The following is a 72,089-nucleotide window of genomic DNA, read 5'->3' on the forward strand; positions in this document are numbered from 1 at the left end:
CAGAGAACTGCAGATAACACATGATCTCACTTGCATGTGAAACTGCAACAAACCAACAAACAAAAAGACTGAAATCACAGATACAGAGAACAGATTAGTTGTTGCCAAAGGTAGCAGTAAAATGGGTAAAAGTGGTCAAGGTACATACTTCCAGTTATGAAATAAGTCATGGGTCTACAAAGTCTGTTCTCTATGTCTGTGTCTCTATTTCTGCTCTATAACTAGGTTTTTAGCATTTTTCTAGATTCCATATATTTTCATCAATATATGATATTTCTGACTTCCTTCCCTCCTTATAACAGGCTCTAGGTTCATCCACCGCACTGGAACAGAGTGGGAAAAGGAGAGGGTAGGATGAATTGAGAGAGTAGCATTGAAATATATAAATTACCATATGTAAAATAGATAGCTAGTAGGAAGTGGCTATATGATACAGAGAGCTCAACCAGGTGCCCTGTGACAACTTAGAGGGGTAGGAGGGAGTTTCAAGAGGGAGGGGACATATGTATACCTATAGCTGACTCATGTTGATTTGTGGCAGAAACCAACATATTTTAAAGCAATTATATTTAATTCTTCTACAGTCTGATGGACAGGGAGGCCTGGCATGCTGCGATTCATGGGGTTGCAAAGAGTCGGACATGACTGAGCAACTGAACTGAACGGAACTGAAAGTCTGCTCAAAAGTTCACCATTTCCTTCCTTAGTACATCTCTCTTGAAATGTTTTATCAAAGACGATTTTAAAAAGGTACGTTATACTTTTAACATTCTGCCTGAAAATCACCTTATCTAGACCACAGATATATTAAGCCCTTTTTCCGTCTTCCAATTTATAGCCAGTAACCATCTTGCCAATTGTTCCACCAACATGTAACACAAATCTCCAGGTTGCAAGAGCACTCATCCCTACACTTCGAGCCCCACCAATGGTATCCTTACTGACCAGCCCCAAAGCCACTGTCCATGATATCAACTTCTAGTTTGGTTATCTATTTCTGCAAAACACACAGTCCCCAAACTCAAGATCCTTGACTTAATCACACCTGCAAAATGCCTTTTTCTGTAAAAGGTAGCATTCATAAATTCTGGAGAACAGGATCTAAATATATTTGTGGACTATTATATCACCCTACCACAGAGATACTAAGTTTTACATACTACATTAAAATTATACATACTATACCACAGTATCATTTTTCTCTCTCCCTTGCTTGATTAAAGGGGATTGTCAAGTTTTGAACAGCATAAGGGATAATAGCAGAAACAGAAAGCAGAAATAAACTGTGTTTTCTGGCCTCACCTGAGAAGCAACAAGATCCCAGATGTGAAAGGAAGATGAATGCATTCACTTTCTTTCTCTCAAGCCTGGCATAGAAACAACAGATATGAAGTGGTTTTGCAAACAAGGGAATAGACCACCAAACAGTAATATCAATGAGTGTTCCCCAAGGCCTGACTCTGGGGGCGGGGGTGGGGAGCTTTAGAAGTAAGAAACATTCAAGAATGATGAGAATTGAAATTTTAGTCTCAGGGTCAGAAAAGAAGTTGTAGAAAATTTTAAAATAACAACATTTCTCTCATGTCTGGGTTTGAGGATGTAAGTTTATCTTTGCTTTCTCTTTCTCTTCATGTGTGTGTATGTGTGTGATAAATTATCATTACTTTCAAGGTGTATATTAAAAGACAATAATTTTGAGCCATAAACTTCTTGGAATAAGAGCATAAAAATACCTTTAGAAAACTGTGTATCACCCACTTTAATGAGTATTACTTGTTAATGATCATGTCAATTAAGTTACTGTCGTTTTCATTCTTACAAATAGTGATGGGTTTATTGAGTCCCAGAAACAAATGTAAGTTTTTTTCCCACTAGACTTTAAGTATCTTAATTCCATAATTTCTTCTTAAGATTATTCATCAAAGTATTGCATTAATATTTTCCAAGTTGTTACTTTGGGGCTTCCTAGTTGTCGCTAGTCGTAAAGAACCTGCCTGTCAATGCAGGGGACATAAAAGACCATGGGTTCCACCCCTGGGTTGGGAAGATCCCCTGGAGGAGGGCAACCCACTCCAGTATTCTTGCCTGGAGAATCCCACGGACAGAGGAGCCTAGCGGTTTGCATCCAAGGGGTCGCAAAGAGTCCAACACAACTGAAGCAACTTAGCACGCACTTAGGGGAGACATAAATATCTCTATAGATTCTTAGTTTGACTTATTGCTTATTAAGACTTCTAATCTTTAAACAACTTCTTTTTCCCTGAGAGTTACTGAATTATGAAAAAAATAGCTATGTAATTGATTTCAAGAAGAATGGCCAAGAGTCCTTTCCAGAGAGAATAACTTCAGTTTCAGATGGTTTCTACATAAATTGTTCCATTTAATTTTCACAAGAACATTAGATATCATGGCAGGCATTTCCATGTACATCTCACTAAATTAATTCTTTCAGAAACTCATGTGGAAATTAAAAATAGAAATGAGAAGAAACCAAAGCATTCCAACTGTTCAATAAATGGCAGCCATCATTGCTATTATTTGGTGCCTGTGAGAAGTGGGGGTCAAAGTGATTATGGCTCACCCCAGATCCTCTGACTCATACAAAATTTCATCCTCAGAGCCTCACAGAGATTCCCAGCTAATTTTTCGCTTCAAAGAAAGGGGTTTGATGTAACAGTAGAACAACAATAGGAATAATCCCACAGCTTGTATTCCACCTGCAGGACCTCAGGATTTTAGGTTCACCAGTTACTTGTGGACAAAAAGTGTCTGCCAAGTCCCTGATCCTCTCAACCTCCCACACTCTCAGTGTTTATCTTTAAAAGAGAAAAAAAAGAATCCCTTAAAAAAGGTCTTAGTCCTCTTCTCTCAAAGGTGGGGGGAAAACACCTTTTGAAACTAGCCTGCTGTCAAAGTTCACGCCTTGATTTGTGAAGCCTAGTCTTGAAAAAGTACTAAATCAAAGTAAAATGGATTTACATTTGTAAACTTTGTTTCCACTTAATGGGATTAGAAAGACCACTCACATTAAACAAACAAAAACATCAGTTCAGCAGTAAGACAGAATAGTAAATTAACCTTACACAAGCTCTGAAACTGAGGAAGGCTTTCTTATCTCTCCTTGCTATTCTTTGGAACTCTGCATTCAAATGGGTATATCTTTCCTTTTCTCCTTTCCCTTTAGCTTCTCTTCTTTTCCCAGCTATTTGTAAGGCCTTCTCAGACAACCATTTTGCTTCTTTTGCATTTCTTTTTCTTGGGGATGGTCTTGATCACTGCCTCCTGTACAATGTCATGAACTTCCATCCATAATTCTTCAGGCACTCTATCTATTGGATCCAATCCCTGAATCTATTTGTCACTTCCACTGTAGAATCATTAGAGATTTGATTTAGGTCATACCTGAATAGTCTGGTAGTTTTCCCTACTTTCTTCAATTTAAGTCTGAATTTGGCAATAAGGAGTTCATGATCTGAGCCACAGTCTATTCCTGGTCTTTTTTTTTTTTGCTGACTGTATGGAGCTTCTCCATCATTTTGGTATTGACCATCTGGTGATGTCCATGTGTAAAGTCTTCTCTTGTGTTGTTGGAAGAGGGTGTTTGCTATGACCAGTGCATTCTCTTGGCAAAACTCTGTTAGCCTTTTCCCTGCTTCATTTTGTATTCCAAGGCCAAATTTGCCTGTTACTCCAAGCATCTCTAGACTTACTACTTTTGCATTCCAGTCCCCCATAATGAAAAGGATATCTTTTTTGGGTGTTAGTTCTAGAAGGTCTTGTAGGTCTTCATAGAACCATTCAACTTCAGCTTCTTCAGCGTTACTGATCAGGGCATAGACTTGGATTACTGTGATATTGAATTGATGCTTTTGAACTGTGGTGTTGGAAAAGACTCTTGAGAGTCCCTTGGACTACTAGGAGATCCAACCACTCTATCCTAAAGGAAATCAATCCTGAATATTCATTGGAAGGACTGATTCTGAAGCTGAAACTCCAATACTTTGGCCACCTGATATGAAGAACTGACTCACTAGAAAAGACCCTGATAATGGGAAAGATTGAAGGCAGGAGGAGAAGGGGACGACAGAGGATGAGACAGTTGGATGGCATCACTAACTTGATGGACATGAGTTTGAGTAAGCCTCCAGGAGTTGGTGATGGACAGGGAAACCTGGCATGCTGCAGTCCATGGGGTTGAAAAGAGTCAGACGTGACTGAGCGACTGAACTGAACTGACTGAAGCTCTGAAGCCCAGTGTGAAGTTAGGTCTAGAAGTTTTAAGGTAATTTGAAGAATCAGAGACCTCCAGTCCCTATGTATAAGTTTTCACATCTACAGTTTACCTGAGCCGCATATGTTGTTGGAGAATGAGAAGAGCTACAAAGACAGTGATCGACGGTGAAGTTGTTAGAGGGCAGTTAGGTCTTCTAAAGGTCTCCAGATGTGAAGACTTCACACATGAAGATTTAAACTCAGATGCGGGCAGCCACATGACTGTTGAAAATTTTCTCAATATGCAGTGAAGAAATGCACATTTCCCAGAATATACAGCAATAAAAAGACGTTTTCTTAAAACCATCTTAAGTACTCCCAAATAAATTAGCTTTGAATATTTTAGGCAATAAGAACCTGAAAATAATTATTTTTATGACCCAGTGTCTGCTCACATGTCTAACACATTTTGCAATCTTTTAATTACATCTGTTTACATTTTTTGAAAATCTGTCCCCAAAGAAACCTCAGTGTTCGATTCACTTTCTGGCCTGGGTTCCCATTGGCATCAGATTTCTACATGTGAAAATCAAGCAATGGGCACAAAATCAAAACTGCAAAGGGTATGATATTTAGCGATTTGTTTTGTCTTTGTGGCTTTGCCCTTTTAACATCCCGACTAAATTTGTAAATTCAAGCAATAGCCTCATTTGAATTGAGAGCAAGAAGGATCATGTGGCTTGAGCAGCCACAGGGCAGGTGGTGATGGGTGGTCGTGGGGCAAGTACAGTTGATAAAATAGGAAAAGAGGCTATATTGTTCCAAAGCCTCAAACAAAAAGCTCCACTAAGATAGAAAAATTATCACAGATGCTGTAGGGCAGGATCAAAAAGGAGACTGGATTTGAGCACTGTGGATAGGTACTTGGCCAAAAGAGGCTTGGCCGTAAATCAATAGAGCTGAACAAGTAGTTCTCTGGGCATAAAGTCTTGAGGGATCAGAAAAAATGTGAGCTGATGCGGAGCAAAGTCTCCGTCTCACCAAAGCTTTTATCAAAGAACAGCTATGAAATATCAAGAGGAGTTTTAGGTGTAACTGGTGTTCTAGCAAACCTACTAAAGGTTATACATCCAGATATGTATTGTCATGCATACGAACCACCAAACAGTTAATCCTTATTTTTTTATGCTGCTGTTAATAAGCTCAGTTTTGAAACTCCTATTGCTTTCACACCCCTCCTTAAAAACCACACAGTGCAATCAATATTATTCATGAAGAAGGCAAACAGACCTTATGCTTATGCTCTCCCACTCTGCTTCCAAAGTTTCACCCTGACATTCACCATTTCAAGATGAAAATAATGAATTAGCTATTACCTAGTGTAGCAATCATATATTTTCAAATAAATATGTGAAACTGCTGCCTTATTTTCATGCTCAGATTACTCTCACTCTCAGTGGCCTAGTGAGAATTGATGTAGCATTCCAGGCATGGTATATTTCATTCTCAGTGTTAGAATATTAGAAATTTGCCAATAGTTGCTAACGTTTATATGGAACTGTGTCTCGCTGATGTGATATAAGTAACTTAAGTGAATGCATTACTGAAAACGTTTACTTTTCATGATCTTCTCTTGGATGTCCTAAATTCCATTGATTGGACTGTCATTGTTCCTCTATAAACTTGCACACTGGCAGAATTCTTTCCCAGGACTATAAAGAGAAAGCCAGTTGATGCACATAATTCTTAGCCCAATAGCTTTTGAATAAGTGCCAGGGAATTTCAAGAAAACATCTATATCTGCTTCATTGACCATGCTAAAGCCTTTGACTGTGTGGATCACAACAAACTGTGGAAAATTCTTAAAGAGACAGGAATACCAGATCACCTTTGCTGTCTCCTGAGAAACCTGCATGCAGAAAAAGAAGCAATGGTTAGAAGTGAACAAGGAACAGTGGACTGGTTTAAAACTGGGAAAAGAATACATCAAGGTTGTATATTATCACCCTGCTTATTTAATGAAGAGTAAATCATGTGAAAAACCAGGCTGGATCTCAAGCTGAAATCAAGATTGCTGGGAGAAATATCAACAATTTCAGATATGCAGTTGATACCACTCATGGCAGAAAGTGAAGAGGGACTAAAGAGCCTCTTGATAAAGGTGAAAGAGGAGAGTGAAAAGCTGTCTTAAAACTCAACATTCAAAAAACTGTTACCAGCATCTTGTCCCATCACTTCATGGCAAATAGATGGGGTAAAAGTGGAAAGAGTAATGGATTTAATTTTCTTGGGCTCCAAATCACTGCAAACAGTAACCACAGCCATGAAATTGAAAGACGTTAGCTCCTTGGAAGAAAAGCTATGACCAATCTAGACAGCATGTTAAAAAGCAGAGACATTACTTTGTCGACAAAGGTTGATCTAGTCAAAGCTATGGTTTTTCCAGTAGTCATGTATGGAAGTGAGAGTTGAACCATAAAACAGGCTGCGAGCTGAAGAATTGATGCTTTCGAACTGTGGTGTTGAAGACTCTTGAGAGTCCCTTGGACTACAAGGAGATCCAACCAGTCAGTCCTAAAGGAAATCAATCCTGAATATTCATTTTAAGGACTAATGTTGAGGCTAAAGCTCCAATACTTTGGCCACCTGATGGGAAGAACTGACTCATTGGAAAAGACCCTGATGTTGGGAAAGATTGAGGGCAAGAGGACAAGGGGTGACATGGGATGAGATGGTTGGATGGTATCACTGATTCAGTGGTCATGAGTTTGAGGAAACTCCGGGAGATAGTGAAGGACAGGGAAGACTGGTGTGTTACAGTTCATGGGGTTGCAAAGAGTCAGACACAGCTCAGCGACTGAGTAAGTGCCAGTAAGGTGCTGCTGTTCTGAAATAGGATTGCCCGTACTTCACTGGTGAATTTTGCAGCACTCTGCATAAATAATGCTTTCAAAACCTAAGAGTATTCATTGTTCTGAGTTCTTTCTCATGAATATCTTTCCATTTAGCACTTTGTTTGTAAAGATTATACCTTCTAGGATGTTATACAATCTCTGTAGACAACTTTCTCACTAAATGTATACACAATACACATTCTTAACTAGTTGTGTTCTATATTTTATAATCTCCAAGTAGATATAGAAAGAGACAGTCATGTTAGTAATAGTCATTAGTTTTGTAAGAGAGAAGAGGAATCTCAAAATGTGGTGCCTAGATATTAGAGAATTCTCTAGTTTCTGGATTGATGAAGATTTATTTCTGAATCAGGAAAAGCAACAAAGAGAGGATATGTTATCTACTTTTAATTGGGCAAATAAGATTGGAATAACTATTGCAATTTTTGATATAATTCTCTTAGCTCTGTAGTTTATGAACATTCCTTTTAGATACTGGTAATGGGTAAATTGTCAGTCCTGTTTTATAGTGTTCTGACTTTGGTGATTTTCCTTTGCCTTCACAGATAGTTTTGGGCACAGTTGAAACCAGCTGGATCACAGGCTGCAAACCATATGCCATTATATACCAGAAACCCCTTTTTCCTCTCGACCTGCTTGCAATTACTCCCATCTTCTGATTTCCTGATTTTTTTGGCATCTCCATTCAATTTCTGCATCAGCTGCTTACCCATTTGCTTTAGTGAACATCTCTTTCCAAGTTTCTTGGACTTAGGTTCTGTACACACTGCTGGGGTATGTTCATGCTACTGGTTATGGTGACATCTAACCCATCTCTTCACTTGATACCTCTCCAGCTTCTGTAATTACACAATCACTAAATGTACTTGTCCCCACATTACAGAGTAGTAATGATTACTTTGTAATACCACAGTCCATGTGTAGTCCTTGAATAGGTGAGTTTGTTTTTCTGGAGGATAAGTATTATATTGTTATTATTTATTTATTAGTGCTTTTGTGTATAGTCTATGATCTTTTGTCATTAAAGACAATTTCTCCATTAGTCAGTCAGTTCAGTTGCTCAGTCGTGTCTGACTCTGCAACCCCATGGACTGCAGCACACTAGGCTTCCCTGTCCATCACCAGCTCCCAGAGCTTGCTCAAACTCTTGTCCATTGAGTCGGTGATACCATCCAACCATCTCGTCCTCTGTCATCCCCTTGTCCTCCTGCCTTCAATCTTCCCAGCATCAGGGTCTTTTCCAAGGAGTCAGTTCTTCGCATCAGGTGGCCAAAGTATTGGAACTTCAGCTTCAGCATCAGTCCTCCCAATGAATATTCAGGACTGATTTCCTTTAGTTTGGACTGGTTTGATCTCCTTGCAGTCCAAGGAGGACTGCAAGACTCTCAAGAGTCTTCAACATCACAGTTCAAAAGCATCAATTCTTTAGCTCTCAGCTTTCTTTATGGTCAACTCTCACACCCAAACATGACTACTGGAATAGTAGTATAGCTTTGACTATACAGAACTTTGTCAGCAAAGTACTGTTTCTGCTTTTTAATACCATGTCTAGGTTTGTCATAGCTTTTTCCCAAGGAATAAGCGTCTTTCAATTTCATGGCTGCAGTCACCATCTGCAGTGATTTTGGAGCCCAAGAAAATAGTGTCTCACTGTTTCCCCATCCATTTGCTATGAAGTGACAGTACTGGATGCCATGATCTTAGTTTTTTGAGTGTTGAGTTTTAAGCCAGCTTTTTCACTCTCCACTTTCACTTTGATCAAGAGGCTCTTTAGTTCCTCTTCGCTGTAGAACTTTAAGCATTACATAGCTAGTGTATGAGATGAGTGCAATTGTGCGGTAGTTTGATAATTCTTTGGCATTGCCTTTCTTTGGGATTGAAGTGAAAACTGACCTTTTCCAGTCCTGTAGCCACTCTTGAATTTTCCAGATGTCCTGGTTTATTGAGTGTAGCACTTTCACAGCATCATCTTTGAAGATTTGAAATAGTTCAGCTGGAATTTCATCACCTCCACTAGTCATGACATTCAATAAATAGAGAATATATTTATTTAGACAAGAACCTTAGTGAAGTCTAGATTACCAGAAAATATGTTTAGAAAATAGATATAAGATTATACATGAGAGAGTTATATGAAGAGCTGAAAGAAGACTATTAGGTGTGATAAAAGTAAGAATTACTGGGTTAAGATATGGAAGTCTTATGCTTACTACACTATTGTAAATTTAATCTAGTGAAACTAAACTGATTCACAGGATAAATATCTGTCTTATTATGGTAAATTGTATTAATTCTCATCTTTCTTCATCTTTCTGAAGTCAAAGATGGGAAGAAACAAGAGTTTCACATGCTTGGTGTCCTTGGTGAATCAAGGAAACAGTTTATAAGTAAACTGTTGTTCTTTTCAAATGACTGGAAATGACTTTGCAATGGATCTTAAAATATAGCAGTTTTATATTATTCCAAAATGCAGTTATCTCACTATTAAATGAAGTGTAATAAGCTGCTGCTATTGTTGGAAGCTAGAAGAAAAACAGAAATAATTTGGAGAACTAAGAATTTTTCAGACAGCCACCAAAAATCAGATCAGCTCCATGAATAACCTAGAAATATGTTATCTGTTTATTCCTGCCTAACCCTTTAAACTTTTATTGGCATATAGTTAAAACAGCAGCAATATTTGTATATTTCCATGGAACAGTATAAATTTTTTATTAATATGATTTCAAAATCCCTTTAGGATTAAAAAAGGCTTGTACTGAACAAATAGCATATTTTTTAGTAGTCATTTAACTCGTTGCTTCAATACACATCATTTTTCCTTTTGTGAAAGGCTTTGACAGTTTTATTTCATTTTTCTTTGATTGTCTCATGTTCTTTGGAATATGAACTCAGCATGCTTTAAAATATTATGATTTGGAATCGTATATTTGAAAGTTTCTGAGAGTACACCATAAGAATTGTCATCACAAGGGAAAAAAATAATTTGTATGCTGTGATATAGCACATTTAATTGAACTTATGCTACCAGTCTGGGCTTCCCTGGTGGCTCAGTGTAAAGAATATGCCTGCCAAGCAGGAGACATAGGTTTGATCCTTGGGTTGGGAAGATCCTCTGGAGAAGGAAATGGCCACCCACTCTGTTATTCGTGTCTGGGACATTTCATGGACAGAGGAGCTTGGCAGGCTATGGTCTATGGGCTTGCAAAAAGTTGGATATGACTTAGCCACAAACTTCCACTTTTTTCACTTCATACTACCAGTGAAGGAAGATGTGTACATGCAAGCTAAGTAGCTTCAGTTGTGTCTCTTTGCCACCCTGTGAACTGTCAGTCTCCTCTGTCCATGAGGAGCTCCAGGCAAGAATACTGGAATGGGTTGCCATTGCCTTCCCCATGAAAGACAAAGGCATTCATGTAATTCCTCAGCCCAGCACTGTTTTGATGTGACAAAAGAAAATGACCATCAACACGTAACTCCTTAAATAAGTGCTTAATTTCATATTTCTGAAAAAAAGTGCTTTCTTTGTGGTCAGGCCAGCAAGAATTGAGAAAGGTTAAGATAATGTTTAAATATGTTTATTAAAAAGTAATAATAAAAATATGAAAGATACAGACATAGCATTCTGAGTATTCCAAATATAATAAAACTGTCATCAAAAAGACTCAACAGCTATAAAAATTCCTCAGAATATGCCATTTTTTTTTGAGATAACAAAATCTATCAATTTCACATGGCTGCATTAGTCATGTATAAAGGCACCAGTGACTCACATTAAACAAACAAACCTATCCCAAGGCATCCTTGCTATTTATCATGATCTGCTATAGAATCTAGGAAAAGTATGTTTCTTGAGAGTTTAATTCTAAGGGAAATTTTAGTCCTCAGTAAAGTTCTTACTCATATGATGTTTTGCCAGAGCATGAACATGGAAGCTGTTTTGTTTGGCTTAAATAATTTTAGTTATTCTAGTTTTTATTTTTTATCTTTTAACATTGTTTTAAAAATATAGAAGTACTACATATTTGTATTTCTTTGGGAAATAATATAAGACATATAAATAAAAAGTTAATAATTTCTTCCTTCTCTGAAATTTCTACATCTGTTGCCTGAGGAAACATGCTAACAGCCTGGATGTGTCTTCATCCACCTTTTCCCTTGCTCATAAGTACTTATGGACATTTATATGTATTTGATTTTTTAAATATTTTTGTTGTTGTTGCACTCAAATAGTTTTTAAATCAAAATTGTAACTCTGCAGTGTTCTTTTTTAATTGGACCATATATCCCTAACAACCATTCAGATCAGTACAGTTGATGTGGTAGCACGTTTGTTCTCACAGCCACATAGTGTCTATAGTATGGCTGTTCCATCATGTGTATATGATAATATCCAAAATGATATTATAATTTACACTTGGACCGTTCAATGTGCATCTTCAAATCGGTAAAGTTGAGAAATACTTTATGCTTTCCTGACCTTTTGGAATACATCTTTTACAAATTACCATCATTGTCTATGATAGCCTGTATTGGTATTTGTCTTTTAATTTTAGACCTTCTGGAAGACAGGTAGCTATATCTCATTTTGAATTTAATACACGTTTCTCTGATTTCTTAAGATTTCAAGAACTTTTCATAAGTTTATCAGTTATTGGTTTTCTTCTTTATTTTGAAGTCAAATGTGCATTGTTCTATTGGGTTGTCTTTTATTGAATTTTAAAGTGTCTTAAAATATTTAGATATGAAGTCTTGATTGATTATACATCAAAAATATCTTATTTTCTGCTCTGTTGCCTTTTTATTATTCTAAAAGTGCTATTGATGTAAATTAAGTAACTCGGGTTTAATATTGTCTAATATACTTTTCATTATGGTTAGTGTTTTTCTGTGTCATGTTTAAGAATTCTTTCTCTTTTTCACTAATGATTCTTGTATTATTTCTCAGAAATATTATTTTCTGCATTTCCCCTTTAGATCTCCAATTTATCTGGAATTAATAGTATTAATACATATTTTAAGACATGAGATCAAATCTTTGGTTTTTTCCCCATACAGTTGTCCAAACTGCTCATTTACTGAAAGACCATCTATTCTCCCTACACAGCAGGGCAGCCACTAGGGATGGGTCAGTTTTGAGTCTCTGCAAGGTTTGTCAATCATAGGCTAACACCTTCCTTTTTTAATAACTGTAGCCTTTTACCTATTAGTTTAAATAATTGGGCTTCCTTCATAGCTCAGTTGGTAAAGAATCTACCTGCAATGCAGGAGACCCCTGTTCGAGTCCTGGGTCGGGAAGGTCCCCTGGGAGAAGGGATAGGCTACCCACTCCAGTATTCTTGGGCTTCCCTTGTTGCTCAGCTGGTAAAGAATCTGCCCGCAATGCAGGAGACATGAGTTGGATCCCTGGGTTGGGAAGATCCTCTGGAGAAGGGGAAGGCTACCCACTCCAGTATTCTGGCCTGGAGAATTCCATGGACTGTATAGTCCATGGGGTCACAAAGAGTCAGACACGACTGAGTGACTTTCACTTTCTTTTCACTTTCACTAAATAACTGGTAGAATGAATACTCTTTCTTCTTGCTCCTCAGTATTGCCTTGCTATTATGAGTACTTTTCATGACCATATGTATTTTAGAGTTAGTTTCCCAGTTTCCACACAATACCAAAAAATGCTCAAATTTTGAGTGAAATTGCATTAAACATAGAAATCAATTTGGAAAAATGACACTATCCAGATGGATAATACAATGTTTTATTTCTGTCATTTTAATTTTCTCCCAACTTCTATGTAATTTTTATTTTTTCCTGTGGTAAAATATAGCTTTAGACTTTTAGACTTTTATTGTTATATGTTTCTGGTATATAGAAATACAATTGATTTTTTAATAGTGACACTGCTCCAGCAATGCAACTAAACACGTTAGTCCTTCTAACTCATTTCTGAGCTTCACAGAGATTTTTAAATAAATTGACTAATATAATAACAGTTTTATTTCTTTCTTTTCAAGTTATGTGTCTTATTTTTTTCCTGCTTTTTTGCACTAAGCCTTTCTACACCTAAAAGGGAAATTTTTCAATATTTCATTATGTATGATATTTGCTGTAAACTTTATTGATAACTTCATCAGTTTAAAAGTTATAACTTTTATTACTTTATTAAATAATTGCCTTTCAATTTCTAGTTTATAAAGCAGCTTTGTTTTTAATCATACATGAATTTCAAACCATATCAGATGCCTTTTCCAAATTGGCAAAGAGGATCATATGTTAATTTTACTTTATTCTGTTAATGTAATGAAGACCACTTAGTAACTTTCAGGTGTTAATCTAGTTTATTCCTGAGGTATTTTCAACTATGTTGAGATAAATTATAATTTTTATATAATGCTAGATTCAATTTGCTAATTTTTTGTGAAAATTTTTGCATTTCTCATATATATCTATATGTTGCTTTTGGTAGTAGCTTTAATATTCTTGGGCTTACCTGGTCACTCAGAGGGTAAAGCATCTGCCTGCAATACAGGAGACCTGGGTTCGATTCCTGGGTCAGGAAGATCCCCTGGAGAAGGAAATGGCAACCCACTCCAGTACCCTTGCCTGGAAAATCCCATGGACAGAGAAGCCTGGTAGGCTACAGTCCATGGGGTCGCAAAGAGTTGGACACAACTGAGTGACTTCACTTTCTTTAATGTTCTTAATAACTATTAACAATACTTAATGCCTTAAGTGTTTCTGTTACATTCATCTCTAAGAGTTTGTGTAAAATTGGCTTTCTTCTTCCTCAAACACTTGTTAGAATACCCCATCGAATCCACCAGAATCTGTAGTTTTCTATAGACAGACTTTTATTTACAGACTCAATTTCTGTTTTGGGTAAAAGAGTATTAACATTTTCTTAGTTTAGTTTTGATAAATTGTGTCTTTCTAGATCATCTATATTTGCAAATTTATTGACAACATTTTTATAAAGTTTTCTTGTGCTGTGCTTAGTTATGTCTGACCCCTTGCGACCCATTTACTGTAGCCTGCCAGGCTCCTCTGTCCATGGGGATTCTCCAGACAATACTGGAGTGGGTTCCCATGCCCTCTTCCAGGGGATCTCCCCAACCCAGGGATCCAACCAGGGTCTCCTGCATTACAGGAGGGTTCTTTTCCAATTGAGCTACCAGGGAAAGTTCTCTTATGAAGTGTTAAATGTCTGTAACATAATATGATACTAAGAATAATATGTCCACATATTAATTACTTTTACAATCTTGATACTATTATTTGTGCCTTCTCACTTTTTTCTATATTAATTTTGTAAGAAATACACAAGTTTTTCTAAAGAAAAGTAACTTGGTTTCCTTAACTCTCTTTAGTTTAAAAATAAAATATTTTGCTATTTTATGAATTTCTCCTTTTAATTTGTATTATTTTTCCTCTAATTTTTCTGGGGTTTATTTATGGTTCCTTCTAAAAAACATCCTTTCTACAATATGCATTTAAAGCTAACAACTTCTCAAGACTTCCCTGGCAGTCCAGTGGTTAAGACTCCACACTCCTAATACAGGGAGCACAGATTTGATCCTTGATCAGGGAACTAAGATCCTACATGCTGCACTGTGTGGCCAAAAAGACAAGAAACAAACAAAAAAAGACGTAGAAAGCTGTCAACTTCTCTCAGAGTACAAGAGAGCTATTAATGTACATGCAGGTCAGCCTCCTTCAGTAAGAAGCAGGAATGAGAAGTATAGAGTGAAAGAGGAAAAATTAAGTACCTTCTGTTGCCTTTTTTTTTCTTGGAATGGTACATTTCCCAATTTTCTTCTTTGGTTATTTTTTAGTGCTTTTAAATAGATTATCATTATGATTTGTCTACCTATTTTCATTTCTCTTTTTCAGTAGAAGGCTTGGTATAAATAATACTTCACCATTACTGAAACCCTGGTACTTATTTTTATGTATGATGTAATCTATTTTTCCCTCAAATAGCTAATGAATTGTGTTAATGCCATTTTTAATATAAACTATCATTTTTCTCAGAATTAAACGAATGGCAATTTTGCCAAATAAGAAATATCCGATTTTGAAATATCTGAATCTCATTCTGGTTGCTCTAATCTGTTTGACTCTATTCAGTTTGACTACTTTTATATGTCCATTTCTGTAATAGTATTTTTAAATTACATTTTATGATCAATTTGATTCTATTAATTTTTCCTTTTTAAAAATAGTTTTCTATATGATTTCTTGAACTACTATGGATATTATAGCTACAATACTTTGTAGGTTTGCTAGATTGTGAATCTTGAAATGTTTTTAGTCCATCAGTGAGCAAGGTATATTTATACACTTTAACTCTTTTTATGACATTTTTCAAGACACTTTTTAAAATTTTCATCTATAAGGATCTTATTCATGTTGACTTCTTAATAGATAATATAGTTGTTTTTTATAAAAATGTTATTAGTTGAGTAAGTTTTGACTAGCTATTGATTTTGTGAAGTTTTCTATATGGATGTTTACATAATCTACAAATGATAATAGTTTTATTTCTTATCTTTTATTTCTTACATCTCTCTTTTTATCTTAGCCAGGGTTTCTGATCATGTTAAATAATAATAATGATACTGAACATCCTTGTCTTAATAGAGCTTTTGAATTTATTAAGCTTATTCATTAAGTATAGTAGTTGTAGTGATTTGTGTATATGGCTTTCACTAAGTTAAGGAAGTTTTTATTTCTAATTGTATAAGAATTTCAAGTAATAAATAAATAGCAAAATATTTTCTTTGCTTTCTCTAATTCTGTTGAAGGAATATTGCTTTCCTTTTGAACCATGAAAATAATAAATAACATTAAAAATTATCTAGTATTGAATCATCCTTTAATTTCTCAACTATCGCTACTTAAGAAATTCTTGGTGATTTTCATTTAAGTAATCCATACTCTATTTATACTTATTTTCAGGAACTCTACCATTAAGATATTGACACAATTTTTTAGCACTTACAGTTTTAAATTCTTTATTAATTTTGATGTTTTCTGGAAAAGTTACAAAATCTGAAATTATAACCCAGTAATTAATTATTTGACTATTCACCTTCTCTGATAAACTCTTTATTTAAGCAATTTTATTTTTCATTCTATTTCCACTTGGATATTTTAGTAACTGTTTGCTCCTACTTTGTGTTATCAGTATCTTATATCTATAAAAATTACATTTGTTTTAATCCTTTGATTTATTTTTCCTTAATGATCTTCATTCTGTTACAGCATTTCATAGATTATCAATCATTAGTTCAGGTTCCCTGCCCTAGCCCTGGTACCCACAGGGCTTACTGCTGTGATTTTCTGTACTGACCTTTCTGCCTCTGCAGTTTGGGGCACCACGGTTTACCTTGCGACCTCACTTCTCTCACAGGTCTAAATAAGTTGTTGATTTTCCAGTTTGTTCAGCTTTTTATTTATTGTTAGAATGGAGTAGTAGCTCGCAAGCTTCTTAAACGTGGTGTGGGAAATCTTTCCCTCATATTATTGAAAAAATTTTATTTAAACTTTTTAAGTGTTAAGTTTTATTTAAACTTGAAATTGTAGTTTTTGCCACTGGTTCTACTTTGTGAATCATTGCATACTTGTTCCTAATGCACATAAACTTCACATCATCTAAGCTGTTTAAGATGTAATACATCTTTTGAATTCACAGCCAGTGGTCCACTGGTATTTCCTCACACACTTACATTTTATTTGCATAACATAATACAGTTTTTCTCATTCATTCTAATCTATTCCAAAATGATCTAAACTGTGACCACTATAATCTTATTCCAAATAATTTTTAAAATCCAAGTTTCTCATAAAATCCCAAACATATAACTATGAAGTCGTTTATTCAGGGGTACTCACTAAATCTGGGCTTCCTGGGTAGCTCAGCTGATAAAGAATCTGCCCGCAATGCAGGAGACCCTAGTTTGATTCATGGGCTGGGAAGATCCCCTGGAGAAGGGATAGGCTACCCACTCCAGTATTCATGGGCTTCCCTGGTGACTCAGACAGTAGAGAATCCTCCTGCATGTGGGAGACCTGGGTTTGATCCCAGGAGTGGAAAGGTCCCCTGGAGAATGGCATGATAACCCACTACAGTATTCTTGCCTAGAGAATCCCCACAGACTGAAGAGCCTGGCGGGTTACAGTCCATTGGGTTGCAAAAAGTCAGACATGACTGAGCTAACATGACTGACTAACCCTAACCCTAACCCTAACCCTAACCCTAACCCTAATTTTTTAACCACCAAGACAGCCTGTTTATGGGGAGAGATTTGCTTTTCTCTGTGCTCTTAGCAAAACAATGAGATGCTACTACCTTACACTATACAACCTGCAGGATGACCTGGAGACTAAGTGGGAGCCCTGAGAGCCCCTCTTTGGGTCAGTACTGTACTGTTTCAGTGCAACGGGAGAGGTCCAACAGCCAAGAGGGGATCAAAGGAGACCAAGGGTCTACTTTATTTCAAGCTCGGGGACAGGCAGCACTTCTCTCGAATCTGGAGGAGCAATGTATGAGTCAGGGAGGTTCTGTACTGACCTAGCACAGTACTCCCTAAGTCCACTTTCAATTTCCTTACTACCTTCTATAACAAAGTCTATCAGGTAAAATCTATTATAATCATTCCAAACTGCATTGAGGGGTGCCATTTAAAGCTAATCTATCTTCTTCAAATAGATCATTGCTTTTAAGAACTACTTAGAGCATGATATAATGGATTATTTGAGAGGCTTTGTTAAGAACTCCAGTATACAGTGATTCACTTATGAGGGAAAACTTCATAGAACAAGAACAAAAAACCACACCTGCCTTATATGCAGGCATTTGCATCGTTACTGCTCATATTTGCATCCCATATTTTTGCAATAATGTAGGCATTTAGGTTACAACTTCTCTTTTAAGTGCAGCTTTTGTATGTCTCATAGGTAAAATTTTATTTTCAGTTTCTCTTTGATTCAGTGGTTACTCATGAATATATCTTAATTTCTAAGATTTCACCTTTTTGATGATTTCTAGTTTTATTATATTATCACTAGAAAATATGCAAGTGTTTTTTGTGTCTAAAATGAACCAACCAACAAAAAGAATTGTTAAGTCCTTGCCTTTCTAACAGCTATGTTGAAGACTTTTTCATTCTCCTTCTCCCTGCAGGCTAATTGCATTTCTCTCCCCACTGCTGAGGTTAAAACAACTCAGGCCAGTAACAGGGTGACCATCCAGTTCTAATAGCACCCGTGCAACTCAACAATGCCACAAAGAACAATTTCAAGGGTAGCCCTTCTGCAAAAGAATTGAAAGAATCTTGCCACTTTAAGTATTCAAATACAATTTTTGCTCAGTTTCTGAGAAAAAGGTCTTCTCTGCCAAGAGTTTCTTGGCTTTTGCCTAATACCAAAAATAAATAAATAAATAAATAAATAAATAAAAGTTCTGGAGCTCTTCTCTTTCTCATGGATCTCAGAAAACTCCCAGCTGTGTGTATGTGTGTGAGTGCCTTCTAGGTGAGTACAGCATGCCTCTCAGTATTATGTAACTTCCCTGAGACAGAGGGGAAGACCATGCACCCTGGAGTGTGGCCAAGATGCCAGCATCCTGGAGTTTCTCCAGCTGGCAGCCCAGTGAGTCTGAATCAGCTGTTTCAATCCCATGCTCAAAGAGCTGAAATGATCGCATTGCTTCTGGTACTGTTCTAAAAGGATGTCACAAGGATGTTTTGTGAGGCATTAATAAATGATAAGAATTCTCTGAATAAATGTGTTTGGAAAATGCTTATTTGCTTGCAAAATTTTTAAGAATAATATTTTATTGTATTGGATATATATGATTTACTTAGCTAGTCCACTAATGAAAGATTTTTAGATTGCTTTAGCAACTTAAATGTGGGGGAAAGCAACCTAGATACCCTCCCAAAATCTTTTCCCAACAGCTACATGACAAATTTCATTAAAGTTACTGCCATTAATTCTAAGGCTTATTCCTTTCTACCAGAGTCAGACGAGCAAGAATTTGGCAGCATAAGATGACAGACAGTGATAGGGAAAAGTTCTTTGTCAGAATATAATTTCCAAATTCAGTGATCTGGAAAACTTAATTCACAAATTGTGTTGTTCATCATTTTATGATTCATTATAATTATTAAATAACAAATATTCTATATAGGTATAAAATAAATAGTATGCTTTAAAAAAGAACATTTGATGAAGAACACTATGGCTGTTATAATCTTAATTCGACCTTCATAATGAATTTATAGCAAACCTGAATTTGGCTACACTTAATCTTCAGAATCTAATGTAATGTTCTAAAATTTGATGAACTGAATAATTACTAATAACAACTTGGAGTTTATAATTCTCTGTACAATGTGGGTTTATTGCAAACAATGAAAACTGATTCCAAAGAAAATCTAATAAAATGTTAGTATTTTTAAAAGTAGTCACAGTTCTTTAAAAAACATAGGCAGAGAGAATTGCGAAGATGGCAGAGGAATAGGACGGGGAGACCACTTTCTCCCTCACAAATTAAAAAAAGAACATTTCAATGCTGAGTAAATTCCACAAAACAACTTCTGAATGCTGGCAGAGGACATCAGGCACCCAGAAAAGCAGATCATTGTCTTCGAAACAGGTAGGAAAAAATATAAAAGATGACAAAAGAGACAAAGGCAGTAGGGAGGGAGCTATGTCCCGGGAAAGGAATCTTAAGAAGAGAGGTTTTCAAACACCAGGAAACACTTCCTCCCAAGTCTGTGGCGAGCCTTGGAAGCACAGAGGGCAACATAACAGGAAGGAAAAATAAATAAATAATTAAAACCAACAGATTATGAGCCCAACAGTAGCTCCCCCAAAGGAGAAGCAGCGCAGATGCCTGCACCCACCACTAGCAAGTGGGGACTGGGCAGGGAGGCGCGGGCTACAGTGTTTTTTAAAAATTGGGCCAGAATGCCCCACACATAACCAGATCAAACTAACTTGGGCTAGCAAACCAGACTGTGGGATAGCTACCACAAGAAAAGCTCAAACATAAGACACCGCCAGGACCGCACACAGAACAAGGACAGAACAGAAATAGCCGGCTGCAGACCATCCCCTGCTGGCACCAGGCAGCCAGAGCCATAAGGGCTGGAAGGGGGCAATCGCAGCCCTGGATAGACTTTATCTACCAAACTGAAAGCAGGCTTCTTTGCTAACTAAGACTTCTGGGGGTTCTGGACAGTCATCATCTGCCTGAGAAGGGATGCCAGTGGTACACCCAGAAAGCTGAGCAGCAGAGACGGGAAAGGCAATAAGTCACAGCGACTGCGCTCGCCAAACACCTGAGCTACTCGTACCTGGAAAGGGCACAAAACGCAGGCCCAACCGAATTTGCGCCTCTGAGGGCTACCTGAGTGCCAAGCCTGAGAGGCTTAGACCAGGGAGGTGCATGCAGCCTAGGGCCAGCCTCAGATGGTTCCTGGCAGAGCAACGTAGACCCTGAGCAGTGTGCGCTGTGTGCAGGGGCATGCCCAGCGTGCCTGAGACACTGCGAGCACATGCCAGTGTTATTTATTTGCAGCATCCCTCCCTCCCCATAGCGCGACTGAACAAGTGAGCCTAAAAAAAAAAAAAAGTGACCACCACCTCCCCCCCACACCCCCCTTGCCCCGTGTCAGGGTGGAAATCAGACACTGAAGAGACCAGCAAACAGAAGTTAAACAGAGGGAACCGCCTTGGAAGTGACCCCACACTGCCCACAAAACCAGAGAAAGGTCCAGATATATCTTTACTATTTTTACAGTCATTCTTTTTTTTTTGTTGTTGTTGATTTTGTTGTGTGATTGTTTTTTCTTCTTTTCTTTTTTTTTAACTTTTTAAAATTTTTAAGTCCTCTATTTCTCCTTTAATTTTTATTTTTATAACCTACTATTACTTTTCAAAAAAAACACACAAAAGACCCTATTTTTAAAGCAAACGCTGTATATAGTCTTTTTGTGGTTGTTGTTGTTTTTCAATAATTCTTGTGGCTTTGTTTTCTTTTTTTTTTCTTCTTCTTTTCTTTAATATTGTATTTTTGAAAATCCAACTTCTATGCTAGATTTTTAATCTTTGCTTTTTGGTATTTGTTGTCAATTTTGTACATTTAAAAACCCAATCTTCAGTACCCAATTTTACCTGAGAGCGAGATTACTGGCTTGACAACTCTCTCCTCCTTTGGACTCTCATTTTTCTCCACCAGGTGGCCTCTGTCTCTTCCCTCCCCCCTTCTCTTCTCTACCCAACTCTGTGAATCTCTGTGTGTTCCAGACGATGGAGAACCGTCTGGAACCACTGGATCTGTCTCTCTCCTTTTCATTCCCCCCTTTTATCCTCCTGGCCACCTCTGTCTCCTTCCTCCCTCTTCTAGTCTCTGTATAACTCCGTGAACACCTCTGAGTGGTCCAGACAGTGGAGTGCACATAAGGAAGTGATTACTGGCTAGCTTGCTCTCTCCTCTTTTAATCCCACCTCATCTCATTCCAGTCACCTCTAACTACCCCCTCCCTCTTCTCTTCTCCATGTAACTCAGTGAACCTCTCTGGGTGTCCCTCAATGTGGAGAAACTTCTCATCTTTGACCTAGATGTTTTATCATCAGTGCTGTATAGATGGAGAAGTCAAGGCTACTGTAAAAATAAAACTGAAAACCAGAAGCAGGAGGCTTAAGTCCAAAGCCTGAGAACATCAGAGAACTCCTGAATCCAGGGAACATTAATCGACAGGAGCTCATCAAACGCCTCCATACCTACACTGAAACCAAGCACCACCCAAGGGCCAACAAGTTCCAAAGCAAGACATACCACACAAATTCTCCAGTAACACAGGAACACACCCCTGAGCTTCAATATACAGGCAGTTCAAAGTTACTCCAAAACCATTGACATCTCATAACCCATTACTGGTCACTTCATTGCACTCCAGAGAGAAAAAATCCAGCTCCACCCACCAGAACTCCAACACAAGCCTCCCTAACCGAGAAACCTTGACAAGCCACTGATACAACCCCACCCACAGTGAGGAAACTCCATAATAAAGAGAACTCCACAAATTCCCAGAATATATAAAGGCCACCCCAAATGCAGCAATATAGACAAGATGAAGAGACAGAGGAATACCCAGCAGGTAAAGGAACAGGAGAAATGCCCACCAAACCAAACAAAAGAGGAAGAGATAGGGAATCTACCTGAGAAAGAATTCTGAATATTGATAGTGAAAATGATCCAAAATCTTGAAATCAAAATGGAATCACAGATAAATAGCCTGGAGACAAGGATTGAGAAGATGCAAGAAAGGTTTAACAAAGACCTAGAAGAAATAAAAAAGAGTCAATATACAATGAATAATGCAATAAATGAGATCAGAAACACTCTGGAGGCAACAAATAGAATAAGAAGATAGGATTAGTGAAATAGAAGATAGAATGGTAGAAATAAATGAATCAGAGAAGAAAAAAGAAAAATGAATTAAAAGAAATGAGGACAACCTCAGAGACCTCCAGGACAATATGAAATGCTTCAACATTCGAATTATAGGTGTCCCAGAAGAAGACAAAAAGAAAGACCATGAGAAAATCCTTGAGGAGATAATAGTTGAAAACTTCCTTAAAATGGGGAAGGAAATAATCACCCAAGTCCAAGAAACTCAGAGAGTTCCAAACAGGATAAACCCAAGGTGAAACACCTCAAGACACATATTAATCAAATTAACAAAGATCAAATACAAAAAACAAATATTAAAAGCAGCAAGGGAAAAACAACAAATAATACACAAGGGGATTCCCATAAGGATAACTGCAGATCTTTCAATAGAAACGCTTCAGGCCAGGAGGGAATGGCAAGACATACTTAAAGTGATGAAAGAAAATAACCTACAGTCAAGATTACTGTATCCAGCAAGGATCTCATTCAAATATGAAGGAGAAATCAAAAGCTTTACAGACAAGCAAAAGCTGAGAGAAATCAGCACCACCAAACCAGCTCTCCAACAAATGCTAAAGGATATTCTCTAGACAGGAAACACAAAAAAGGCATATAAACCCGAACCCAAAACAATAAAGTAAATGGTAACAGGATCATACTATTCAATAATTACCTTAAACGTAAATGAGTTGAATGCCCCAACCAAAAGGCAAAGACTGGCTGAATGGATACAAAAACAAGATCCCTATATATGCTGCCTACAAGCGACCCACCTCAAAACAAGGGACACATACAGACTGAAAATGAAGGGCTGGAAAAAGATATTCCACACAAATAGAGACCCAAAGAAAGCAGGAGTAGCAATACTCATATCTGATAAAACAGACTTTAAAACAAAGGCTGTGAAAAGAGACAAAGAAGGCCACTACATAATGATCAAAGGATCAATCCAAGAAGAAGATATAACAATTATAAATATATATGCACCCAACATAGGAGCACTGCAATATGTAAGACAAATGCTAACAAGTATGAAAGGGGAAATTAACAATAACACAATAATAGTGGGAGACTTTAATACCCCATTCACACCTATGGACAGATCAACTAAACAGAAAATTAACAAAGAAACCCAAACTCTAAATGCTACAATAGACTAGTTAGACCTAATTGATATCTATAGGACATTTCATCCCAAAACAATAAATTTCACCTTTTTCTCAAGTGGTGACAGAACCTTCTCTAGGATAGATCACATTCTGGGCCATAAACCTAACGTTGAAAAATTCAAAAAAATCAATATCATTCCAAGCATCTTTTCTGACCATAATACATTAAGATTAGATTTCAATTACAGGAGAAAAACAATTAAAAATTCCAACATATGGGGGCTGAAAAACACGCTTCTGAATAACCAACAAATCACAGAAGAAATCTAAAAAGAAATCAAAATATGCATAGAAACAAATGAAAATGAAAACACAACAACCCAAAACCTGTGGGACACTATAAAAGCAGTGCTAAGAGGAAAGCTCATGGCAATACAGGCATACCTCAAGAAACAAGAAAAAAGTCAAATAAATAACCTAACTCTACACCTAAAGCAACTAGAAAAGGAAGAATTGGAGAACCCCAGAGTTAGTAGAGGGAAAGAAATCTTAAAAATTAGGGTAGAAATGAATGCAAAAGAAGCAAAAGAGACCACAGCAAAAATAAAAAAGCCAAAAGCTGGTTCTTTGAAAGGATAAATAAAATTGACAAACCATTAGCCAGACTCATCAAGAAACAAAGGGAGAAAAATCAAATCAATAAAATTAGAAATGAAAATGGAGAGATCACAACAGATAACACAGAAATACAAAGGATCAAAAGAGACTACTATCAGCAATTATATGCCAATAAAATGGACAACTTGGAAAAAATGGACAAATTCTTAGAAAAGTACAACTTTCCAAAACTGAACCAGGAAGAAAAAGAAAATCTTAACAAACCAATCACAAGCACAGAAATTGAAACTGTAATCAGAAATCTTCCAGCAAACAAAAGCCAAGGTCCAGACGGCTTGAGAGCTGAATTCTACCAAAAATTTAGAGAAGAGCTAACACCTATCCTACTCAAACTCTTCCAGAAAATTGCAGAGGAAGGTCAACTTCCCAACTCATTCTATGAGGCCACCATTACCCGAATACCAAAACCTGACAAAGATGCCACAAAAAAAGAAAACTACAGGCCAATATCACTGATGAACATAGATGCAAAAATCCTTAACAAAATTCTAGCAATCAGAATCCAACAACACATTAAAAAGATCATACACCATGACCAAGTGGGCTTTATCCCAGGGATGCAAGGATTCTTCAATATCTGTAAATCAATCAATGTAATTCACCGCATTTTTAAATTGAAAAATAAAAGCCATATGATTATCTCAATAGATGCAGAGAAGGCCTTTGACAAAATTCAACATCCATTTATGATAAAAACTCTCCAGAAAGCAGGAATAGAAGGAACATACCTCAACATAATAAAAGCTATATATGACAAACCCACAGCAAACATTATCCTCAATGGTGAAAAATTGAAAACACTTCCACTAAAGTCAAGAACAAGGCAAGGGTGCCCACTTTAAGCACTACTATTCAACATAGTTCCGGAAATTCTGGCCACAGCAATCAGAGCAGAAAAAGAAATAAAAGGAATCCAAATTGGAAAAGAAGAAGTAAAACTCCCACTGTTTGCAGATGACATGATCCTCTTCAAAGAAAACCCTAAAGACTCCACCAGAAAATTACTAGAGCTAATCGATGAATATAGCAAAGTTGCAGGATATAAAATCAACACACAGAAATCCCTTGCATTCCTATACACTAATAATGAGAAAGAAGAAAAAAGAAATTAAGGAAACAATTCCATTCACCATTGCAACGAAAAGAAGAAAATACTTAGGAATATATCTACCTAAAGAAACTAAAGACCTATATATAGAAAACTATAAGACACTGGTGAAAGAAATCAAAGAGGACATTAATAGATGGAGAAATATACCAAATGAGTATAGTACCCAAAGCAATTTACAGATTCAATGCAATCCCTGTCAAGCTACCAGCGATATTTTTCACAGAACTAGAACAAATCATTTCAAGATTTGTATGGAAATACAACAAACCTCGAATAGCCAAAGCAATTTTGAGAAAGAAGAATGGAACTGGAGGAATCAACTTGCCTGACTTCAGGCTCTACTACAAAGCCACAGTCATCAAGACAGCATGGTACTGGCACAAAGACAGAAATATAGATCAATGGGACAAAATAGAAAGCCCAGAGATAAGTCCACACACCTATGGACACCTTATCTTCAACAAAGGAGGCAAGAATATACAATGGATTAAAGACACTCTCTTTAACAAGTGATGCTGGGAAAACTGGTCAACCACTTGTAAAAGAATGAAACTAGATCACTTTCTAACACCATTCACAAAAATAAACTCAAAATAGATTAAAGATCTAAACGTAAGACCAGAAACTGTAAAACTCCTAGAGGAGAACATAGGCAAAACATTCTCCGACATAAATCACAGCAGGATCCTCTATGACCCACCTCCCAGAATACTGGAAATAAAAGCAAAAATTAACAAATGGGATCTAATTAAAATTAAAAGCTTCTGCACAACAAAGGAAACTATAAGCAAGGTGAAAAGACAGCCTTCGAATGGGAGAAAATAATAGCTAATGAAGCAACTGACCAACAACGAATTTCAAAAATATACAAGCAACTCATGCAGCTCAATTCCAGAAAATAAACGACCCAATCAAAAAATGGGCCAAAGAACTAAATAGACATTTCTCCAAAGAAGACATACAGATGACTAACAAACACATGAAAAGATACTCAACATCACTCATTATCAGAGAAATGCAAATCAAGACCACAATGAGGTACGATTTCACACCAGTCAGAATGGCTGTGATCCAAAAGTCTGCAAGCAATAAATGCTGGAGAGGGTGTGGAGAAAAGGGAACCCTCCTACACTGTTGGTGGGAATGCAAACTAGTACAGCCACTATGAAGAATAGTGTGAAGATTCCTTAAAAAACTGGAAATAGAACTGCCTTATGACCCAGCAATCCCACGGCTGGGATACACACTGAGGAAACCAGAATTGAAAGAGACACATGTACCCCAATGTTCATTGCAGCACATTATAATAGCCAGGACATGGAAACAGCCTAGATGTCCATCAGCAGATGAATGGATAAGAAAGCTGTGGTACATATACACAAGTGGAGTATTACTCAGCCGTTAAAAAGAATACATGTGAATCAGTTCTAATGAGGTGGGTGAAACTGGAGCCGATTATATAGAGTGAAGTAAGCCAGAAAGAAAAACACCAATACAGTATACTAACACATATATATGGAATTTAGAAAGATGGTAATGATAACCCTGTATGAGAGATAGCAAAAGAGACACAGATATATAAAATGGACTTTTGGACTCTGAGGGAGAGGGAGAAAGTGGGATGATTTGAGAGAATGGCATTGAAACATGTATGCTATCATGTAAGAAACGAATTGCCAGTCTATGTTCAATACAGGATACAGGATGCTTGGGGCTGGCGCACGGGGATGATCCAGAGAGATGATATGGGGTGGGAGGTGGGAGGGGGGTTCATGATTGGGAACTCATGTACACCCATGGCGGATTCATGTTAATGTATGGCAAAACCCATAGAGTATTATAAAGTAAAATAAAGTAAAAATAAAAATTAAAAAAAAAAGCAAACAGAAGTAATCTTTAATAATTATTTAATTATTTACTAATCTGTTATTAATATAGCAGAACTAATAAGCAGAGTACATCATGAGAAATGCTGGGCTTGATGAAGCACAAGCTGCAGTCAAGACTGCTGGGAGAAATATCAATAACCTCAGATATGCAGATGACATCTCCCTTATGGCAGAAAGTGAAGAAGAACTAAAAGAGCCTCTTGATTAAAGGGGAAGAGGAGAATGAAAAAGTTGGCTTAAAGCTCAACATTCAGAAAAAGAAGATCATGGCATCTGGTCTCATCTTGTCATGGCAAATAGAAGGGGAAACAGCGGAAACAGTGTCAGACTTTATTTTTCTGGGCTCCAAAATCACTGCAGATAGTGATTGCAGCCATGATATTAAAAGACACTTACTCCTTGGAAGGAAAGTTGTGACCAACCTAGACAGCATATTAAAAAGCAGAGACATGACTTTGTCAACAAATGTCTGTCTAGTCAAGGTTGTTTTTTCCAGTGGTCATGTATGGATGTGAAGTTGGACTATAAAGAAAGCTGATTGATGCTTTTGAACTGTGGTGTTGGAGAAGACTCTTGAGAGTCTCTTGGACTGCAAGGAGATCCAACCAGTCCATTCAAAGGAGATCAGTCCTGGGTGTTCATTGGAAGGATTGATGTTGAAGCTGAAACTCCAATACTTTGACCACCTGATGCGAAGAGCTGACTCATTTGAAAAGACCCTAATGCTGGGAAAGATTGCAGACAGGAGGAGAAAGGGACAACACAGGATGAGATGGTTGGATGGTATCACCGGCCCAATGGAGATGGGTTTGTGTGGACTCTGGGAGTTGGTGATAGACAGGGAGGCCTAGCATGCTGTGGTTCATGGGGTCGCAAAGAGTCAAACATGACTGAGCCACTGAACTGAACCGAATCTCCTCTTAGAAGATTAGTTTCTTTTATAATTTACCATGACCTTAGTTATACTGGAGGACTACTATTTGGGGTACTAATTCTGAGAGACTCAAATGCACTTATGATACAGCTAATCTTGTCCAGTTCTTCTATTAGCTAAAAAGGAGTCAGAGCAGTACTTAAATTTTCAGACTAACTTATTCTTTCTGATCATGACAAGTTCCCTGCTACTAACATTTGTACATCAAACACATTGATATTACCTAAAAGGGGCCCAGTATGGCTCACGAAAGCCATACTTACTTTTCTACCTGTTTTATTTCCCTAAGAATATATATATATATATATTCCCTAGGAAGTAATCTACTTTTTCCAGGATCATTTAAAAACACTTTTTGATGTCATGTTATCCTTAGTTATATCTTCTCACAGTTTCACACTTCTCAAGGTTGCTTGTAGAGCTTGAAGATTGATTTAGGCTAAAAATTCATATAAAGAATGCCCTTGTGGGAATATATTTTTGTTAGTCTGGACTCAATTCATGTTTCTTGTCTTCCGATTTATAACTTCACCCTCATAAGATAACCAGAGATGATTTTACAGGAAAAATAATATAATCCTTTGTATTCATATTCTTAAAAAAAAAAAAAACTACGTTTATAAAAGGAAACATATTTTAGAGGCTCTTTGAAAACTGCTATTTTTATTAACATGGATTTTTCTTTGGAGATTGAATCATTATTTGAAAAATGTAACTATGTCCAAAGAAACACTTTAAGTAAAGTATGGATATAATCTATTATTAATAGGCTTATTTGTCTTCTTTTAAGTTTTAAAAATATCACCTCACTATCATCAAAAGAACACAAATAACAGATGTTGTCAAGGATGTAGAGAAAAGGGAATCCTCATGCACTGTTAATAAGAATGGAAATTGCTGCAGCCATTGTGGAAAACAATATGGGGTTTTCCTGAAAAACTAAACTATTCTGTGGCCTAGAAATTCCATTTCTGGGTATATATCCAAAAAAACAAAAACACTAAATTGAAAAGATACATGTACCCCAATGTTCATAGCAGAATTATTTACAATTGCCAAGAGAGGAAGCAACATATGTGGCCATCGATAGAGGAATGGATAAAGAAGATGTGGTATATATACAATGGAATACTATTCAGCAATAAAAAGAATAAAATTTTGCCATTTGCAGCAACATGGAGGGATTTAGAGGGTATAATACTAAGCAAAATAAGTCAGACAGACAAAGAGAAATACTGTATGACGTTACTTACATGTGGAATCTAAGAAGTATTAATATAACAGACTAGTGAGTGTAGCAAAAAGAACAAGTATCATATATATAGAGAGAGAAACTAATGGTTACCAGTGAGAGGGGGGACAGGGGAAGGGATAGTATAGTGGTAAGGGAGTAAGAGGTACAAGCTATTATATATAAAATAAATTATAAGGATAGTTTGTACAACACGAGGATATAACCAATATTTTATAACTATAAATGGAGTATAACCTTCAAAAATTGTGACTCACTATACTGTACATCTGTGACATATAAAACTATATTTCCATAAAATTATAATTCAATAAAAGATTTAAAAATTGCCTAAGTTAATGAAACCCTGCTGAAAAAAAATTTAAAGATGCTTGGTAACTCCATTCTATTTCACCATTTTAACTAAATTGTGTTCTGTTACAAAAATCAGCTATAGCATTTAGTGTTTATTTTTTCCTTTAGGTAATGTTCTAAGAAAAGTAAGTTTTTAGAGAAAAATGTTAAATGTGATAGTAAATATAAAGAGATATTTTCTAAGGTCAGAGATTTATTACTGTACAAAAGGGTGACATAAATAAAATTAGGCAGGAACGACACTCACGTATCTTTTACTTAATCTTTTGAAGGTGGGAAGGAAGGGATCCTGCTTGTTGTCTCAGAACCTTGGACACAATATCAACTTCAGCCTCAACCTGGGTAGGGAAAATGCCCTAAACAAATTAGGACTGGGGAGGCCGATGGGGTATTTCACAAACGAGGCAACTGACACAGAGAGGACAAGGTACTTGCTCAGTTTCCAAAGAGAACAAGTGAGGAAATGACACATATCTGCTGATTAACATTCAGTCCATGGGTCATGTTGCAATTCTAATAACAATACCACTGTTATATTCAAGAAATCCCCCAAATTATTTTTGACTATGAGTCAAGGAAGGCCATTGTCCAATTTTTTCATTACTATGATATGAATATAATCAATCTGATTTTGGTCTTGACCATCTGGTGATGTCCATGTGTAGAGTCTTCTCTTGTGTTGTTGGAAGAGGGTGTTTGCTATGATCAGTGTGTTCTCTTGGCAAAACTCTATTAGCATTTGCCCTGCTTCATTCTGTATTCCAAGGACAAATTTGCCTGTTACTCCAGGTGTTTCTTGACTTCCTACTTTTGTATTCCAGTCCCCTATAATCTAAAGGACATCTTTTTTGGGTGTTAGTTCTAAAAGGTCTTGTAGGTCTTCACAGAACCATTCAACTTCAGCTTCTTCAGCATTACTGGTTGGGGCATAGACTTGGATTACTGTGATATTGAATGGTTTGCCTTGGAAATGAATAGAGATCATTCTGTCATTTTTGAGACTGCATCCAAGTACTGCATTTTGGACTCTTTTGTTAGCCATGATGGCTACTCCATTTTTCCTAAGGGCTTCCTGCCCACAGTAGTAGATATAATGGTCATCTGAGTTAAATTCACCCATTCCAGTCCATTTTAGTTCACTGATTCCTAGAATGTCAACGTTCACTCTTGCCATCTCCTGTTTGACCACTTCCAATTTGCCTTGATTCATGGACCTAACATTCCAGGTTCCTATGCACTATTGCTCTTTACAGCATCAGACCTTGCTTCTATCACCAGTCATATCCACAACTGGGCATTGTATTTGCTTTGACTCCATCCCTTCATCTTTTCTGGAGTTATTTCTCCACTGATCTCCAGTAGCATATTGGGCACCTACTGACCTGGGGAGTTCCTCTTTCAGTATCCTATCATTTTGCCTTTTCATACTGTTCATGGGGTTCTCAAGGCAAGAATAGTGAAGTGGCTTGCCATTCCCTTCTCCAGTGGACCACATTCTGTCAGACCTCTCCACCATGACTAGATGGTCAACACTGAAATCAGACTGATTATATTCTTTGCAGCCAAAGATGGAGAAGCTCTATACAGTCAGCAAAAACAAGACCAGGAGTTGAATGTGGCTCAGATCATGAACTCTTTATTGCCAAATTCAGACTTAAATTAAAGAAAGTAGGGAAAATCACCAGAGAAGGCAATGGCACCCCGCTCCAGTACTCTTGCCTGGAAAATCCCATGGACGGAGGAGGCTGGTTGGCTGCAGTCCATGGGGTCGCTAAGAGTCAGACACGACTGAGCAACTTCACTTTCACTTTTCACTTTCATGCATTGGAGAAGGAAATGGCAACCCACTCCAGTGTTCTTGCCTGGAGAATCCCAGGGACAGGGCAGCCTGGTGGGATGCTGTCTATGGGGTCACACAGAGTCGGACACGACTGAAGTGACTTAGCAGCAGCAGCAGGGAAAACCACTAGACCATTCAGGTGACCTAAATCAAATCCCTTATGATTATACAGTGTTAGTGAGAAATAGATTTAAGGGACTAGATCTGATAGATAGAGTGCTTGATGAACACTCTATCTATCCGTGACATTGTACAGGAGACAGGGAGCAAGACCATACCCATGGAAAAGAAATGCAAAAAAGCAAAATGGCTGTCTGAGGAGGGCTTACAAATAGCTGTGAAAAGAAGAGAAATGAAAAACAAAGGAGAAAAGGAAAGATATATGTATCTGAATGCAGAGTTCCAAAGAATAGCAAGAAGAGATAAGAAAGCCTTCCTCAGTGATCAATGCAGAGAAATAGAGGAAAACAACAGAATGGGAAAGACTAGAGATCTCTTCAAGAAAATCAGACATACCAAGGGAACATTTCATGCAAAGATGGGCTTGATAAAGGACAGAAATGGTATGGACCTAACAGAAGCAGAAGATATTAAGAAGAGGTGGCAAGAATACACAGGAGAACTGTACAAAAAAGAACTTCATGACCCAGATAATCACTATGGTGTGATCACTCACCTAAAGCCAGACATCCTGGAATGTGAAGTCAAGTGGGCCTTAGAAAGCATCACTATGAACAAAGCTAGTGGAGGTGATGGAACTCCAGTTGAGCTATTTCAAATCCTGGACAATGATGCTGTGAAAGTGTTCCACTCAATATGCCAGCAAATTTGGAAAACTCAGCAGTGGCCACAGGACTGGAAAAGGTCAATTTTCATTCCAATCCCAAAGAAAGGTAATGGCAGAGAATGCTCTAACTACCACACAATTTCACTCATCTCACATGCTAGTAAAGTAATACTCAAAGTACTCCAAGCCAGGCTTCAGCAATACATGAACCATGAAATTCCAGATGTTCAAGCTGGTTTTAGAAAAGGCAGAGGAACCAGAGATCAAATTGCTAACATCTGCTGGATCATCGAAAAAACAAGAGAATTCCAGAAAAACATCTATTTCTGCTTTATTGACTATGCCAAAGCCTTTGACTGTGTGTATCACAATAAATGTGGAAAATTCTGAAAGAGATGGGAATACCAGACCACCTGACTTGCCTCTTGAGAAACCTATATGCAGATTAGGAAGCAACAGTTAGAACTGGACATGGAACAACAGACTGGTTCCAAATAGGAAAAGGAGTGCATCAAGGCTGTATATTGTTACCCTGCTTATTTAACTTATATGCAGAGTACATCATGAGAAATGCTGGGCTGGAAGAAGCACAAGCTGGAATCAAGATTGCCAGGAGAAATATCCATAACCTCAGATATGCAGATGACACCTCCCTTATGGCAGAAAGTGAAGAAGAACTGAAGAGCCTCTTGATGAAAGGGAAAGAGGAGAGTGAAAAGGTTGGCCTAAAGCTCAACATACAGAAAACGAAGATCATGGCATCTGGTCCCATCAGTTCATGGGAAATAGATGGGGGAACAGTGGAAACAGTGTCAGACTTTATATTTCTGGGCTCCAAAATCACTGCAGTTGGTGATTGTAGCCATGAAATTAAAAGACGCTTACTCCTTCAAAGGAAAGTTATGACCAACCTAGACAGCATACTCAAAAGCAGAGACATTACTTTGCCCACAAAGGTCCATCTAGTCAAGGCTATGGTTTTTCCAGTGGTCATATATGGATGTGAGAGTTGGACTATAAAGAAAGCTGAGCACTGAAGAATTGATGCTTTTGAACTGTGGTGTTGGAGAAGACTCTTTAGAATCCCTTGGACTGCAAGGAGATCCAACCAGTCCATTCTAAAGGAAATCAGTCCTGGGTGTTCTTTGGAAGGAATGATGCTGAAGCTGAAACTCCGGTACTTTGGCCACCTCATGTGAAGAGTTGACTCATTGGAAAAGACTCTGATGCTGGGACGGATTGGGGGCAGGAGGAGAAGGGGAGGACAGAGGATGAGATGACTGGATGGCATCACTGACTCAATGGACATGAGTTAGAGTGAACTCTGGGTGTTGGTGATGGACAGGGAGGCCTGGTGTGCTGCAGTTCATGGGGTTGCAAATAGTCGGACACGACTGAGTGAGTGAACTGATTATATGAAAGCATATTTAACTCTCTAAGGCTGAAGGATGAGATTTTTAAAATTTAATTTATGAAAATTAGTTTATGGTCTTCTCAGTGCAGATGTAGGTGCCCTTCCCACATTCTTCCTTTTTTCTATCATGATACTTTCCCTCTTTTGATTGCTTTATGTCTTTTCCATCTTCCAGTGAACCCTAAGCTCTTTGAATGCAGACATTATACTCATGCAGCTCTATGCCCTAAAGTTATATTATTGCCTAGAATGAAAATGCTTATTTTCTAAGTGAAAGAGTGAATGACCATTCACTGTGCCAATAACTATTCACCTATTAGCATTGTCTAGTTAGATGATCTGTTCATAGCTTGCTCTCAAGGTAATCAAGATGTTAGCTAATTTAGGTTACCATGCTTTACATTTTCAGGATATTTGAGTTTTCACTGGGGACACATCAGAAATTATAGACGCATCAATAAAATATTCTGGCAATGGACTTTCAGTAATTATAATAGACAATTAAAGATGTATTTTTTTAAACAAAGACTCTTCATATCACATCATGTAGGTAACCCACATCATAAAGCTAGCCCAGTGTCAGTGTTGTGTAGAGATGTAAGATATGTGTGTTTGCAGAGAGATCCAATGGGTCTGATGAATGCTGAGGTACATGAGACCTTTCTGCTGCAATTGAACTTAACTAGATTAAGCTTACTTTTGGCTTGCTTTGCAATGCCTCTGGTATAGAATGATGTGCAAGAGAGAAGTAGTACAGTGGCTAGTTGCAAACTGAGTAAGCATGTGTCTCACGGCTATTGAGACATCCACTATTTTGTTATTTTGATTCTCACCTGGTAATGGTTCCAAATGTATGATATTTGGCAAAAAAACAACAACAACAAAACAAACAAACAAAAAATAAACAAACCATAAATCATTAGTTCCCAGTTAAAACAACCATTCTAAACCAAGAAATGTGTTTGGTATTTTCCGAAATGCTTTATTGGAATGATCAAGGGGTTGAAGGACTGGAGTTAGGTATAATGACAATTTTCTTTAAACGGGAGAAGGTCATGATGAAAGTTGCCTTTTATCAGTAATTAGAGTTCTGTAGCAGCAACATGTCCTAATTATGATATTTAGACCATTAGCAAATGAATAATGTTATTTAGATTCTGCTACGGAAAATTACCCCAGGCCATGTGGCATCTTACAAAGTGATTGAGTATAAAGCTATTTGTGGTCTACATCTCATGCACTTACCTAACCCGTCTCACATACACACTCCATCTGGGCTCATTTATTAAGGGCACTTTAGTATTCAACACAGAACTTGAAAAGTGGCACCTCAGTGGGCTTGGAGACAGAGATGAACATCTCTGTATCTTATTAAATTTTGCACAATATGGTAAAGATTATGAATGGTGATATAAAGTGAAACACTGGTATCTAATGAACAATGAACATTTATGAATGACCATAGTCCCCTTTGAATCATTCTTTCAGAAACAAGGGCAATGAAATCAGAAGGATCTAAAATCAGAACTTAGAGAAATCTAGTGGTTATTTCAAAATAATTCGACCTAGCATATATTTTAGTAACTTATAAGACCATCCATTAATCATTTACATTCATAGTGTCGAGCAGCATACCAGGCAGTAGAACAGGAAGATGCCTGCCCTATGGATCCCTATAGATGCTTTGGTCTAGATGAATTTGAAATGTGTAACACAATTTTTTACCCAGCAGACTATGAAGATTGATTCTTGGTACAGTTACCCAGACTATTTTTCACTTTTGGGGAGGAGAAAGAAATAATACCGATTTGATATTCCCTCAAACACATTAAACATTTAAGGAATTTCCTGGGTCTGACTTGAATTATTAGTCCCAAGAGGCTTGCCATTGGCTGACAATCTAGTGTTACCTGACCCAAGGGTGGCTCAGTCAAATTCGTCACAGAACAACAGTACTTCAGAGTCAATAACTTTTTCGTTTCAGGAAATTTTGCCAATTATTCAATCTAAGGTTTCATTTGCTTAATGACTTCCTCATTTTACTATCTAATGTGCTTCCTTATTTCTTCTTTTTACTTTTTATCTCTTTTAGTTATTCTTTCATCCAGCTATGTTATTTTTAATCTTTCCTCCTAAATAAATGCCTCTAACTCATGAAGACACAAAGCCAAAGGCCAAATGACTTTAACTGCCAGTGTATGAAAACTTTCAAAGCTTGGTGAAGTGAGTGTCATTCAGTTCAGTTCAGTTCAGTCACTAGTCGTGTCCAACTATTTGCGACCCCATGAACTGCAGCACACCAGGCCTCCCTGTCCATCACCAACTCCCGCAGTTCACTCTAACTCATGTCCATTGAGTCAGTGATGCCATCCAGCCATCTCATCCTCTGTCCTCCCTTTCTCCTCCTGCCCCCAATCCGTCCCAGCATCAGAGTCTTTTCCAATGAGTCAACTCTTCGCATGAGGTGGCCAAAGTACTGGAGTTTCAGGTTCAGCATCATTCCTTCCAAAGAACACCCAGGACTGATTTCCTTTAGAATAGACTGGTTGGATCTCCTTGCAGTCCAAGGGATTCTAAAGAGTCTTCTCCAACACCACGGTTCAAAAGCATCAATTCTTCAGTGCTCAGCTTTCTTTATAGTCCAACTCTCACATCCATATATGACCACTGGAAAAACCATAGTCTTGACTAGATGGACCTTTGTTGGCAAAGTAATGTCTCTGCTTTTGAATATGCTGTCTAGGTTGGTCATAACTTTCCTTTGAAGGAGTAAGCGTCTTTTAATTTCATGGCTACAATCACCAACTGCAGTGATTTTGGAGCCCAGAAATATAAAGTCTGACACTGTTTCCACTGTTCCCCCATCTATTTCCCATGAAGTGATGGGACCAGATGCCATGATCTTCGTTTTCCGAATATTGAACTTTAAGCTAACTTTCTCACTCTCCTCTTTCCCTTTCATCAAGAGGCTTTTTAGTTCCTCTTCACTTCTACCCTAAGAGTGCCTTTACTGGGGCACATAACTGGGTGGGGGGGATTCTACACTGTCAGTTATAGTCAAGTGTCAGCTCTGAGCTGCAGTCTTTCAAAACGAAGTCCTTTTTTTGGAGGTGCTAGAACTTTTAAAGGTCTTCTTTTTCTTGTTTATTTATGTGTTTTGTCCCATTAATTGGATGGGCGGGATTGAAGAGTTTATAGCAACAAATTCAATAAGCACAGAGGGAGTTAACCAACCCTGAGTAATGTGTGGCCATTTGGAGCTGTCAGACTGTGTTTCGTGGAAAACACTTAAACATTTTTCTGCAAAATGTTTAAGAGAATTTGTGCATAATATAATAATACTTTAAAAGTTTTACTAAGCAGATGATTTCCTGATTTGCAGTATGACAAACTTATAAAGCAATGGCAGAAATCATAGAGACTTTAAATATATCAATATGTGCTCATTGCTCCTTTGTCAAATCTGTGATTTTCTTTTGGTCAAAATCAACACCAGATGCATAAGAGTACATGATGAATGTTAGTTAAATGGGATAATTTTTACTTATATTCATCACAATTTTCTTTTAATTATTTGTGGGTTTTGTGTCCTGTGAATTGTAACCTTATTTTGCCACTCTTCTTTCTTTTAAGTTTTAATCTTAAGCATCCTTTTCAATGCTTTCCAATATCTTCAGGTTTTGTTAGGATTTACACTTTATACTCTTGCTGTACTTATTCAATTGTGCCTTTGTTCTTTGTTTTGAACATTTTTGTTTACTAATTTGTTTGCCAGTATTTGTTGTTTTGCAAGTGAGCTTATACTGATTTTCATTTCAAATAGCTTAAAATTTTCCACAAAATTAATTCAGTTTTGTTTTAAAATGTATGTCTCATAAAATGATGTTTATAGTAATTAAAAGTTGAAAAAATGTATGGCATTAGGATATTGTATTACTTTCCATATAATGAATGCACAATAGTTTTGAAAATACTACTTATCTCTAAAACAATTTTTAAAGTCAATATTTCATTAGTTGAGAAATAATTTTCATTACACCAGTAATTCTCTTGTTTTATATAACATCTGGTACTTAGTACACATTCTATAAGTCAAAATTACTGTCTATTATCTGGTATGCTTTGGGTCCTAGGAAAGCATTTTACATAATAAGGGAGAACATTACATTTGGATAAAATGTCAGGGAAATAAAGTGTCTCTTCTCCTCCCTTGTGAGGTCCAGTAATATATCTTTTAGGTTAATAATCAGTTTCAGAGTATTCAGAGGAATTCATAACTCCCTTTGATACAGTCAAAGATGCATTTACTGTCAAGTGAAAAAGAAAAAAAAATCCTGTCAATCATTCTATTAGGTTAAACCACCTTATATATTTAGGGACTAGTATTCATGGAAAATACCATGTATAATGTGTCTATATATAGACTCAAACAAATGTTATTAATAGATATTTCTAAGCATCATAGATCGGACCAGTTTATTACTCATCTGATGTTTTCACATGTCTTAACAATTGATCTGAAACATCTTATATTCTATTTGGTAGTAGCACTCATCAAAATAGCCAAAATTACTATGCAGGTATGCCAGGTCCATTTGGCAGTGACATATAAACATGATCATCATTAGCAAATATGGGCCAGATGTTCATCCCCTAGGAATCCATGGAAATGATTACTTATGTTATGGTATAGAGTCACTCTTGACATGAAAAAAAAATAAATTGAACATAGAAGAAATTACAAAATTTCAAATGATCCTACTGTACCGCCAGAGAAAAGAAACTATAAGTAGAGTTGATATTTTTGGATATTGATGTCTATTAAGTTGCTCAATGAAGTAATCTTTCCATCTATTCCTCACTGTGGTTCCCTAGTCTTCCTTGCTTAAAAGAACTACTGCTTTTTTTTTTTTTTTTGATCCATCTGATTATTCTCTATCACATCCGGTGACTTCCGGAAAAAACTTCATTAATAACCCTGTAAGATATGTTGTCATATTTTGGGCTATTTTGTTTTCTTCTTGAGATGAAGGCCAGAGAAATATGTGACTTTTAAAAATCCTGTTACTGGACTGACTGACTCTTTTATCTTATATTGAAGTAGAAATAAAACCTTAGTACTATAGATGGCAAAAGTTGCAAAAGTAAAAGAATACAGAAACTTCTTCAGAGAGAAAGATTTTTAAACATGCTTGAGTATCAGACCACAGTGAAACAATATGTAATATAGTGAGGCATTTCATTGAGTTATGACTCTACTACCATAGAATATTATTTTGGGGAGTTAAAATTTATTGTAAGGGCATGCATTAAATAATTTTCTATACAGCCTAATTTCACGTGTTAATCTTTAATCAGCATATTTGAAGAAAAGATTTTCAGTAGTGTGGATGTGGACTGCTTATGCAAACCACAATAGAAAGAGTTCTGAGACTCGGTTCAAGAGTTTATACTTTCAGAGTCATGCCATGAAATGTTTATCACAACCCCACTGAGCTGTTCATCACAGTCTTAAAATGTATTCTTCCTTTAGAATTCATGTATAAAAAGGCATGTCTGAAGATTGAGAACCAGGTTGGATTGGCTAGGCATTATAATTCTGTTTCTTCACTTGAAGGCATTTTGAAATGAGGATGTGAGAGTTGGACTATAAAGAAAGCTGAGTGCCAAAGAATTGATGCTTTTGAACTGTGGTGTTGGAGAAAACTCTTGAGAGTACCTTGGACTGCAAGGAGATCCAACCAGTCCATCCTAAAGGAAATCAGTCCTGAATATTCATTGGCAGGACTGAGGCTGAAGCTGAAACTCCAATACTTGGGCCACTTGATGCGAAGAACTAACTCATCTGAAAAGACCCTGATGCTGGGGAAAGATTGAAGGCAGGAGGAGAAGGGGACGACAGAGAATAAGATGGTTGGATGGCATCACCGACTCAATGGAAATGAGTTTGAGTAAACCACGGGAGTTGGTGATGGACGGGAAGAGCTGGTGTGCAGTCCATGGGGTCGCAAAGAGTCAGACATGACTGAGCGACTGAACTGAACTAAACTGAATATTATCTACAAAAGATGTAAGTCATGATGTCACAGCAGATATCAAAATTGGTATAGACACACCCTCATATAATATCTAACTCTAGATCCCACAGCTAGTGTATCAAATGTTTTATTTTTCTTATGCATTTTCAGCTTAAAATTAAATAAAAAGTTCTCCAGGGATGGGATAATAATTGCCTTTCATATTCTAAATAATTCAGTGTTTAAGAGAATTTTCAAAATAAACATTTTCTAATTAAAATATGCTTTATAGCTATTTGTCATTTTTATTTTAGTCAATCAACTATTTATTGATGCAAAGAGAATGTTTGCCAAATTCTCCCTGGGCTTGTTCTATTTATGTATATCAGTAACTCAGCTTCTATTTAGTTGTAGCTAAGAATTAGCCACAAATCTTAAGACCACTTCAGTTTAGTCACTCAGTCGTGTCCAACTCTTTGCAACCCCATGAACCACAGCACGCCAGGCCTCCCTGTCCTTAAGTTCATCATAATAAGGTATTTTGGAGAAGGTTAATTGAAATTCTAAACATTAGCACTGACAAAAATAATTTTTTCCTTTTAATCTTTATTAGGAAAATGTTATTAGATATACCTGGATTTATCTTATGAATTTTTTTTGTTGTTGTTAATGTGAGGTTCTTAATAAATGAAAAAGTTCAATCACTCCTTCCTTTAACTCTCAACTCTTGATGTCCCAAAGAAGTGTCATTTAACTTTGGACTAATTTCTCTGTTTGTGCTATACTTTTTGACACTAGTTACTTACTATGTTTCAATATGATTCTCAATTAACTTCATGTATATAACTCCAGCTAACATCCTCTTACACACTACTCTAAGCACCTTGTATTGGACATTTCTTTTACTATCTTCCTTCCTTTCTGCTTGTAGCATGTACTAATAGCAAACTAGAGGGCATGTAATATTATACAAAATTGCTATTTCAATTGAGATATAGTTTTTACATCTTAATGGATTCTCATAAACAAGTGAGTTTTCATACACCCACCCCCCCCGCCCCAACACACACACCCAAGATTTTTCTGAGTGAGATAATTAACTGATTATAAAAGAATAGCCTTTGACCGGGGGAAAAATTAGGATTCTGAAAACTGGAATGGGAATTTATTTGCGGAAAACAGTGGAATTGGGCCCTCCTCATAGTAGGTAGGTCTTACTGGAGGGCATGGACTCCTGTGATAGAAGGATCATGCCAGTTTCTCATGATGCCTTACATTGTCCTCAGACCTATAACCAGAATTGGAGTCAGGAATATTTGCACAAGGAAACCACATACACACAAAACTCTTGGCAGAGAAAGCATATAAGGTACTAACAATTTATATAATTTATATGGATATAAATGTAGAAAAAATGTTCAAGAATGGAAAATTCTAGGCCTAAGAGGGAGGGGAATAATTTTAGAATGGGTTAAATCAATCAATATATTTTCAATTACAAAGCTGATCCTTGGTTCACTGTGCCAGCTTGAGCAGTTGAGTGGGGTTCTTTTTTTTCCAGTTTAGTTAACCTTATCTTAACTAATTTTTTGGAATAATGTAGAGGAAATAATCTAAAGGCTCACAAACTAGCAAATGTTAAAGAGAGGTGAACACATTCAACTGCTCTCTAACCCTGCTCTCTAAAGGGCCCAGTATACATTCCCTGGGCTTCCCTGGTAGCTCAGCTGGTAGACAATCTGCCAGGAGACCCTGGTGTGATTACAGGGATGGGAAGTTCCCTGGAGAAGTGATAGGCTATCCACTCCAGTATTCTTGATCTTTCTTCGTGGTTCAGATGGTAAAGAATCTGCCTGCAATGTGGGAGAGTTGGGTTCAATCCCTGGATTAGGAAGATCCCCTGGAGGAGGGCATGGCATCCCACTCCAGTATTCTTGCTTAGAGAATCCCATGGACAGAGGAGCCTGGTGGGTTACAGTCCCTGTAGTAGCAAAGAGTTGGACATGACTGAGTGTCTAAGCAGAGCACAGTATACATTCACTACTTAAAGACTTTGATAAATATTCTAGAGAGTGGAGTCTCAACATCTCTAAAAGTTATTGCACAGGGTTGCACTCTGGAGAAAAATCATGCTTGTGCAAGCAAGATACTTCAGTCATAGGGCTCCTTGACTTCAGAATGATACTGGATCCCAGGATGTCAGAAAGTAAGAAATGGCACATCACTGTTAGACTAATTAGATCATAGTGACTAAAAACCTATATGCAGGTCAGGAAGCAACAGTTAGAACTGGACATGGAACACAGACTGGTTCCAAATAGGAAAAGGAGTACATCAAGGCTGTATATTGTCACCCTGCTTATTTAACTTATATTCAGAGTACATCATGAGAAATGCTGGGCTGGAAGAAGCACAAGCTGGAATCAAGATTGCCAGGAGAAATATCCATAACCTCAGATATACAGATGACACCTCCCTTATGGCAGAAAGTGAAGAAGAACTAAAAAGCCTCTTGATGAAAGTGAAAGAGGAGAGTGAAAAGGTTGGCTTAAAGCTCAACATTCAGAAAATGAAGATCATGGCATCCGGTCCCATCACTTCATGGGAAATAGATGGGGAAAGAGTGGAAACAGTGTCAGACTTTATTTTGGGGGGCTCCAAAACCACTGCAGATGTTGACTGCAGCCATGAAATTAAAAGACACTTACTCCTTCAAAGGAAAGTTATGATCAACCTAGACAGCATATTGAAAAGCAGAGACATTACTTTGCCAACAAAGGTCCATCTAGTCAAGGCTATGGTTTTTTCCAGTGGTCATGTATGGATGTAAGAGTTGGACTGTGAAAAAAGCTGAGCTCCAAAGAATTGATACTTTTGAACTGTGGTGTTGGAGAAGACTCTTGAGAGTCCCTTGGACTGCAAGGAGATTCAACCAGTCCATCCTAAAGGAGATCAGTCCTGGGTGTTCATTGGAAGGACTGATGCTGAAGCTGAAGCTCCAGTACTTTGGCCATCTCATGCAAAGAGTTGACTCATTGGAAAAGACCCTGATGCTGGGAGGGATTGGGGGCAGGAGGAGAAGGGGACGACAGAGGATCAGATGGCTGGATGGCATCACTGATTCAATGGATGCGAGTTTGAGTGAACTCCGGGAGTTGGTCATGGACAGGGAGGCCTAGCGGGCTGCGATTCATGGGGTTGCAAAGAGTCGGACACGACTGAGCAACTGAACTGACAAAAAACACCAGTAGTATCAGCAAAAGGATCAGAGTGATATCATCCATAAGGCATTTCATGGTGGCATATTGATCATCGGTTCCTGGTATGAACAAACTGCATAATCCCTAATCCCTAGACTTCATGAGTGCAAGTTTTACCTGCATGCATGTGTGTGTGCTGTCACTTTAGTTAGATCCAACTCTTCACAACCCTATAAACTGTAGTTTGCCAGGCTCCACTGTCCATAGGATTCCCCAGGTAAGAATACTGGAGTGGGTTGCCATGACCTCCTCCAAGGGATCTTCCCAAGCCAGGGGATCAAACCTGTGTCTCCTGCATTGCACGTGGATTTTTTACCCACTGAGCCACCTGGGAAGCCCTGGGGGTCTCACCTAAGTCAACATAATTTTTAATGTTTCCTCAGCCAATTTTTAGAGCTGGATCAGTTTAAATATCTCTTGGTCCTTCAAACAGAAGAAAGGTAAATTTGTTTGGAATATGTCACATCATAAGTATATACTTTGAATCTACCTCTTGTTGTTCTCCCAAAAGTTAATTATGTCTATTTATCAGAATGACTGCATCTTTGGGAAAGCAATGATCCATAATTTTCAGGAGTTTTTGGACACTTGGTTCAAGTTCCTGGAACGCCAGAATATCACTGAACATATTATAAAGGGACTGATAAGAGTCAAGCCCACGTCCATTTTATGTTCAGCTCAGTTCAGTTCAGTCGCTCAGTCATGTCTGACTCTTTGCAACCCCATGAATTGCAGCCTGCCAGGCCTCCCTGTCCATCACCAACTCCCGGAGTTCACTCAGACTCGCGTCCATTGAATCAGTGATGCCATCCAGCCATCTCATCCTCTGTTGTCCCCTTCTTCTCCTGCCCCCAATCCCTCCCATCATCAGGGTCTTTTCCAATGAGTCAACTCTTTGCATGAGGTGGCCAAAGTACTGGAGTTTCAGCTTCAACATCAGTCCTTCCAATGAACACTCAGGACTGATCTCCTTCAGAACGGACTGGTTGGATCTCCTTGCAGTCCAAGGGACTCTCAAGAGTTTTCCCCAACACCACAGTTCAAGCATCAATTCTTTGGTGCTCAGCCTTCTTCACACTCCAACTTTCACATCCATACATACTACTGGAAAAACCATAGCCTTCACTAAATGGACCTTAGTCGGCAAAGTAATGTCTCTGCTTTTCAATATGCTATCTAGGTTGGTCATAAGTTTTCTTCCAAGGAGTAAGCCTCTTTTAATTTCATGGCTGCAGTCACCATCTGCAGTGATTTTGGAGCCCCCCAAAATAAATTCTGACACTGTTTCCACTGTTTCCCCATCTATTTCCCATGAAGTGATGGCTTAGTTAATTCCTAAACTAAACCTATATTTTATTCCCAAGTTTCCAAATAGAATTAATATTCTAAACAATTGACAGAATTCCCACCTTTATTAATAGAGTAAGGACAATTGTGATGGAAAATGCTGAAGGGGAACCCCAGAACTTCCCCACCCTATATCAAATTAGTAAAACAAAAATGATACTGAAGCTCAGAGAGAAATATGTAGACTGATCCTGCTGTCAAAGACTTAAAAGATTGATCTGATGATTTCTGTCATGTCACATTCAACTTTCCCATTTGATAGTACCAAAATCTTTATTCATTTTATTTTATTATTTTATTATATTTTACTTAATTTTACTTTACAATACTGTATTGGTTTTGCCATACATCAACATGAATCTGCCACGGGTGTACATGAGTTCCCAATCATGAACACGCCTCCCACCTCCCTCCCCATATCATCTCTCTGGGTAATCCCAGTGGACCAGCCCCAAGCATCCTGTATCCTGCATTGAACCTAGACAGGTGATTCGTTTCTTATATGATATTATACATGTTTCAATGCCATTCTCCCAAATCATTCCACCCTCTCCCTCTCCCACAGATCCAAAAGACTGTTCTATATATCTGTGTCTCTTTTGCTGTCTTGCATACAATGTTATTGTTACCATCTTTCTAAATTCCATATATATGTGTTAGTATACTGTATTGGTGTTTTTCTTTCTGGCTTACTTCACTCTATATAATCGGCTCCAGTTTCACCCACCTCATTAGAACTGATTCACATGTATTCTTTTTAATGGCTGAATAATACTCCATTGTGTACATGTACCACAGCTTTCTTATCCATTTGTCTGCTGATGGACATCCAGGTTGTTTCCATGTCCTGGGTATTATAAACAGTGCTGTGATGAACATTGGGGTACACGTGTCTCTTTCAGTTCTGGTTTCCTCAGTGTATATGCCCGGCAGTGGGATTGCTGGGTCAAAAGGCAGTTCTATTTCCAGTTTTTTAAGGAATCTTCACACTGTTCTCCATAGTGGCTGTACTAGTTTGCATTCCCACCAACAGTGTAGGAGGGTTCCCTTTTCTCCACACCCTCTCCAGCATTTATTGCTTGCAGACTTTTGGATCACAGCCATTCAGAATGGTGTGAAATCATACCTCACTGTGGTTTTTATTTACATTTCTCTGATAATGAGTGATGTTGAGCATCTTTTCATGTGTTTGTTAGTCATCTGTATGTCTTCTTTGGAGAAATGTCTATTTAGTTCTTTGGCCCGTTTTTTGATTGGGTCGTTTATTTTCTGGAATTGAGCTGCATGAGTTGCTTGTATATTTTTGAGATTCGTTGTTTGTCAGTTGCTTCATTAGCTATTATTTTCTCCCATTCGAAGGCTATCTTTTCACCTTGCTTATATTTTCCTTTGTTGTGCAGAAGCTTTTAATTTTAATTAGATCCCATTTGTTAATTTTTGCTTTTATTTCCAGTATTCTGGGAGGTGGGTCATAGAGGATCGTGCTGTGATTTATGTCGGAGAGTGTTTTACCTATGTTCTCCTCTAGGAGTTTTATAGTTTCTGGTCTTACATTTATATCTTTAATCCACTTTGAGTTCATTTTTGTGAATGATGTTAGAAAGTGATCTAGTTTCATTCTTTTACAAGTGGTTGACCAGTTTTCCCAGCACCACTTGTTAAAGAGAGTGTCTTTAATCCATTGTACATTCTTGCCTCCTCTGTAAAGGATAAGGTGTCCATAGGTGTGTGGATTTATCTCTGGGCTTTCTATTTTGTTCCATTGATCTATATTTCTGTCTTTGTGCCAGTACCATACTGTCTTGATGACTGTGGCTTTGTAGTAGAGCCTGAAGTCAGGCAAGTTGATTCCTCCAGTTACATTCTTCTTTCTCAAGATTGCTTTGGCTAGTCGAGGTTTTTTGTATTTCCATACAAATTGTGAATCTTAAAAACTAGGGCAGGAATAAATGCAAAAGAAACAAGAGAGACTATAGCAAAAATCAACAAAGCCAAAATCTAGTTCTTTGAAAGGATGAATAAAATTGACAAACCATTAGCCAGACTCATCAAGAAACAAAGGGAAAAAATCAAATCAATAAAATTAGAAATGAAAATGGAGAGATCTCAACAGACAACACAGAAATACAAAGGATCAAAAGAGACTGCTATCAGCAATTATATGCCAATAAAATGGACAATGTGGAAAAAATGGACAAATTCTTAGAAAAGTACAATTTTCCAAAACTGAACCAGGAAGAAAAAGAAAATCTTAACAAACCAATCACAAGCACAGAAATTGAAACTGTAATCAGAAATCTTCCAGCAAACAAAAGCCCAGCTCCAGACGGCTTGAAGGCTGAATTCTACCAAAAATTTAGAGAAGAGCTAACACCTATCCTACTCAAACTCTTCCAGAAAATTGCAGAGGAAGGTCAACTTCCAAACTCATTCTATGAGGCCACCATCACCCGAATACGGAAACCTGACAAAAATGCCACACACACACAAAAAAACTACAGCCCAATATCACTGATGAACATAGATGCAAAAATCCTTAACAAAATTCTAGCAATCAGAATCCAACAACACATTAAAAAGATCATACACCATGACCAAGTGGGCTTCATCCCAGGGATGCAAGGATTCTTCAATATCCACAAATCAATCAATGTAATTCACCACATTTTTAAATTGAAAAATAAAAGCCATATGATTATCTCAACAGATGCAGAGAAGGCCTTTGACAAAATTCAACATCCATTTATGATAAAAACTCTCCAGAAAGCAGGAATAGAAGGAACATACCTCAACATAATAAAAGCTATATATGACAAACCCACAGCAAACATTATCCTCAATGGTGAAAAATTGAAAGCATTTCCCCTAAAGTCAGGAACAAGACAAGGGTGCCCACTTTCACCACTACTATCCAACATAGTTCTGGAAGTTTTGGCCACAGCAATCAGAGCAGAAAAAGAAATAAAAGGAATCCAAATTGGAAAAGAAGAAGTAAAACTCCCACTGTTTGCAGATGACATGATCCTCTACAAAGAAAACCCTAAAGACTCCACCAGAAAATTACTAGAGCTAATCGATGAATATAGCAAAGTTGCAGGATATAAAATCAACACACAGAAATCCCTTGCATTCCTATACACTAATAATGAGAAAGAAGAAAAAGAAATTAAGGAAACAATTCCATTCACCATTGCAACGAAAAGAAGAAAATACTTAGGAATATATCTACCTAAAGAAACTAAAGACCTATATATAGAAAACTATAAAACACTGGTGAAAGAAATCAAAGAGGACACTAATAGATGGAGAAATATACCATGTTCATGGATTGGAAGAATCAATATAGTGAAAATGAGTACACGACCCAAAGCAATTTACAGATTCAATGCAATCCCTATCAAGCTACCAGTGATAGTACCAAATCTTTAGTTCCAAGAAAAAGAAATACAAAAAAAGCAAAATGGCTGTCTGAGGAGGCCTTAAAAATAGCTGTGAAACAAAGGGAAGTGAAAAGCAAAGGAAAAAAGGAAAGATATACCCATTTGAATACAGAGTTTCAAAGATCAACAAATAGAGATAACAAAGCCTTCCTCAGTGATCAATGCAAAGAAATAGAGGAAAACAACAGAATGGGAAAGACTAGAGATCTCTTTAAGAAAATTAGAGATACCAAGGGAATATTTCATGCAAAGATGGGCTCAATAAAGGACAAAAATTGTAGGGACCTAACAGAAGCAGAATATCTTAAGAAGAGGCGGCAAGAATATACAGAAGAACTTTACAAAAAAGATCTTCATGACCCAGATGATCATCATGGTGTGATCACCCACCTAAAGCCAGATATCCTGCAATGTGAAGTCAAGTGGGCCTTAGGGAGCATCACTACGAACAAAGCTAGTGGAGGTAATGGAATTCCAGTGGAGCTATTTCAAATCCTAAAAGATGATGCTATGAAGGTGCTGCACTCAATGTGTCAGCAAATTTGGAAAACTCAGCAGTGGCCACAGGACTGGAATAGGTCAATTTTCATTCCAATCCCAAAGAAAGGCAATGCCAAAGAATGCTCAAACTATAGCACAATTGCACTCATCTCACACACTAGTCAAGTAATGCTCAAAATTCTCCAAGCCAGGCTTCAGCAATACGTGAACCGTGAATCTCCAGATGTTCAAGCTGTAATTAGAAAAGGCAGAGGAACCAGAGATCAAATTGCCAACATCCACTGTATCATCGAAAAAGCAAGAGAGTTGCAGAAATATATCTATTTCTGCTTTATTGACTATGTCAAAGTCTTTGACTTTGTGGATCACAGTCAACTGTGGAAAATTCTGAAAGAGATGGGAATACCAGAACACCTGACCTGCCTCTTGAGAAACCTGTATGCAGGTCAGGAAACAACAGTTAGAACTGGACATGGAACAACAGGCTGTTTCCAAATAGGAAAAGCGGTACATCAAGGCTGTATATTGTCACCCTGTTTATTTAACTTATATGCAGAGTACATCATGAAAAACGCTGGGCTGGAAGAAGCACAAGCTGGAATCAAGATTGCTGGGAGAAATATCAATAACCTCAGATATGCAGATAACATCACCCTTATGGCATAAAGTGAAGAGGAACTAAAGAGCCTCTTGATGAAAGTGAAAGAGGAGAGTGAAAAAGTTGGCTTAAAGCTCAACATTCAGAAAACTAAGATCATGGCATCCGGTCCCATCACTTCATGGCAAATAGATGTGGAAACAGTGGCAGACTTTGTTTTTTGGGGCTGCAAAATCACTGCAGATGGTGATTACAGCCATGAAATTAAAAGACGCTTACTCCTTGGAAGGAAAGTTATGACCAACCTAGACATAATAAAAAGCAGAGACATTACTTTTTCAAGAAAGATCCGTCTAGTCAAGCCTATTGTTTTTTTCCAGTGGTCATGTATGGATGTGAGAGTTGGACTATAAAGAAAGCTGAATGCAGAAGAACTGATATTTTTGAACTGTGGTGGTTAAGACTCTTGAGAGTCCTTTAGACTGCAGAGATCCAACCAGTCCATCCAATAGGAGATCAGTCTTGGTTGTTCATTGGTAGGACTGATGTTGATGCTGAAACCAATACTTTGGCCACCAGGTGCAAAGAGCTGACTCATTTGAAAAGACCCTGATGCTGGGAAAGATTGAGGGCAGGAGGAGAAGGGGATGACAGAGGATGAGATTGTTGGATGGTATCACCGACTCATTGGACATGAGTTTGGGTGGACTCTAGGAGTTGGTGATGGACAAGGAGGCCTGGTGTGCTGTGGTTTATGGGGTCACAAAGAGTCAGATATGACTGAGCAACTGAACTGAACTGAAACAGTAATTCTGATTGCAGTTGCAGTTCCAAATGTGGTTTCTTTCTTGGGTCCTACCAGTACAACCCCAGCAACTACTATGGTCTAAAAGTTATATACATATAAATTTTACCTGTCATGGGCAGAAGTACATCCTCAATATCTTGCAAAATACATGTGCTATCTATGATTATAGACCACAATTTAATTTGAAGGGAATTTAATTTTCTGACTATCCCACAGAATATCATGCTGGCTCACTCTTTTAACAAAATCAAACTGATAGTGTACAGGGAAATAGAAGTTTATTGGTACTCCACTAAAAGACAATAGGTAAATTCATGGAAATATATAATCCTACCATCTTGGTGAAGTTTCCAGGGACCCATGGATTGTAACACATGGAGATAAGTACTCCCTACAAAATGGCAGAGCAATAGCTGAACTCTGCATTCTTTTCCACTAATTAGGAATGTAGTATTTGATGGGCCTTCCTGGATTTAAAGGCAGCAAACAAATTTTTTCAGTAAGACCCAAAATACTAATGCTTTTGAGTGGGGGCCAAAGAAGACCACTGCCATGTGGCTTGTAGGATCCAGTGAAACCATGTTGATAACATGTTTGTGGGATGCTATATGGAGCCATCAGCAAGTCTTGATAAAAGACCTGTAGTGGAGACCCCCAAGAGAGATATGTTCTAGCCACTACCAAAGATGCCACAGATTTGAATCTGAAGTTAAAGACACTCCAAAACAGGAATAGAACAGAATTCATTCTGATGATGAAGATAGGCATGATAGAAATTCTGCCTTGTCTCCATAGGCAAAGTAATCATCATTATTCAGAAGCAAGTGTGTGATGTCACTCTTTTGGGGTAGAGCTGATTTCTATCTATGCAGAGAGCAACAGCAGAGGAGACCCGCCTCCTCTGTCCCCCAAGGTCAATATGCACTGCAACATTATCTTGGAGTTTTCCTTGGCTCCATGGCCTCTCTTTGGTCATCCTGGAGAGTCTGTGAACTATCCAATACCTTTATTGTAAATCATCTGCTGCTTAATATGTCCAGAGTTGGTTTCTTTTGCTTATAACTTAGACTATCACTGAATATATTATTAAAATACCACCACAATGAGAAGCCTGCAAACCCCAACTAGAACAGCCCCTGCTTGCTGCAACTGGAGAAAAATTCACACTCAGCACACAGAATCAGTGCAGCCAAATATAAATAACAAAATAAATAAAAGTAAATTTAAAAATACTTGTTGAGAAAATGCTGGGAAAATGTTGACTTATAATACCCTACTATTGTGTCCATTAGGTGGAAAAATAAATGAAAAAACTGGGACTTCTGAAAATATTAATGGGCCAATAGCTTTCAAACTAGACAATTCAAACAACTCTAAATTAAGGATTTTTCATAAATTTATGAACATTCAGTCTTATAATATAAAATCTATAATAGCAAATTATTAATCTCCCTGAATAAAATCTGACCCATTTTCTAGGCACATAAAGCAGAGATTCAGCTTTTTTTTTTACATTTTATTTTATTTTTTATTTTTATTTTATTATTACTATTATTATTTTTTTACTTTACAATACTGTATTGGTTTTGCCATACATCAACATGAAATCATGTGTCTTTCCTGCTTAGAAATGTATAATGATTCTGTAATAAAAGATTTGCAATTTATTACAAATTTTAACACCTCATTGTTTTTTGTGTGGTTTCATAACATTCATTTTCTTCACGTGTTGTCTAGAAGCACTCAATAAAAATAGTATTGTTTCAAAATTTCCCAACATTTTTTAAGCTTAAAAACAAAAACAGAAAAAAAAAGCTGTTCTTCTATAACTTAGTCCTTCTCACTCAAATACTTAACTCTTAGTCAACTAGATTAGATTTTAACCAATCAACCATGTTTAACATCACTTATGTATAGATACATATGTCTCTCTTATTACCCCATCACATGCCACTGAACTCAAATAAAATTCCTTTGTTTTCAACTCTTTAAAATATGATCTTTGATTTTTAAAACTCTAATCAAGAAATCACTTTCTGGATAAACAGTACTTACCAGGGGTGCCTCTTTCCTTCAGGACTACTGTCATCATAGAATCATCTGTGGTATATGAAGAAAAAAGTATGAAATCAATTAATTAAGTTTTCTTGATTTTATTCATTATGAATTCATTCATTCATTCATTCATTCATCCAACCAACATTTGTTGAGGGCATTCTGAATACTAAGCATTTACCCAGGTGCTAGAGGTGTATAGGTGAGTACCTGACTTCAAGATGCTGCTCCAATCAAATTATGAGTCCTACCTTTACCAGGTATTAATTGTGAAATCTTAGAAAAGTCATTTTGTTTTTCTGAATCTCATTTTATTTTCCTATGAAAATGGGGAGAGTTTACAGGGTTATCACTGCTCTAGGTTCCTGCCCAGAGTTGTGGATCTAAATGGACATAACAACAAACTGCAGTGAGATTCAGAGTTAACTACATCTCCTCTGCTTGCACCTATTAACTTACATCAGGTGTTTATCTATCAGTTAAAGAAAGAGGGGTTGACTACCTAGACTTGAGTTTCAATTTCTCCACATAGTAGTTGAATGAATGTGGCAGATGTCTTCATCTCCTTGTGCATTCATTATCCCCTAAAGATAATGAAGATAGTAGTATTTACGAGGGTTTAGTGAAATCAACCCTATAAATCACTGCACTCTGTGCATAGCACTTTGTATACACTCAATAATAAAGATGATGATGATGACTTTTTCTTAGAGAAGAGAGACGAGTACTTTTGTTGGGTCAGTGATTTTGAGAAAGATGGGGGCACATGTATAAGGATGGAGGAACATGGATAAGTATAATTCTCTTGTGTGGCCCTATCAAAAGGAGCAGCAGGTGCTGAGGAATAGGAGCCGGATAGGAAGTGGAAGGACCTAAAGACACATGTCACACAGTGATCCTGCTGACAGTCTGGATTCAGAGTGAGCTCTTTTTGGTGAACTCTTGAAAATATTTGGAGTACATATTTTCAATGGAATTAAGACATTACGTGAGCAAATGAGCACAAGATGAGAAACTTATAGCTTAGGGATTAACATGACTTAATATTAGTATGATTTAATTTGTACCACAAGAAGGTGGTTTATATAAAACCACCTATGATATTAATTGGTTTATATAAAAGAAGGGACATTTATACTATAAAGTGTTAAACTGTTGTATGCTATAATTACTATATATGCTCATTTCTATATTCCCTTTAGTACATTTCTAATCCTTTTTATGTGCATTCTTAACTATTTTGTAAACCCATTAGGTACACTCCTTTTTGAAAGGGAGGGAAAATAAGAGTTTGTTTTAGGTTCCTGCTAGAGTACTTTAAAGTGCTCCCTTGAGTATGCTCAATATACAGAACCCGATTTATTTCAGAAAATGTTTAAGGCGATTTATGAAGATAACCTGTGGAACCACAAGATTTAAAAAATTAAATGAAGAAATTGAAGATAAAAAAAAAAAACAGGAAGAAACTTAAGTTAAAATTAGAGTAAAGATTGTACCCAAAATGTTCTGTATATTTCCTAGAGGTGTGTCATTCATTTGACTTTATGCCTTATAGTAGCTAAGATGAAACTGGAATCTTGATCAGTTATATGCATCAACATCTATAAAATAACAAAGAACTTTCCTGAAGACATATAGTTAATCCTTCTACAAAAACCTGAGGGAATGAATATGATGGATATCATTCTTATGATTCAGTTATATAACTTATCAGGCAAAGGTGAAAAGATTTGCAGATATAAGTCTCCAGACAGGTGCTTTAAGCCAATCAAAAGGAAGATAATTCTGGCCAGGTCTTGCCTATCAAACAAGCTCTTTTTGAACAACTCAGTGTAGCCCTTGGAGACAAAGGAACTGCTTTCCCTGGCCATTAAGAAGCAAATTGCCCTATTGTGAAGAGGGCCATGTATCCTGTACAAGAAGGTGGCCTTTAGGAGATGAGAAGAATCCCTGGCTAACAGCAAGAAAAAAAATAGGAACCACAGTCCTCCAACCACAAGAAGAAAAACTTGAGTGAACTTGGAAAGATACTTCTTCCCTAGTCAAGACTCCAAGTAAGAACATGGCCCATGAATTGACTTCAGCTTTTTAAGACCTCTCAAGCAGAGAACATAACTGAACAATGACTATACTTTCATCTTATAGAACTGAGATGATAAACTGGTATAGTTTGTGGTAATTCATTACATAATAAAGCACAAATACAAAGGTATTTAAACAAAAATAATAACTAAACAAAAACTCTGTACCCTGTCTTACACAAGAGAAAACAATTTTGGCTCCAAATTTAACTACATTACTAATCACAATCTGATATGATTTATAAACAATAGGGCAACAGAAGATTCAATGATTGTTAAGCAGTTGTGTTTTTAAAATTGTAAATATTATTTCCTTGAATTAAATTTATATAAAGTTCAGAGATGTGGCAATAATAAAATATTTCAGATGCTTCCAAGCTTTGAAAAAGGCAAAATTGTTGTCTGAGGAGGCCTTACAAATAGCTGAGAAAATAAGAGAAGCAGACGGCAAAGGAGAAAAGGAAAGATATACCCATCTGAATGCAGAGTTCCAAAGAATAGCAAGGAGAGATTAGAAAGCCTTCCTAAGTGTGGCAAGAATACACAGAAGAACTGTACAAAAAAGATCTTCATGGCCCAGATAGTCATGATGATGTGATCACTAATCTAGAACCAGACATCTTGGAATGTGAAGTCAAGTGGGCCTTAGAAAGCATCACTACGAACAAAGCTAGTGGAGGTGATGGAATTCCAGTTAAACTGTTTCAAATCCTGAAAGATGATGCTGTGAAAGTGCTGCGCTCAATATGCCAGCAAATTTGGAAAACTCAGCAGTGGCCACAGGACTGGAAAAGGTCAGTTTTCATTCCAATTCTAAAGAAAGGAAATGTCAAAGAATGCTCAGACTACAGCACAATTGCACTCATCTCATATGCCAGTAAAGTAATGCTCAAAATTCTCCAAGCCAGGCTTCAGCAATATGTGAACTGTGAGCTCCCTGACGTTCAAGCTGGTTTTAGAAAAAGCAGAGGAACCAGAGATCAAATTGCCAACATCCACTGGATCATGGAAAAAGCAAGAGAGTTCCAGAAAAACATCTATTTCTGCTTTATTGACTATGCCAAAGCCTTTGACTGTGTGGATCACAATCAACTGTGGAAAATTCTGAGAGAGATGGGAATACCAGACCACCTGACCTGCCTCTTGAGAAATCTGTATGCAGGTCAGGAAGCAACAGTTAGAACCGGACATGGAACAACAGACTGGTTCCAAATAGGAAAAGGAGTACGTCAAGGCTGTATATTGTCACCCTGCTTATTTAACTTATATGCAGAGTACATCATGGGAAACGCTGGACTGGAAGAAACACAAGCTGGAATCAAGATTGCCGGGAGAAATATCAATAATTTCAGATATGCAGATGACACCACCCGTATGGCAGAAAGTGAAGAGGAGCTAAAGAGCCTCTTGATGAAAGTGAAAGAGGAGAGTGAAAAAGTTGGCCTAAAGCTCAACATTCAGAAAACGAAGATCATGGCATCCGATCCCATCACTTCATGGGAAATAGATCGGGAAACAGTGGAAACGGTGTCAGACTTTATTTTTTTGGGCTCCAGAATCACTGCAGATGGTGATTGCAGCCATGAAATTAAAAGACACTTACTCCTTGCAAGAAAAGTTATGACCAACCTAGATAGCATATTCAAAAGCAGAGACATTACTTTGCTGACTAAGGTCCGTCTAGTCAAGGCTATGGTTTTTCCTGTGGTCATGTATGGATGTGAGAGTTGGAGTGTGAAGAAGGCTGAGTGCCGAAGAATTGATGCTTTTGAACTGTGTTGTTGGAGAAGACTCTTGAGATCCCCTTGGACTGCAAGGAGATCTAACCAGTCCATTCTGAAGGAGATCAGCCCTGTGATTTCTTTGAAGGGAATGATGCTGAAGCTGAAACTCCAGTACTTTGGGCACCTCATGAGAAGAGTTGACTTATTGGAAAAATCTCTGATACTGGGAGGGATTGGGGGCAGGAGGAGAAGGGAATGACCGAGGATGAGATGGCTGGATGGCATCACAGACTCGATGGACGCGAGTCTGAGTGAACTCTAGGAGATGGTGATGAACAGGGAGGCCTGGCGTGCTGCGGTTCATGGGGTCACAAAGAGTCCAACATGACTGAGTGACTGAACTGAACTGAAGTGAACAATGTAAAGAAACAGAGGAAAACAATAGAATAGGAAAGACTAGAAATCTCTTCAAGAAAATTGGAGATTTAGAGGTATCACAGAACATTTCATGCAAATAAAAGCACAATAAAGGACAGAAATGGTATGAACCTAACAGAAGCAGAAGATATTAAGAAGAGGTGGCAAGAACACAGAGAGGAACTGTACAAAAAAGATCTTAATGACCCAGATAATCACAATGGCATGATCACTCATCTAGAGTCATACATCCTGGAATGTGAAGTCAAGTGCACCTTAGGAGGCATCATTACGAGCAAAGCTAGTCGAAGTCATGGCATTCCAGTTGAGCTATTTCAAATCTTAAAAGATGATGCTGTGAAAGTGCTGCACTCAATATGCTAGCAAATTTGGAAAACACAGCCGTGGCCACCGGATTGTAAAAGATCAATTTTCATTCCAATCCCAAAGAAAGGCAATGCCAAAGAATGCTCAAACTACAGCAAATTTCACATGCTAGCAAAGTAGTGCTAAAAATCCTGCAAGTTAGGCTTCAACAGTATGCGAACTGAGAACTTCCAGATGTACAAGCTGAATTTAGACAAGGCAGAGGAACCAGAGATAAAATTGCTAATATCTGTTGGATCATAGAGAAAGCAAAGAGTTCCAGAAAAACATCCACTTCTGTTTCATTGATTATGCTAAAGTCTTTTACTGTGTGGATCACAACAAATTATAGAAAATTCTTAAAGAGATGGGAATACCAGACCACCTACTTGCCTCCTGAGAAACCTGTATGCAGGTCAAGAAGCAATAGTTAGAACCTTACATAGAACAACAGACTGTTTCAAAATTGAGAAAGCAGCACATCAAGGCTGTATACTGTCATTCTGCTTACTTAACATATACAGAGTACATCATACAAAATGCCATGCTGGATGAAGCTCAAGCTGGAATCAAGATTACTAGGAAAAATATCAATAATCTCAAATATGCAGATGACACCATTCTTATGGCAGAAAGTGAAGAGGAACTAAAGAGCCTCTTGATGAAAGTGAAAGAGGAGAGTGAAAAAGCTGGCTTAAAACTCAACATTCAAAAAATGAAGATTAAGGCTTCTGGTCCCATCACTTTATGGCAAATAGAAGGAGAAATAATGAAAACACTGACAGACTTAATTTTCTTGGGCTCTAAAATCACTGTGGACAGTTACTGCAGCCATGAAATTAAATGATACTTGCTCCTTGAAAGAAAAGCTATGACAAACCTAGATAGTGTATTAATAAGCAGAGATATCACTTTACTGACAAAAGTCCATATAGTCAAAGCTCTGGTTTTCCCATTAGTCATGTACAGATGTGAGAGTTGAACCAAAAAGAAGACTGAACACTGAAGAATTGATGCTTTTGAATGTGTGATGTTGGAGAAGACTCTTGAGAGTCCCTTGGACATCAAGGAGACCCAGCCAGCCAATCCTAAGGGAAATCAACCCTGAATATTCATTGGAAGGACTGATGCTGAAGCTCCAATACTTTGGCCACCTGATGCAAAGAGCTGACTTGTTGGAAAAGAGTCTGATGCTGGGAAAGATTGAAGGCAGGAGAAGAAGCAGGCAATAGAAGATGAGATAGTTGGATAGTGTCACAGAGTTAATGGACATAAGTTTAAGCCAACTTCCAGAGATGGTGAAGAACAGGGAAAACTGATGTGCTGCAGTCCATGGGGTCACAAAGGGTTGGACATGACTGAGTGACTGAACAATAACAAAAACTTTGAAAATTAAAACACAGCAGAGGGACCATCTGAGGTTTTGTTTAGATACTGTAGATTTTAGCAATTGTTATCTCTAATAACTTCTTAGAAAGAGTGAGAGATAGATGAAAAACAATGAGGAATTTTTAGAGGTCAACTAAACTTTTAAGAAATCTGTTGACCTGATTTAGGGTTAAGTGAAGCATAAACTGTATAAACTATATTTTTTTAGATGCATGCCACAAGCATAGTTGGTGACAAAAATATGAATATTTTGAAGAGTTTCTATGGGGATAATAGCCAGGAAGGATGAAGATAATTAGGAAGCAGTTCTCTGAAATATCCCCAAATTATTTTTTTAAAGGCAGGGTTGGGGGAAAATAATATGGTGTCAAGAAATATAGCACCATTTGCTTGATGCAGAAGGCAGACTAACCGAGCACAATTGTTGAGTAAACGTTGATCAAAATGAGACTTTTATTCATAATGGTTAACAAGTATCTAAGTAAGTCAGTTGGGAGGATCTATTGACCCTGGATTTCCCTACAGCTTTGTGTAACCTCTTGCCTGGCCCTTGCAAGTATGCAGCTTTGTTCTATGCACAGCGATCAAATGTTAATTGTCCGTGTGCACTGATGAATAATGCTTCCTATAAGAAGGGGGCTGCCTGGCGTACATACAAACATAAACAAACCTTTCGATTTCAGGGAGCTGGAAGTGTGATTGTGAGCAGTTGCTCCCACCAACAATGAAAACCTAATGGGACTCTGCCATGGCCCCCTTGAGCTGGCCAGGGAGCTTGTTGCTTTGGGCCTTAACTCTATTCTGACAGTTCATATAAACATGCTAATGCAGCAATGGGAAGAAAGAGAATTCAGAGGAGAGGCATGCCACAAAGGTGATCAAGCCCAACAAGGGAACAGCAGAAGTAAGAACAGGGGGTAAGGTACATTTTCTTTCAGCCTTCTAGATGAACAATCCTTTTGAAAAGACAGAGAATGTTATGACTATGTATTTCCTGCTAAAAAAAAAAAAATCAAACCTGTGTTATACTTTTAATAATCAGTCTAAGGCTTCTATTGTGTAAAAATTGGCAGCAGGACTGTTCACAAAAGCTACATATGAATCACATGTTAATATTTTTAAGCAATAATTATTTTTAGCATGGAAAGAGTTGATTGAATCTCTAAGGGCTAATTCCTTCTGATGAGTTAAAGATTTTTATAGTAATTTCTCTCTTTTTTTTCTTATGAGGTAAATAGGACTAGAATCATTATTTTTATCTGAAAGACAGGAAAATTAGAATGAAATGGTTAAGAAACAATTGAGGGAGTCTGGAAAAGCTAGTGAAAGAAGCTAGATTTGCTCCCAAGATAATATATTTTGGTCACAGTGCCACATTTTCTTGCTTAAAAAAATATAAAACATTGTTATTATGGTCAAGAGAAAGCCATTTCCCAGGAAATTTCATTCATAACTATAATGATATTACTGTGATATTGGCGATAAAGCAATTTAACTTTGTCAGGAATACTCAAAAAAAATTTACAGGCAGTGAAAGTCATTCTGTAATTAACAATCATAGGTTTCTGACTTACTCGCCACATCTTTCCAAGCACAGTTAACTCTGTGAGTTTTGATAAAACAAATAGCCTCTTTAATGTAGAGTTCTTATTTGACAAAATGAATGACAACACAGTGAAAAACCCTGAAATGGAAATAGTATAGCTGATCTTGACATTTACAGATTTTTGATACTTCTGTGAGTGACCCTAAAGATACATGATATGGAGTTTGGAATTTCATCAGATATCACTTTGTATCATCTGCATAGATAATTTGGTAAAGGGGTCATTGTATATAGTGCTATATTCCATTGACCTTTTGGGATGATATAAAACACCCTTAAATATCACAGTACTGTTATTACAAATGCAGTTTTACAGTACTGCAGATGTGCCAAGGCATTGAATAATAATACACATTTAGATAAACAAGCTTTTTTCTGTATAACGGAAACACAGAATTTTAAGTGTTAGTGTAAATTAAATTTGGGGTTTTTTAGTACATAGTTTTAAAAACTTCACCATATGTATTCTTTCTAGGTCACCAATGATGTGTGGGTATGTAATTGCAAGTCCCAGAGGCCTTTTATTTTGTCCTCAATCTCTTTGATGATTCTGTATCCTCTGAAACTGGCGACTCCACCCTTCTTGAACTGCTTTACTTCACTTGCTTCTGTGAAATAATGTCCTACTTTGCTTCCCGGTTCCTTGATTAATCCTTCTTTGTCTCCCTTTCTGGCTCCTCTTTAACAACTGAGACGTCCAAGTTTCAGTTTTGGGAACTTGGTTCTCTTATGTGCATTTGTTTTTCAGCTATGTTGATGACGTTCAAATATGTACTTTCAAAATTTTCTCCTCTGGTATTTATACCTTCTGATATTTTAAGATGAGTTCCCTGCTGCAACTGCAAACTCAACATGTTCAAAAGTGAATTCATGATATTCACCTTAGGTCTCTCAATTGGTTCTTACCCAGGACTGAAGATAAGTTGTCTAACTCATACTTTTCTTTGACATATGTAACTAGTAATAGATTGAAGAAAATCCAAATTTTATTGGAATTTTTAATCCAATTTTACTTTCATCTAGATACATTTCTACAACTGAATTTTTTCAGAGGAATTCTGTCTTTGTAAAATCAGTGTAAGCTTGATTTTGACCTACCATTTTGATAAAGTTTCTCGAGCAGAAACCTGAAAGAGATCTCTATTTCTTGTCAAAGTAAGTTTGGCCTGAGTTTACTGCTTCCTTACCTGATTGCATCCTACCTGTCCTGAGTGTGTGTGCTTCAGTTGTGTCCAATTCTTTGTGACACTATGGACTATATTCTGCCAGGCCCCTTTGTCTGTGGGATTCTCCAGGCAAGAATACTGCAGTGGGCTGCCATACCTTCCTCCACGGGATCTTCCGACCCAGGGACTGAACCCATGTGTCTTTCATCTCCTGTATCGGCAGGTGGGTTCTTTACCACTGGTGCCATCTTTGAAGCCCCCCTGTCCTATCTACTTCTCTTCGTTCTCTTATATACATCTTTCTCTTCAATCAGGAAAGACTCCTTTAGTTTCCTCCAGTGAGCAGACAACTGTCATTCTTAACTGTATGCCATTGTTTTGACGGTTGACTTGCCTGGTATCTTGCTTCATTTTCTTCACCTCTGCATCTGCCATCTATCTTCCAAGTTCCAGCCCAAGTTCAACTTCCTAATTACAGTAGTCCTCTATAAATATGATTTTCTTGGACACTGCTCAAATTTTAATATTATGTAGAGGGTACATCCTACAAGATACCAATGAATGCTGTTGTTTCATATAGTTTAGATTGGAAATCCCTGGAGGCAGGATACATGGTTAAAAATGGTGTGTCAGACCCTGGCTTCTAGATTAATGTATACAAAATAAGTGGTCAGTCATTTTTGCTGATTTAAAACTGCTTTCTCAGATTTCCCAATCATTCATGTTATTTCAGTGTCATGCCTGGCTATTTGGAAAAATAAAGTGGTATCTCAAAGGTTAGTAAATGTAACTATGTTCTCTTGTTTCATTAAGAACATAGCTTTCAAGTTCACCTTTAGGAAAAGAGAATAAACATTAAACTCTTTATTTTTTTAATTGATGGAAATTATTTCACAAATCTTGTCCCAAGTTTACTCTAATTTATTAAAAGGAAACACCTGAGATTAATTGCTTCTGGTCCACAGAATACTGCTTTACTTTTAAAAGACTTTTCCATTTAAGTACACATATAGCTTTGCTAAATACCACAGTCACTTATGGGTAGAAAATATAGAACTGTTTTTTTTTCCTGTGGCTTACTGAAGTTCTTTAATCAAAGGTGATTTTAATTTGGAAATTCAAGATGTTATGAATGAAATTCTGCTGCACTTAACTGCTGCTGCTACTGCTAAGTCGCTTCAGTGGTGTCCGACTCTGTGCAACCCCATGGACGGCAGCCCACCAGGCTCCCCTGTCCCTGGGATTCTCCAGGCAAGAACACTGGAGTGGGTTGCCATTTCCTTCTCCAATGCATGAAAGTGAAAAGTGAAAGTGAAGTCGCTCAGTCGTGTCCAATTCTTCGCGACCCCATGGACTGCAGCCTACCAGGCTCCTCTGTCCATGGGATTTTCCAGGAAAGAGTACTGGAGTGGGGTGCCATTGCCTTCTCCGCTGCACTTAAAGGAGAAGGAAAATATTTGAAGTACCGCTCTGGGTGTTCTACAATCTATGGGAAAAAATGCTCAGTATAAGCTCAGTGAAAAGTGAAGTGAAGCGAATTCACTCAGTCGTGTCTGACTCTTTGTGACCCCATGGACTGTAACCTGCCAGGCTCCTCTGTCCATGGGATTTTCCAGGCAAGAATACTGGAGTGGGTTGCCACTTCCTTCTCCAGGGGATCTTTCCGACCCAGGGATTGAACCAGGGTTTCCCACATTGCAGATAGACTCATTGCCATCTGAGCCACACCTGTCCTGATTTAAATTAATGATTTCCAAAGAGTGGCCCCTTTATAAGCTTATTTTATTCATTAAACTGAAACTTCTTTCATGGCTTTCAGTTCAGTTCAGTCGCTCAGTCGTGTCCGACTCTGCGACCCCATGAACCGCAGCACGCCAGGCCTCCCTGTCCATCACCAGCTCCCGGAGTTCACTCAGACTCACGTCCATCGAGTCCGTGATGCCATCCAGCCATCTCATCCGCAGTCGTCCCCTTCTCCTCCTGCCCCCAATCCCTCCCAGCATCAGGGTCTTTTCCAATGAGTCAACTCTTCGCATGAGGTGGCCAGAGTACTGGAGTTTCAGCTTTAGCAACCTTCCAAGGGGCTGATCTCCTTCAGAATGGACTGGGTGAATCTCCTTGCAGTCCAAGGGACTCTCAAGAGTCTTCTCCAACATCACAGTTCAAAAGCATCAATTCTTTGGTGCTCAGCTTTCTTCACAGACCAACTCTCACGTCCATACATGACCACAGGAAAAACCATAGCCTTGAGTAGACGGACCTCTGTTGGCAAAGTAATGTCTCTGCTTTTGAATATGCTATCTAGGTTGGTCATAACTTTTCTTCCAAGGAGTAAGCGTCTTTTAATTTCATGGCTGCAGTCACCATCCGCAGTGATTTTGGAGCCCCCAGAATAAATTCTGACCCTGTTTCCACTGTTTCCCCATCTATTTGCCATGAAGTGATGGGACCAGATGCCATGATCTTCGTTTTCTGAATGTTGAGCTTTAAGTCAACTTTTTCGCTCTCCTCTTTCACTTTCATCAAGAGGCTTTTTAGTTCCTCTTCACTTTCTGTCATAAGGGTGGTGTCATCTGCATATCTGAGGTTATTGATATTTCTCCCAGCAGTCTTGATTCCAGCTTGTGCTTCTTCCAGTCCAGCATTTCTCATGATGTACTCTGCATAGAAGTTAAATAAGCAGGGTGACAATATACAGCCTTGACGTACTCCTTTTCCTATTTGGAACCATTCTGTTGTTCTATGTCCAGTTCTAACTGCTGCTTCCTGACCTGCATATAGATTTCTCAAGAGGCAGGTCAGGTGTTCTGGTATTCCCATCTCTTTCAGAATTTTCCACAGTTTTTTCAGTATTCTTGCCTTGAAAACCCCATGAACAGTACGAAAAGGCAAAATGATGGGATACTGAAAGAGGAACCCTCCAGATCAGTAGGTTTCCAATATGCTACTGGAGAACAGTGGAGAAATAACTCAGAAAGAATGAAGGGATGGAGTCAAAGCAAAGACAATATCCAGTTGTGGATGTGACTGGTGATAGAACCAAGGTCTGATGCTGTAAAGAGAAATATTGCATAGGAACCTAGAATGTTAGGTCCATGAATCAAGGCAAATTAGAAGTGGTCAAACAGGAGATGGCAAGAGTGAATGTCGACATTCTAGGAATCAGTGAACTAAAATGGACTGGAATGGGTGAATTTAACTCAGATGACCATTATATCTATACTGCCCGCAGGAATGCAGTATTTGGATGCAATCTCAAAAACGACACAATGATCTCTGTTCGTTTCCAAGGCAAACCGTTCAATATCACAGTAATCCAAGTCTATGCCCTTACCAGTAATGCTGAAGAAGCTGAAGTTGAACGGTTCTATGAAGACCTACAAGACCTTTTAGAACGAACACTCAAAAAATATGTCCGTTTCATTATAGGGGACTGGAATACAAAAGTAGGAAGTCCAGAAACACCTGGAGTAACAAGCGAATTTGGCCTTGAAATACAGAATGAAGCAGGGCAAACACTAATTGAGTTTTGCCAAGAAAATGTGCTGGTCATAGCAAACACTCTCTTCCAACAACACAAGAGAAGACTCTACACATGGACATCACCAGATGGTCAACACTGAAATCAGATTGATTATATTCTTTGCAGCCAAAGATGGAGAAGCTCTGTACAGTCAACAAAAACAAGACCAGGAGCTGACTGTGGCTCAGATCATGAACTCATTATTGCCAAATTCAGACTTAAATTGAAGAAAGTAGGGAAAACAACTAGACCATTCAGGTATGACCTAAATCAAATCCCTTATGATTATACAGTGGAAGTGAGAAATAGATTTAAGGGACTAGATCTGATAGATAGCGTGCCTGATGAACTATGGATGGAGGTTTGTGACATTGTACAGGAGAATTTTTTACAGGGGATCAAGACCATCCCCATGCAAAAGAAATGCAAAAAAGCAAAATGGCTGTCTGAGGAGGCCTTACAAATGCAATATGTGAACTGTGAACTTCCAGTTGTTCAAGCTGGTTTTAGGAAAGGCAGAGGAACCAGAGATCAAATTGCCAACATCCACTGGATCATGGAAAAAGCAAAAGAGTTCCAGAAAAACATCTATTTCTGCTTTATTGACTATGCCAAAGCCTTTGACTGTGTGCATCACAATAAACTGTGAAGAAGTAAATTTTTACTTTAGAGCTGTAGCTAAGTAGTTTATGTTCTTCCAGATTTCTCACAAGGTTTTTTTTTTTTAATGATTTGGATTTTTTTCAGTATACCTCACTTTAAGTAGCATATCTTTTACACATCAAAATGAGTTCAATAGATGTTTTTTTTTAATTCTTACACATTCAATATAGGAGTAGAGATTTCATCAGCCAAATGTTTTAAGGATTTGGCTGGGTGTGTTGTGGAAGTGACTTTCAGCTCTCTCACAAAGTAGAACGATACTCCTAATAGAACCCGCAGCTGGGTAGGAGTGAGTGTTTCACATTATCTGCAGGCCATGACCTCACATTATTGGAAGACCAAGTTGCTACTCGGTGAAAGGGTGACATTTTTGGTGGCACTTTAGTGCATTTCTCAGGATTTCCATTTTACACTTGGCAAGAATACACTCTAGACATACGCAGTTTTTAAAATTTATTTTATTTATTTTTTGCAGGATTTGGTGGTGAGCACTGAGTGAGAAGAGAGGGTGGTGAAATCTGATCCTCCTTTAACAGAAGGCTTTGATAACTGATATAGAAAAATCCTTGATTAGAAAAATAAAATTTGAGAGTTATCATTTATACTAATAATACACAAATAGATGCTACCTGAAAAATGGAAAACATTAAATATAAAGCCAAAATCCATTTTCAGAGCATAGTTTTCAGTCATAGTCCTCTCTTTTCTTTCTCAGAAATAGTTATCAACTTGTTGTGTGAGCTTTTTAGTTATTTTAGATGTAGCAAAAATGTGTAACATTGTTTTATAATTATAATTCGAATAACTTTATTGAGACATAGGCTTCCCTTGTGGCTCAACTGGTAAAGAATCCACCCACAATATAGGAGACCTGGGCTTGATCCCTAGGTTGGGAGAATCCCCTGGAGAAGGGAAAGGCTACCCACTCCAGTATTCTGGCCTGGAAAATTCCATGGACTGTACAGTCAATGGATTGCAGAGTTGGGCATGACTGAGTGACTTTCACTTTCACTTACCTATTGAGATATAATGCACATATACTGTTGACACATTCAAAGTGCAAAATTAAGTGTTTTTTAGTGTATTCGCAGAGTTGTGTGTATAACACCACAACCAATACTAGAACATTACTCTAAAAAGAAACACTGTTCCTATAAGCTGTTACTTTCCCAATCCCCAAGCCTCAAACATCCCCTCAGCACTAGGTAACTGCTACTCTGCCTTTATAGATTTCCCTATTGTACTATCCCCTGTAAACCAAACCATGCGATATGAGAACCTTTGTTATTGGCTTCTTTCATTTAGCATAATCTTCAAGCTTAACTCATGTTTCAGCGTTAATCAGCACTTTATTTCATTTTATAATTGAATACTATTCTTTTGTATGAATATACGTTTTATTTATCCATTCATCTGTTGATGGACATTTGTTTTTTGGCATTTGTATACAAGTTTTTGTGTAGACATATGTTTCCTTTTCTCTTGCCTAAACACCTAGGAATAGGATTGCTGGGTCATGATGGTAACTCTGTTTAATCTTTTGAGGAATTGTCAGACTGTTTTTCAAAGTGGATGTTCCATCTTATATTCCCTCCATTGGTGAATGAGGGTTCCAATTTCTGTGCATCCTCATTAGTGCTTGTTAGTATCATAATTGTAATTTTAAAACACACATTTTTTTTTATTGTTTTACAGTTTTCTTTTATTAACTCAATAATATCTCCAAGATCTAAATATATACCTCATCTGCTTAATAACTGCAAGTTTCTCCATATTATGTATATGCAATAATTTCTTTAGTTCCTCCTTTTTCCACAGACTTTCAATTTGTTTCAAATATTTCACTGTTAAAAATGATAATACCTGTACAATGAATATCCTTGTAAAAGCTTTTCTTGTACATGTGAAAGTATTTCCAAGGATGGAAAACTAGAAGTTGAATTGCTGGTACATGGAATAGGCAAAATCTTTTCTTTATTTTATATGCCAAAATGGTCAGAATATAAAGTCAAAAGTGGCTGTTCAAAATACAGCCGTATTGGCACCCGTTAACTGTGCCTACATCAATCTATAACCTTATTAAGTTATTTATATTTTTGTAAATCAAATGGATTAAGATATATGTTATCTTAAAGCATTTCCCAAATGACCAGCTCTCAAATGTTCATGTTTATTGAACATTTGTTTAATTATGATCACTGTCAGTTTTTTATATTTCTTATTGATATATAGATATTCAAATACATTTGTATATTAATCTTCCATCTGTTATATGTTAGTTTGTTGACTATTTTTTAATTTAGAAACTTTAGAAATAAACTTTAAATTTATATGTAATTAAATGTATCAACTTTCTCTTTTTTATATTTTTCCTTTTTTTTTGTCTAATTCCTACCCTAAATTTATAAATACATTTTCTTATACTTTCTCCAATTCTTTTTTAGTGCAATGTCTATTACTTTTTAATGTCATATTAAATATATATGCATTTAATATATAAATATATAAAATTATAAAATATAAATATAATAAATTATATATTACATATAATGATTATATTATATATAATATGATATGAACATACAAATATAAATTATGGCTAATATAAATAAATAATAAGTAAATAAAAATAAAATAATATAATATAAATATATTAAATATAAATAATATGTAAACTATTATAAAATATAAAACATATATACATATAAAAATATATAAATATATGTACTTAATTTTTACATTTTTTGTTGGTTTCTACCATACAACAATGCAAATTGTACATCCTCTGCCTTCCTAGGTTCCCTTCCCTCCCCTATCCCATTCCTCTTAGTCATCACAGCCAGAACACTAGACTGGACTTCCTGTAATACACAGCAAATTCTCACAAGCTGGAGAATAATTTGTCTCCAATACTTTTGAAACTTTCATGATGAATTCTTTGAATATCTGAGATTAACTTTACTAAAAGGTATGAAGTAGAGATCTATTTTTTTTAAATAGACTATTCATTATAACTAAGAAAATATTTTCAGGCAACTATGAAATATTAGGCATAGTTCTATTGTCAGGGACCAAACGACGGGCTCTAGGACCTGAGTCATGTTTACCAGAAAGAGACAGGATATGCGCTCATCCTGCCTGGCCAATCATGTAATGCCAGCTACTCCTGTAACTGAGACAAAGAACTGCCTGTATATAAGCCACCATACTCCTTTGTTCGGGGCTCTTGTCGGATTCCCTTGTGTGGGATGAGACTTGGGCTCTAGCGCGCTAAAGTCCCTTCTTGCCCTTGCATTACCGTGGTGGACTTGCTCTCTCTCTAGGTCGGTTCGGAGATACAGGCTCAGAGCACAACACTATGAAATATTAGGCATAGTTCTATAAAATATGCAGTGGGAATCCAGTCAAAACTATGATCAAGTAGCTCCTATCAGAAAGTAACGTGCTTATCAATTTTTTTCAGTGCCATTTACTGAATATGTCATTCTTTCTCCTCAAATTTGAAAAGTCATGTTTATCACATTTTAAAGACACACACACATGTGTGTATATATATATATATATATATATATATATATATATTCACGGCCATGTGAAAATACTACTACATCTGCTGCAGAGACCATAGTTAATTGACAGTCCCAGCTGCTAAACCTTGGGATCTATCACATTCCTCTGGGCAACTCCCAGTAGATCCCTATCAGTGTGTAAGCACAGAAGTGATGCCAACACAAGCTTATTTCTATAAGTAATGGGAATCCTCAAATGAGTAAGTTTAGCTCAAAGGCCTTGCCTTGTCTGAAAATTCACTAGAAAATGTCTTAGAAATTTGCTGCAGTCTGGACTCTACCTACCCGATACTTCCTTTGTCCTTTCCTTTCATGGACCTGCACAGCTATACAAAGACCTTCCCTGGTTACTCCTGATTCTTCCACTTTATCCATCCTATGTGTTCCCTTCTAATTCTCTTGCATGTCTACTCCTTTCTTGGTGTCTGCTTCTCAGGGGAACTTGACTTAGACAAATTAACAGCTCTGCTCTTGTCAGTACTGGGTGACAGATTAGCTGAGGAAGCTTCTGCTTATGGGAGATGTGCAAAAGAATTCAGAGCAGTAGGGGGTGAGTTCAAGACAACAAATATGCCCTTGTCCCTGTCTCTGATGGCTTTAAATGTCCTTTTTTTATTAAGTGAGGAATTTCATATTGTTTTGGAATTCTAATTATACTATAATAATAATTAATAAACATGTAATTAATATTATCTATAGTCGTGTATGACCATACATCTAAGCACACAACTGAGGAACTAAGCACAAGCACATAGTCATGTATGGATGTGAGAGTTGGACCTTAAAGAAGGCTCTGCTGTGTGTGCTTAGTCTCTCATTCATGTCCGACTCTTTGCAACAGCATGGACTGCAGCCCGCCAGGTTCCTCTGTCCATGGGCATTCTCCAGAATCATTTGAGGATTCTCCTTGACTCATATGAGGATTCCCATTATTGCAAGAATACTAGAGTGGGTTGCCATGCCCTCCTCCAGAGGATCTTCCCAACCCAGGAACTGAACCCAGGAAGTCTCCTGTATTGTAGGCAAATTATTTATCATCTGAGCCACCAGGGAATCCCATATGACCCTGTCTTTAATATTTTTTAGTATGTTTTATGGCTCAGAATTTGGTAACTTGGTGAATATGACTTTTTTGATCTGCTGCATTTGTTCCTTAATTTTATATTTCCTCTTTTTTTTTTCCTTTTGTGGTTTTAATTGCACATTTTATGTGGTTTCATTTTTTGTTCTTTCCTAAACCAATCAATTATACTTTTAAAATAATTGAGTGGTTGCACCAGATTTTGAAATTTATATATTTAACTGACCTAAATCCATCTTCAAATAATACTGTTCCATTTCACACATAGTATTGGTACTTATAACAAAATATTCCTAATGCTTCCCATTTCTTAGACAATTGCTATCATTTATTTCATTTATCCATATGCTATAACCATCCAATACATTGTTACCAGTTAAACTTTAAACAATCATTTGTCTATTAGATTAATTAAGAATAAGAAAAATAATATATATTATTTTACTTCTATTCATTCCTTTTCTGAAACTTTTAAAAATTATCTTAATTTTTTAATTTTATATCAGATGATAGTTGATTAACAATGTTTTGTTCATTTCAAGTGTACAGCAAAGTAATTCAGATATACATGTATCTATACATATATATTTTATACACATACATGTACATATATTTGGGTTTCAAAGAAGCAGAGGAACCAGAGATCAAATTGCTAAAATTTTTTGCATCATAGAAAAGCAAGGGAGCTCCAGAAAAACGTCTATTTCTGCTTCATTGATTATGCTTTTGACTGTGTGGATCACAAAAAACTGTGGAAAATTCTTAAAGAGATGGGCTTAACAGACTACCTTACCTCTACTACAAGCCAGTATATTGTAACTCTACTTATTTAACTTATATGCAGAGTACATTATGTGAAATGCTGGGCTGAATGAATAACACACTGAATCAAGATTGCTGGGAGAAATGTCAGCAACCTCACATATGCAGATGATACCACCCTAATGGCAAAAAATGAAAAACTAAAGAGCCTGTTGATGAGAGTAAAAGAGGAGAATAAAAAAAGCCATCTGGAAATTCAACATTCAAAAAACAAAGATCATGACATCTGGTCCCATCACTTCATAGCAAATAGGGGAAAAATGGAAGCAGGGACAGACTTTGTTTTCTTGGGCTCCAAAATCACTGCAGACAGTAACTGCAGTCATGAAATTAAAACACACTTACATCTTCAAAGAAAAGCTATGACAAACCTAGACAGCATAGTAAAAAGCAGAGACATCACTTTGCCAACAAGTGTCTGTATAGGAAAAGCTATGGTTTTTCCAGTAGTCATGTATGAAAGTGAGAGTTAGACCATTAAGAAGACCGAGTGCCGAAGAATGAGGTTTTTGAATTGTGGTGCTGGAGAAGACCCTTGAGAGTTCCTTGGTCAGCAAGGAAATCAAACCAATCAATCCTAAAGGAAATAAACTCTGACTATCAAGTCTTCCTTGGTGGCTCAAATGTTAAAGAATCTTCCTGCAATGCAGGAGACCTGGGTTTAATCCCTGGGTCAAGAAGATACCCTGGAGAAAGAAATGCAATCTACTCCAATATTCTTGCCTGGAAAATTCCAGGGACGGAGGAATCTGGTGGGTTACAGTCCATGGGGTAGCAAAGAGTCCGACACGACTGAGCAAATTTTACTTTTCATTCCTTGAAAGGACTGATGCTAAAGTTGAAGCTCCAATAGTTTGGCCACCTCATGTGAAGAGCTGATTAATTGAAAAAGACCCTGATGCTGAGAAAGGCTGGAGGCAAAAGGAGAAGGGGTGGCAGAAGATGAGATGATTAGATAGCAGTATGTATTCAATGCACATGAATTTGAGCAAGCCCCAGGAAATACTGGAGGAAAGAGGAGCCTAGCATGCTACAATCCAAGGGGTTGCAAAGAGTTGGACAGCACTGAGCGACTGAGCAATAATAACATTCTTTCTCAAACTACTTTCCTATTTAGGTTATTACAGAATATTGAGCAGCATTCCCTATGCTGTATAGGAGATCCTTGTGGGTTATATATTTTAAATATAACAGTGAGTACATGTCAGTCCCAAACTCCCAATCTATCCTTCCCCTTTACTTACCATAAGTTCATTCTCTAAGTTTGTGAGTCTGTTTTTGTTTTGTAAATAAGTTCATTCGTATCATCTTTTTAAATGTTCCACTTGTAAGCAATATCATAATAAACAAAACAAAAAGACAACTCACAGAATGCAAAAAAATATTTGCAAATGATTTGACTGACAAGGGATTAGTCTCCAAAATTTACAAATCACTCATGAGGCTACATATCAAAAAGCAAACAACCCAAAACCAAACATACCAAAAAAACGAACAAAATAAATGGGCAGAAGACCTAAACAGAAGACATACAGAAGTCCAAGAGGCATATGAAAAGATGCTCAACCTTGCTAATTAGTAGAGCAATGCAAATTGAAACTACAATGAGATATTATCTTACACTAGTCAGAATGGCCATCATCAAAAAATCTACAAACAATAAATGCTGGGGAGGGTGTGGAGAAATGGGAACCCTCC

The sequence above is a fragment of the Capricornis sumatraensis genome, chromosome 18 (assembly GCF_032405125.1).
Source record: "Capricornis sumatraensis isolate serow.1 chromosome 18, serow.2, whole genome shotgun sequence".
Lineage (NCBI taxonomy): Eukaryota > Metazoa > Chordata > Mammalia > Artiodactyla > Bovidae > Capricornis > Capricornis sumatraensis.